This window comes from Pseudophryne corroboree, chromosome 9 (genome assembly GCF_028390025.1).
Source record: "Pseudophryne corroboree isolate aPseCor3 chromosome 9, aPseCor3.hap2, whole genome shotgun sequence".
Taxonomy (NCBI): domain Eukaryota; kingdom Metazoa; phylum Chordata; class Amphibia; order Anura; family Myobatrachidae; genus Pseudophryne; species Pseudophryne corroboree.
In genome coordinates this window covers 444,574,860-444,646,948 of record NC_086452.1, presented here as the reverse complement: position 1 = coordinate 444,646,948, position 72,089 = coordinate 444,574,860, and the positions used below count along the sequence as shown (strand labels likewise).

General features: G+C 47.1%; 1 protein-coding gene across 2 annotated transcripts; it reads right to left on the bottom strand.

Moving 5' to 3' along the window:
- Window positions 1–18,068: 18,068 nt before the first annotated feature.
- IP6K2 (inositol hexakisphosphate kinase 2) lies at window positions 18,069–67,822 on the bottom strand. Of its 2 annotated transcripts, XM_063941147.1 has the most exons (6): window positions 67,674–67,822; window positions 29,781–30,061; window positions 27,473–27,698; window positions 24,431–24,603; window positions 22,358–22,533; window positions 18,069–20,224 (listed from the first exon to the last, which is right to left on the bottom strand). In XM_063941147.1, the coding sequence occupies exons 2-6, from the start codon at window positions 29,980–29,982 to the stop codon at window positions 19,712–19,714; spliced, it is 1,290 nt and encodes a 429-aa protein (XP_063797217.1). In that variant the 5' UTR covers window positions 29,983–30,061; window positions 67,674–67,822; the 3' UTR covers window positions 18,069–19,711. The 2 variants fall into 2 exon arrangements, with proteins under 2 accessions (XP_063797217.1, XP_063797218.1); XM_063941148.1 differs by lacking the exon at window positions 67,674–67,822 and having other exon boundaries at window positions 29,781–30,236.
- Window positions 67,823–72,089: the final 4,267 nt, after the last annotated feature.

Here is a 72,089-nt window from a genome sequence, read left to right as displayed (position 1 = left end):
ATGTTCATTAAAATGAATTATAATCAATTCCTCCGCGGAGACATTGACCAGCAGCAATTGCCTCCACAAAGTACACAGGGAGCTGAGATGGTGGATTCCAGTGGGGACGAATTGATAATCTGTGAGGAGGGGGATGTACACGGTGATATATCGGAGGGTGAAGATGAGGTGGACATCTTGCCTCTGTAGAGCCAGTTTGTGCAAGGAGAGATTAATTGCTTCTTTTATGGGGGGGGTCCAAACCAACCCGTCATATCAGTCACAGTCGTGTGGCAGACCCTGTCACTGAAATGATGGGTTGGTTAAAGTGTGCATGTCCTGTTTTGTTTATACAACATAAGGGTGGGTGGGAGGGCCCAAGGACAATTCCATCTTGCACCTCTTTTTTCTTTTCTTTTTCTTTGCATCATGTGCTGATTGGGGAGGGTTTTTTTGGAAGGGACATCCTGCGTGACACTGCAGTGCCACTCCTAGATGGGCCCGGTGTTTGTGACGGCCACTAGGGTCGCTAATCTTACTCACACAGTCAGCTACCTCATTGCGCCTCTTTTTTTCTTTGCGTCATGTGCTGTTTGGGGAGGGTTTTTTGGAAGGGACATCCTGCGTGACACTGCAGTGCCACTCCTAGATGGGCCCGGTGTTTGTGTCGGCCACTAGGGTCGCTAATCTTACTCACACAGCTACCTCATTGCGCCTCTTTTTTTCTTTGCGTCATGTGCTGTTTGGGGAGGGTTTTTTTGGAAGGGACATCCTGCGTGACACTGCAGTGCCACTCCTAGATGGGCCCGGTGTTTGTGTCGGCCACTAGGGTCGCTTATCTTACTCACACAGCGACCTCGGTGCAAATTTTAGGACTAAAAATAATATTGTGAGGTGTGAGGTATTCAGAATAGACTGAAAATGAGTGGAAATTATGGTTTTTGAGGTTAATAATACTTTGGGATCAAAATGACCCCCAAATTCTATGATTTAAGCTGTTTTTTAGTGTTTTTGGAAAAAAACACCCGAATCCAAAACACACCCGAATCCGACAAAAAAAATTCGGTGAGGTTTTGCCAAAACGCGTTCGAACCCAAAACACGGCCGCGGAACCGAACCCAAAACCAAAACACAAAACCCGAAAAATTTCAGGCGCTCATCTCTAGTTTTGATAACCTCCCGGGGGTTTGCAATTACAGTTAATGCAAAGAAAATTGTTAATAATAAATGGATAAAAAAAAAAATCACAATTAGCGCAACACCAGTATTATAAAGGATTGATCAACCAGGTGTATTTGGCTGGTGTCATTTCATGAAACAACTGCACTATGCAACATCTCCAATATAAATGAAACAGAGATAAATAGTATATTACCAGATAGGGATCCGGTAACTAGGTCGACACTATCTAGGTCGACCACTATTGTCGACCACTAACTAGGTCGACATGTTCATGTTCTAGGTCGACAGGTCAAAAGTCCGACAAGAGTTTTTCACACTTTTTTTTATTTTTTGGAACCTTTTCATATTTAACGATCCACGTGGACTACGATTGGGAATAGTAAGCTGTGCCGAGCGCAGCGGTAGCGGAGCGAGGCACCTTGCCCGAAGCATGGCGAGCAAAGCGAGCGGACACGGTGCACTAATTGGGGTTCCCCGTCACTGCACAAAGAAAACGACACAATAAAAACATAAAAAACTCATGTCAACCTTTTGATCTGTCGACCTAGACCCTGTCGACCAATAGTGGTTGACCTAGACCAGTGATCGCCAACCAGTCGCTCGCGTGCTACCGGTAGCTCCCCGCAGTAATTTCGGTAGCTTGCAGAGCGCACGGGATCGAACAAACACTGGAACGGCACTCCCTTCATTTTTAATATGGTGTCGGCCGTCAGCCAATCAGTGCTTGCGGACCGGCAGCACCTGATTGGCTGCCGGACCGCGAGCTTTGATTGGCTTGCTTTCCGGCGCCATATTTCAAATGCCCGCCGCCACCGCCGGAGACCATCACTCTCTCCGTCCCCCGGATGTCACAGACAGAAGAGGCGCGCGCTGCGCTCTCCTCCCCTCCCCTCCCCTTCCATCCCTTAGAGAAGAAGCCAGCAGCAGTGAGCATTGTGCGGTGCGGGGGGCAATGTATCTGGCACCGTGGGGGCACTGTATCTGGCTCTGTGGGGGCACTGTATCTGGCACTGGGGGCACTGTATCTGGCACTATGGGGGCATTGTATCTGGCACTGTGGGGGCACTGTATCTGGCACTGTATCTGGCACTGTGGGGCATTGTATCTGGCACTGCAGGGGGCACTGTATCTGGCACTGCAGGGGGCACTGTATCTGGAACTGTGGGGGCACTGTATCTGGCACTGTGGGGGCACTATCTGTCACTGGGGCACTGAATCTGGCACTGCAGGGGGCACTGTATCTGGCACTGTATCTGGCACTGCAGGGGGCACTGTATCTGGAACTGTGGAGGCACTGTATCTGGCACTGTGGGGGCACTATCTGTCACTGGGGCACTGAATCTAGCACTGCAGGGGGCACTGTATCTGGCACTGCAGGGGGCACTGTATCTGGCACTGCAGGGGGCACTGTATCTGGCACTGTAGGGGGCATTGTATCTGGCACTGCAAGGGGCATTGTATCTGGCACTGTGGGGGCATTGTATCTGGCACTGTATCTGGCACTGTGGGGCACTGTATCTGGCACTGCAGGGGGGCATTGTATCTGGCACTGCAGGGGGCACTGTATCTGGCACTGCAGGGGGCACTGTATCTGGAACTGTGGGGGCACTGTATCTGGCACTGCAGGGGGCATTGTATCTGGCACTGCGGGGGGCACTCTATCTGGCACTCTGGGGGCACTCTATCTGGCACTCTGGGGGCACTCTATCTGGCACTCTGGGGGCACTGGGAGCACTGTATCTGGCACTGTGGGGGCACTATCTGTCACTGGGGCACTGAATCTGGCACTGTAGGGGGCACTGTATCTGGCACTGCAGGGGGCACTGTATCTGGCACAGCAGGGGGCACTGTATCTGGCACTGCAGGGGGCACTGTATCTGGCACTGCAGGGGGCACTGTATCTGGAACTGTGGGGGCACTGTATCTGGAACTGTGGCGGCACTGTATCTGGCACTGTGGGGGCATTGTATCTGGTACTGTGGGGCACTGTATCTGGCACTGCAGGGGGGCATTGTATCTGGCACTGTATCTGGCACTGTGGGGGCACTATCTGTCACTGGGGCACTGAATCTGGCACTGCAGGGGGCACTGTATCTGGCACTGCAGGGGGCACTGTATCTGGCACTGCAGGGGGCACTGTATCTGGAACTGTGGGGGCACTGTATCTGGAACTGTGGGGGCACTGTATCTGGAACTGTGGGGGCACTGTATCTGGAACTGTGGGGGCACTGTATCTGGAACTGTGGGGGCACTGTATCTGGCACTGTAGGGGGCATTGTATCTGGCACTGCGGGGGGGCATTGTATCTGGCACTGTGGGGCACTGTATCTGGCACTGCAGGGGGGCATTGTATCTGGCACTGCAGGGGGCACTGCAGGGGGCACTGTATCTGGAACTGTGGGGGCACTGTATCTGGCACTGCAGGGGGCATTGTATCTGGCACTGTGGGGGCATTGTATCTGGCACTGGGGGGCACTGTATCTGGCACTGCAGGGGGGCATTGTATCTTGCACTGCAGGGGGCATTGTATCTGGCACTGCTGGGGGGCATTGTATCTGGCACTGCTGGGGGGCATTGTATCTGGCACTGCTGGGGGGCATTGTATCTGGGGCATTGTATCTGGCACTCTGGGGGCATTATATCTGGCACTGCGGGGGCACTGTATCTGGCACTGCAGGGGGGCACTGTATCTGGCACTGCAGGGGAGCACTGTATCTGGCACTGCAGGGGGGGCACTGTATCTGGCACTGCAGGGGGGGCACTGTATCTGGCACTGCAGGGGGGGCAATGAATCTGGCACTGCAGGGGGCATTGTATCTGGCACTGTTGGGGCATTGTATCTGGCACTGTGGGGGCACTGTATCTGGCACTGTTGGGGCACTGCTGGAGGGCATGATTTGTGTATCTGGCACTACTGGGGGGCATTATTTGTGTATCTGGCACTATGCGGGGGGGGCGGCAATACTTGTAGTTGTGAGGCCACACCCACTTTTGTGAGGCCACACCCACTTTTACAGGAACGCACACATTGGGAGTAGCTCTTTCAGAGGTTTTCTTTTCCAAAAGTAGCTCACACCCCAATTAAGGTTGGAGACCACTGACCTAGACACTGTCGACCTAGTTAATATCTACCTTCCATACCACACTCCACCAGATAAATGGTGTCCAGACAGCGGAGACTCTCAGTTCTTATACAGTCAGTCTCAACACTGCCAGACAATTTCTATAGGGGAAGACTCCGTATAGATAGGTAGCACACAAGGAATCCCACACAGAGCCGGCCATAGGCAAACTAGGCAATTTCCTAGGGCATTTGATATGCCTAGGGGCATCAGCAGCTTCTGCTGATTAAAATGATATGCGGCATGCCTATATTCTATGTGTAGCATTTCATATGCAGATACAGCCACAGTCTCACACAGTATATAGGCATGCTGCATATCATTTTAATCAGCAGAAGCTGCTTGTGCATCCTAGCCACATAGTAATGCAAATAAGATGCACTTTCGTCAAAAGAGGTGTGCCCGACGTTAGCATTGAGGCAAGATTTATGAGGACACATCTGTATCCAAGCAGAGGCAGAGGTCACAGTGTTAGTGGCAGTGTGAGTGCTGTGTGCATACGAATGGGTTGGTTGTGCAGTAGTGTTCGGAATATGTGTAAGGAGCATTATGTGTGTCATGTAAAAATGCATTAATAATGTGCAACATATGTGTAAGGGGCACTATGTGTGTCATTATGTGTATATGGGCATTAATAATGAGCGGCATATGTGTAACAGGGTACTACTGTATGTGTGTCATTATGTGTATGGGGGCACTAATAATGTGCAGCAAATGTGTAGGGGGCACTGTGTGTGTCTATGTGTATAAGGGTATTAAAAACGTGCGGCATGTGTAAGGGACATTATGTGTAAAAGGGCATTAATAAAGGTTGTCATAATATGTAAGGTGCATTATGTTTATAAGGACATTAATAATGTGTCTCATGTGTAAGGGGCATTACTGTGTGGAATTATGTGTATAAATGCATTACTAATGTGTGGCATTATGTGTATAAGGTGCTCTACTATGTGGCGTTGCATATAGAAAGGGCCCTACTGTGTCTTCTAATGTGAATAAAGAGCAATAGGGTGTGGTGTAATGTGAATAAGGAGCAATTCAGTGTGATGTAATGTGAATAAGGGGCTCTCCTGTGAGGAGTAACGTTTATAAGGTAAAGTGATACTGCTGTGGGATGTAATATGAATTATGGACACTATCGCATGATAAAATGTGAATAAAGTTGCAGTACTGTGTGGTGTAATTGGGGTTACTATTGTGTGGCCATGCCCCTTCCCAGCAAAAACACACCACTTTTTGGGCTGTGCGCCAAATGTGCGAACTCTTCCTATTTAAAATATACGGGGTAGAAACACCAAAATAAGGACTGCTATGGGTGAGGGATGATGGTGCTGGGAAAGAGGTGCAAGGTCAGAGGCGGACCAGCGGTGGTGCTAGGGGGCACCAGTCAAAATTTTGCCTAGGGCATCATATTGGTTAGGGCCGGCTCTGATCCCACACAATGAATAAATTTGTAGCCAGTTGTACTCCTCAGCTCTAAGGGACCACTGACAGCGGTAATGGTTGTAAATAGCTGAGTGCTCGATGGTATGCTGTCCCGTGTCTGAGATGACCACACCACCGGGATCCGCACACGGTGATAAGATATGAATGCGGTAGCTCATGTGTATGAATGAGCTGCACACAGTGATGATATGGCTGGAGCAACACACAGTTGTAATGAGAGTCTTCCGGCAGCGGCACAGGTCCGGTCCGTAGCCTGCTGGCTGGCGGCACTGGAGCCCACATTGAGAGAAGCCACACGGGGCAAGTGATGCTGTAGCACACAGTGTTAGCGAGTGTCCCGTATTGTTAGCAGGACCGGACTCAAGCTGGTTGTAGCTGACGAGAGATGTGCAGTTGTAGCTGACGAGAGATGTGCTCCAGCCACGAACAGTCTGTTCCTGATAAGAGATGGAATGTGCAGGTGAATGCAGGTAGTTAGAAAAGAAGGTTAGTGCAGACCCTCGTATCTTCAAGAGAACACAGATAAAAGTTTTGTTTATAAGAAGTATTTAAGACCAACATTTTCATTTCGACCACGGGGGATACCGTGTTTATGCAATATTTTTCTGTGTACTGCAACTTTAGTGTGTTGGAGTTGTTAACCCTTCAAGAGTGAGAATGTTAATTGTGGTTTTCTCCTGTCCTATAGGATTGTTAGGGAAGGAATTTGCGGAGTCTTAGCTGATGATAAGCATATTTAGTACCTCTCTGATTTGGCTCACCCTCCCTAGATCTCTGTTATGTGTGTGAATTTACTGCATTGGTTCAGCCTACTGAAATGAAGACCACAAGCAACAAGGCTTTTTTTTTAATAACTCATGGCCCATAATAAAAAAAGAGTGTTTAAAACAAACAAATATTTGAAATAACCCATGGTTTAAACCAGCCAACTTCAGCTTAGAAATAGAATAGATTTATCAAAGTCTGGAGAGAGATAAAGTGGAGGGAGATAACATTCCAACCAATCAGCTCCTGACATTTTTCAAATACAGCCTGGGAGCTGGCTGGTTGGTACTTTATCTCTCTCCATTATATCTTTCTCCAAGCTTGGATAAATCTGCCCCTTAGTCATTCATCAGTGAAGAATGTAAGAACCACTGGTCGGTGTGAAAGGGATAAGTGGTGCATCTAGCACTTGATCTGAGAGGGACATTGCAGTAATAGATAGAACAGTGTCATACTGAACCTTAGTTCCAGGGAGTTAAATACATTCCTGTGGAGCTATAATGATGCCATGTTTCCTTTTTGCAAAGGGATAGATTTCATCAGACACAGCCGGGTGTCTGACCTTTCCGTCGACACTTATAGCTCATGTGCTCGTCTTTTCAATTCCCATACCAAGGCCAATGTATTAGCTGGTATTAGGGCATCCTGTCACATGACCAATTATTGTTGTGCTCACAAACAGGTCACATGATTAGCACAGAACATTAACCCATTCACAGCTAGGGAGCAACATAAAACCAGAGAACATTACTTGTTCAAATTATATGTTCACTGCCTGGATTGCAGGATGCTGTTCTGCTCTATAAAATGTTGCGTCATGCCCTGGGTCTATTTGCTGTCTCTAGTTACAGCTTCTCTTCCTAAACATAAACAGGTGGTGACATATGAATTTCACGGGTTCACCATGCTATCCCTTTAAACCAGACACTCATGAATTACACAGGTTCTGTGGCTCATTAAAACCAGGTGAAATTCAGGCTTGAAGTCAGCCAGCCACAGAACCTGCGTAATTCATTAGTGTCCGGGTTTAAAGGGATAGTATGGTAAGCTTACATATTAGAAGTAAATGTGTCCTTTCTTCCACACAGGTGACAATATACAGCCACTGTTGCAAAATACATCTGTGCTTCCAGTCAGGTCAGATACATAGACAATAGATAAGGTTGGATCCTATTGGTTTTTACAGCAGAGCCATAGCATTCATTACACAACCTACTGTAGGCCCCTGCCTAGTACCAACAGGCACTGAGAAGTCCGGATTATTCTAACCAATTTTTATGCAGTTTTTAGACAAATAGAGGTCTGGGATCATAGTTACCAACTTTCTGATTGCCCCCTAAGGGAGAGGGTGCCGGGTTGGCACAGCCGGGGGTAGTGCCAACTGTTCTGGTTCTTAGGGGTAATGTACGAGCCCTGTGGGAATAAATGGGCTACAAGGGATGTGTCATTATACCAAGTCAATGGATATTATCATGCATGAGTAACAGAATACCTGGTGTAAACCTACGCAAGATTGGGGAGAACATACAAACTCCACAGTCAGAGTTGTGCTGGGTATGGAACCCATGACCTCAATGCTGTGAGGCCGCAATGCTAACCATTGCACCATCTGTGCTGTCCAATTCTATTATATACAGCAGGCATTCCCAACCACGGTCCTCAAGGCACACCAACAGTGCAGGTTTTAGTTATAGCCAGGCTTGAACACAGGTGACTTAATTAGTACCCTAGTTATTTTGATTTAACCATCTGTGCTGAAGCCTGGATATCACTAAAACCTGCACTGTTGGTGTGCCTTGAGGACCGTGGTTGGGAATGCCTGATATACAGCATCACTAGCCTGCCTGACTATTGGGATGTTACGAATCAGGATGCCCCTATATCGGGACAGTTTGGCTGGTATGTATTATGCTTAGACATGTTTACCCGTTGTAAATGTGTATTTTCAGGATGTTTAAATGACAAAACATTATGCTCTTGTTCAGCAGTTTTGTGAGAAGATCCTGTCTACCTGGGACAGTCTGTTGAGTTGGTGGAGTCTGTAAGGCTGCTTTAGCTGCTGTGACATCATTGGCAAATTTCTGCAGAGCAAGTGTGTTATATACTAACCCATGGGTCTTCAACCTGCGGCCCTCCAGCTGCTGTAGAACTACACATCCCATATCTCCCAACATGACCCTCTCCAGGAGGGACAGAATGCTCTGCTTCTGGACTTTTCTCCTAATTTGATTGCCGGCACCTGTTTTGAACAGGTTAATGGTTAAGAAAGGTGTTTCAGGACAGGTGATGGCAATCATAGATTAAGAGGAAAGTCCAGGAGCAGAGCATTCTGTCCCTTCTGGAGAGAGCCATGTTGGGAGGTATGCATGCAGTTTTAGCAAAACTGTGGCAGGGCATGCTGGGATGTGTAGTTTCACAGCAGCTGGAGGGCCACAGGTTGAAGACCCATGTACTAACCATTGTCTTAGATAAGTGGTTCTCAAACTCAGTCCTCAGGATCCCAAAAAGTTCACGTGTTCCAGGTCACCCAGCAGGTGCACAGGTGTACTCATGACCAGGGCTGCCATCAGAAATTGCAGGGCCCGGAACTGACAAAGTAGGCAGGCAGCCCCCCACCCTAGGCTCCTCTAGTATCTTGAATAACTGTCTCCTCTGCGGTGGCGGCCATTTTGGGAGGGAAGTTTTCAATACAGAGCTGCTGGAGGGTCAGAGGAAAGCGGCAGAACAGCGGGGACGGCCGCAGCGGGCGGGCGGGCGGGCGGGCAGGTAGCTGCATGAGCATCCCGGGCCCTCCTCTCTCTGTCAGAGAGGCTGGGCCCGGGACAGCTGTGCCCCCAGCACCCCCTGATGGCGGCCCTGCTCATGACTCACTGACATGTTGGTGGCGATAATTATTTCACTGGGATTTTGTGAGGAGACCTGGTAAACATGACCTGTTTGGGGTCCTGAGGACCGAGTCTGAGAACCTGTGAAATAATGAGCTCCACCTGTGGATTTTTTAAAATGTGTCAGTGATTAATTACTACACCTGTGCACCTGCTGGATGACCTGGAAAACGTGAACCGGTTCAGGTCTCGAGGACCGAGTTTGAGAACCACTAGCTTATACCCCTTTCAGACATCAGACTGGGAAAAGTGCCGGATCTAGTATGCCGGCAAATTTCCAGATCATAACCCTGGATGAGAGAAGGGTTGCGGACCCGTGGACTTAATCCTTGGTCGTTTGCTCTCAGATATACCACACTCCTGGGTTGATGCACATTCACATGCATAAATCTGGGATTTTGAGGCATGTCTGAAATAGGTTTTAGAGTTATGGAAGGTAGAGACATTGTACTAATCCTTGTAGAGAGATAGAGCTCCAGCCAATCAGCTCTTAACAGCCATGTTACAGGATATGTTTGAAAAATGGCAGGAGCTGATTGGCTGGTACTTTATCTCTCTCCAATGCTAAGTAAATAGACCCCTTATACCCATTTCACACCGCACAAATAACTTGGTTTCGACACCGGTATATTTCCAGGTCGACGCGGATCGCTGTGGGGTGTGAAAGGGGCCATGGACGAATTCCCAGGTCGCCTGGCCTGGTAATTCAACCCAGGTTATGAGAAGGGTTATTTCCGGGTAATTCCCGGGTCAGGCGCAGTGTGAACGGGTTACCGGGGTCGATGTGACCCAGTACCCGTTCACTGCATAGGGAGAGGCGGCGCAGAGAGGATCCGATCTGAAAGTCGACACTGCCTAGGTTGACAATGTTTGAGTCGACCACTGAAGGTCGACAGCGATGGAAGGTCGACCTGGTTCCTAGGTCGACATGTTCTATGTCGGCAGTTCACAAAGTCAACATGAGTTTTTTTCCATTTTCCCCCCATTTTTTTAACTTTTTCATACGTAACGATCCACATGGACTACGATTGGGAATAGTAAACTGTGCCGAGCGCAGCGGCAGCAGAGCGAGGCACCTTGCCCGAAGCGCGAGCCATGCGGGGGGACACGGTGCACTAATTCGGCGTCCCGGTCACTGTACGGAGTAAACGACACCAAAAAAAGGTTAAAAACTCATGTTGACCTCTTGAACTGTCGACATAGAACATGTTGACCTAGAAACCATGTCAACCTTCCATCACTGTCGACCTAGTTCCTGTCGACCTTCAGTGGTCGACTCAAACATTGTCGACCTAGATAGTGTCGATTCTATGATCCACACCCGGCGCAGAGATGATGCACCCGCCCCTGATGCCAGCTCCATCCCCGCCCCCGGAAGGCAACCCGACAAGGCATATTGCCGGGTCAGGATTGCGTGTGTAGGGTCCGACGCTGAGTCCCACCCGGGAAGGACCCGTTTTCAGTTCCCGGGTGGGACCTGGCATTGCGATCTGAGAGCGGTATTAGAGTGATGTAACAGCAAAGGGGGGTGAAAGCAAGCACAATGGACATATTTGGCGAATCCGAACCAGTAATTTGTGATGGTGTGGCACAAATACCATATCTCAGCAGGCATCAAACTCACAGTCCTGTATACCAACTTGAAGTAAGGCGGTAGGTAGCACCCCGTGCCATCTGATAGTCGACGGGAAATACGGAAACTAAAGCGGCTGCAGGAAAATGAGAAAGCCAAAGTTTGTTTGGGAGGATTAGCGAGTTCCAAGACAAAAGCACTGTTTAGTCTTACTGCAAATACCATTATAGAGCAACATGTCAGTGTATTATAAATATGACAGCATTGGTGCCCCTGATGAAGGGTATGGATACACCATAAAGTTGCAGAAATAATCCTGTACTACAAATGAAGTAAACACCAAGCTCGGCGCACACGAGCGATACTAGATTAGGGAATTAATGCCATGGGAGCACGCTTGGTTTCAGTGTAATTTATTTTGTTTGTAGTTGCTGAAAGATGATTGGTGACCAGTCTCCGTGCACAGAGCTCGCACTACTATTTAAATATCAAGTATTTATAGCTTGGAATCCGAAGCGGGAACGTGCTATGTGTCCCACTTATTCCTGGCACTTGGACATGCTCTCATCGCTCACACTGTGTGTCCCTGGTGCTGTGCCAAGGGATACCAGCTATATAAATACAACAAGCACGAGGCACTGGCTTGTGTCTGCTCCATTCTCCCTGTAGGGTTTATCATCAAAGTGTCAGCGATTGACTGTCTCGCAAGTTATCTCCGGTCATGCCAGCGAGACCACTTAATGCCACCACAACAATGAGCGGAAAGCACTGCTGTAAACAGTCAGCTTTTCCTTTCCTCTCAAACATCTAACCATTGTGCTGAAGTCTCAAGAACTCACAGCCTATGTAGACCAAAAGTACGCTGTCCAGATGTTGTGGGACAGAAGTCCAAGTATGCCGTGACAGCCTCCATAAGGTCATGCTAGGACTGTTAGCTGTGGAGGACCGGCTGTCGTACACTAGAGAACTATAATGTGAGTGTTACACAAGCTAGGACGGGTTTAGTATGAAATACCTACAATCAAAATCCCAACAGTCAAAATACCGACAACAATTGACCGACGGTCAAAATCCTGACAAGGTCAAAATACCATCAAGGTCAAAATACAGACATTTAAAATACCGACAAGGTAAAAATACAGATATTTAAAATGTCGACAGGTCAAAAAGTCGACAAGTTTTTCATATTTTTTGTTGACATGGGTTGACATGGACACCGTATAAGAGTACCGCGTCCCCTCGCATGGCTCGCTGTGCTCGGCACACTATTATATTCCCCCTCCAGGTCCACTGGGATGGTAAAATGAAAAACTCAGGTCGACTTTTTGACCTGTCGACAGTTTAAATGTCAGGATTTTGACCGTCGGTCAATGGTTGTTGGGATTTTGATTGTAGGTAAATTGACCGCATTACGCTAGTACAATGGCGTCTATTGTAGGCAGCACCAAATTCATAGAACCGACGGCTAATTCCTAAGAAGTGTCTACATTAATCAGCCTGTGATTTTAATTCTTTCTATTCTATGTATTTAACAGCTGCTTATATAGTAAACAGATTTCAAAGCACTTTACAGAGAATATTTGACCATTCCCATCAGTCCCTGATAAAAGGCGAGATTTATCAAAGCTTGGAAAGAGATAACGTACTAACCAATCAGCTTCTGCCATTTTACAGGCTGTGTTTGAGACATGACAGTTATAAGCTGATTGGTTAGACCAGAGTAGGGTTACCACCTCATCCCTTTACTCTGGACACATATTAATTACACAGGTTCTGTGGCTGATTAAAACCAGGTGAAATGGAGTCTTGAAGTCAGCCAGCCACAGAACCTGTGTAATTAATCTGTGTCCAGAATTAAAGCATACTTACCTACTCTCCCGGAATGGCCGGGAGGCTCCCGAAAATCGGGTGACCCTCCCGGCCCCACGGAAGAGCAGGCAAGTCTCCCGGTTTGCGGGGTCCCCCCCTGCCCGTCCGCCCACTTAGTGTGTAAAGTGGGCGGACCGGGCAGTCGATGACGCGATTCTTGCAGAATCGCGTCATCATAGCCACGCCCCCTTCATTGTAATGCCGGTGATCGCGGCATTACAGAGCGGGGGCGTGGCTTAGAGGAGGCGTCGTCCCGCCTCCGGACCACCCCCTCCTCTTCATCTAGCCTCCCCTGCCCGCCCTGCTCAGCCGACCTGGCTGCTCTCTCCCGCAGAGAGCAGCCAGAATGTCGGCAACTCTGAATTAAAGGGATGAGGTGGTCACCCTAGACCAGAGGTTCCCAAACGTGGTCATCAAGGCACCCCAACAGTCCAGGTTTTAAGTATATCCATGCTTGGCCACAGGTGACTTAATTAACAGCTCAGTCAGTTTGATTTAACCATCTGTGCTCATGCCTGCATAGCCTTAAAACCTGGACTGTTAGCGTGCCATCAGGAACCACTGGTCTATTTCATACAGCATATGCTCTTTGAAGCTTATTGATCGCTTAGGTTACCCTAGAACTATTACTGATATTGTTATAAGTATTTGAAGACTAGCTGAGTGCTGGCTGGCGTTACAGAGACTGCACAAATATAACAGAGTGATTTGGGAACCTGGTGCCGCACTCCGCAGATGGGGGCAGACTGCTGAGACATAGCTAGGTGTACTGTATAACAGGCAGACTGATGAAGTATAGTGGGCATCATATAAAGCTCTGCCCTTGCTACGTCAGGATTTGTGTAACCACAGTGCTGGCCCTATTGGGTACCATCCCGGGCGATATACGGTTTGCTGACCCTGACATAATCAGAGCCATCAGGGACACACCGAGAGGTCCCCGACATGCTAGGTTGGTATTACCATAAAGGGGAACGCTGACCTCAGAATGTTTCTTAGCTTTGTTGTTTTGGACTATATTCTACACATAGAGTAAGATACCCTTTATCCCGGAATGCAGTTAATTTGCCGACTGTCGGGATCCCGGTGGTTGAAATACCGACGCCGGAATCCTGACAGCAGAAAATGCCGGCAGGCGAAATCCAGATAGATGCCCAATTCTCCCTCTAAGATGGCCACCACCCGAGGGGTAATCTTGCCACTGATCCCGAAGCGTGGCAGGCGCAGCCAACCCACGAGGGGACATGCTGTCCTCGATGTCGGGATCCCAACACTCAGGAACTCCTAGTGAATCCTTTAGCCCAGGCTATGAGCCAAATGAGTGGTTTGTGGCTCCGCTTTAGCTGCTCCCACGGATGTTTTTGTGCCTTACAGACCTGCCATGACCCCAAAACTATGGCACCCATAGAGTTGTGCGTCAGTCCAGTAGCGGATCTTGCTACGGGCAAGCAGGATTTTTGGCCGGTGGGCGCCGCCACCGTGGCAAGATCCGTTACTGGTGCCGCCCGATGCTGTTTAGATGCCTGCTGCTGTGCGAGGTGCACGATGAAGTCATCGCGCATCGCACTGCATTGTGGGAGCAGCACATAGACGCTACAGGTCATAATTGACCTCTAGTGTCTATGCGGTGCTATGGGAGAGACGTCTCTCCCATAGATCCCAGGAGCGGCGCCGGCGGCCGGAGACAGAGGGCAGCAGCGGTCGGGAAGCAGGAGCAGGGATTGTAAGTATTAATTAATTTTTATTTTTTTATATTCTACTCTACAGGGGGCACAGTACTAGGGGGAATACTACTGGGGGCACAGTACTGGGGGCTATACTACTTGGGGAACAGCTACAGGGGGCATAACTGACCACGCCCCTTCTCCATGAAGCCACGCCACAATTTTTTTCACCCCGGGCGCCGCAAGGTCTAGATCCGGCCCTGCGTCAGTCCTCAGTGATACCACTATATCTACTGCCAACGGTGGGGTAAGAGGGTAATTTCTGCAGGCTGTTGCTGCAGATCCCTCCAACATGAGTAGTACATTGTTACCCTATTGTGTATTGGTTATTATTATTCATTATTAATATTCTTTATGTCCTGCTCATAAGCATATATATCACACAAGACCAGTCACAGTTATAGGTCAGATTTGATCAATAGTCCCATTACCACCAGAGGACTGGCACGTAACATCACCCTGAGATAAACATTGAACTGCCCCAATGACCCACAGAGTTATTTTGTGAAAACAATTGACTCCGCCTTTGTATACCCACACTCTACACTGTTTCCCCTCCAGCATGTTTAATACATTGATCTGCACTCAGCCTTCCAAACTAATTGAGGTCACTCGTAACTCTTCGTAAGCTGAACATTATAATGGTAAATACTGGCTGCTTTATTTTTACACTGCAATTTAGATTGCAGATTGAACACACCACACCCAAATCTAACTCTCTCTGCAAATGTTATATCTGCCCCCCCTGCAGTGCACATGGTTTTGCCGAACTGCTAAAAAATTTCCTGCTGTGATCAACTTGGAATTACCCCCTATGTGTGTAAGCGTCACTGGTACAGGGGGCGTTACGTGTGTAAGCGACACTGGTACAGGGGGAGTTACGTGTGTAAGCAGCACTGCTACAGGGGGCGTTACGTGTGTAAGCAGCACTGGTACAGGGGGCGTTATGTGTGTAAGCGGTACTGGTAGAGGGGGCATTACGTGTGTAAGCGTCACTGGTACTGGGGGTGTTACGTGTGTAAGCGTCACTGGTACAGGGGGGCGTTACGTGTGTAAGCGTCACTGGTACAGGGGGGCGTTACGTGTGTAAGCGTCACTGGTACAGGGGGTGTTACGTGTGTAAGCGTCACTGGTACAGGGGGCGTTACGTGTGTAAGCGTCACTGGTACAGAGGGCGGTACGTGTGTAAGTGTCACTGGTAGAGGGGGGCGTTACGTGTAAGCGGCACTGGTACAGGGGGCGTTATGTGTGTAAGCGGCACTGGTACAGGGGGCGTTACGTGTCTAAGCGGCACTGGTACAGAGGGCACTACGTGTCTAAGCGGCACTGCTACAGGGGGTGTTACTTGTGTAAGCGTCACTGGTACAGGGGGTGCGTGACATGTGTAAGCATCACTGGTTCAGGGGGCATTACATGTGTTAGCGTCTCTGGTACTGGGGGCATTACATGTGTAAGTGTCTCTACTACAGGGGGTATTATGTGCGCTGTGCGTTTGTAAAGTATGCAACGGTGCAAATGTATAGTTTGCAGGGGGGTGCCGAACACTCTAGCAACGGCCCAGACTGCACACCCACTGCACTGCACAACACTGTCACCTTTTACATTGATTCAGCGTCAAGACATTACCCTCCACGATATCACCCACTCTATCCGCTACATTAACCATCTTGGGGCTTCCAGGCCGGCAGGCCAGGTGCTGTGTTGCAAAGTCAGGGCCTCTGGGGATCTGGGTGCGGCTGTGGCGGGGAGGCACTTCTGTGACATCATACGCAGAGGAGGCTCCGGGGCTCAGAGAGTATGCGGCGCAGGGAGGCCTATGAAAGCCTTCCGCTGCGCCGCTTTCATACACATCTATGCCGGTGGCCGCAGCAGCTTTTTTCCACCTATGGCGCGGCTAGGGAGTGGGGATTGTTGATGCCGGAGGGGGCAGGTGGACTGGCAGCAAGACATTGGTGGTCATTCCGAGTTGATCGCTCGCTAGCAGTTTTTAGCATCCGTGCCAACGCTATGCCGCCTCCCACTGGGAGTGTATTTTAGCTTAGCAGAAGTGCGAACGAAGGGATTGGAGAGCGGGTACAAAACATTTTTGTGCAGTTTCAGAGTAGCTTCAGACCTACTCGGCGCTTGCGATCACTTCAGACCATTCAGTTCCTGATCTGATGTCATGAACACGCCCTGCGTTCGGTCAGCCACGCCTGCGTTTTTCCGAACACTCCCTGAAAACGGTCAGTTGACACCCAGAAACGCCCTCTTCCTATCAATCACTCTGCGGCTGCCTGTGCGACTGAAAAGCATCGCTAGACTCTGTGTAAAACGACATCGTTCGTTGTAATAGTACGCTGCACGTGTGCGTTACGCTGCATACGTGTGCGAAGAAGTGCCGAGTTTTTGCCTGATCACTGCACAGCGAATGAATGCAGCTAGCGATCAACTTGGAATGACCCCCATAGGACGCTGCAGTAAAAGGATTGTTTTTTCCCCTCTCTACAGCGCAGAGACTTGCTGCAGGTGCAGTGGCACACCCTCCAGCTGCACCTTTTTGGCAGGTACAGTCCCTTTTCTTTATGGTCTGTACCGTTTGTTGACTCTCCAAGCTTCCATTGAAAGTATAGGGAAAGGGGCGTGGCCACACCACTGTACCCGTGGCCACGCCCCCTTTTTGAATTTGCCTCAATGTTTATGTGTAAAGTGTTGGAGGGTATGTTGCTGCAGATGCAGGGGGACTATTTTGGGGTGTGGGGCTGGAGCTGCAGCTCCATCAGTCCCATTGTTAATCCTGCTCTGTGAAAACACTGCAGGCAAAGGGCAGAGCCTCCCATTGGATGTAACCTGTGTGGGAGGGCGTTTCTCGCCCAATCAGCTGTGGACTGGGTGTGATAGACCTGCCACTAACCCAATGAGAGCGCCTAGCCACGCCCAGCGTTAGAGACCCAGGCACAGAATCACAGGGCTATTATATAGGAGATGGGGCCCTTTAGTCTGTCTAGAGGTTCAAGTTAAATGTTGCATTTCCCACTACATTTCTACATGAATAATAGAAATACTGTTCAGAGGTTAGACAACACAGAACAGCACAGGAATAGGCTGGATGCGGTCAAGATCCCGGCGGTCGAAATACCGACACCGGAATCCCGATCGGGACAATCCCGGCATAGTCTCCCTCCGTGGGTGTCCACGACACCCATAGAGGGAGAATAAATTAATTAGTATGCCGAGCGTGGTGAGCCCGCAAGGGGCTGCATTCCGCTCGCCACCCCTGTAGATATTGTGCTGGTCGGGATTCCGGTGTCGGTATTTCAACCGCCGGGATCCCGTCCTGATCCCGAATAGGCAAGGTGTCTCACTCTAGCAATATCTCACTGGTTTGTGCATATGTTAAACTATGGGTCCCTGTAGGATACCTGGAATAATACAGGTGAGCCTAAACTCTCGGTAGCAAGCACAGCACACATAAAAGCAGGCCAATAGGGGTCACCGGGAAACAGGAGCACATTGTGTAAGCCAAATAAGAGCCTGTACAAGATTTACAAGTCATAGAAGATATTTTATTTATTATTTTCCGAACACAAAAATGTATCCATTGCTATTCATGTATGATGGGTGGATGTAACAGGTAAAGCAATATTATGTTGGTAGACAGTTTGAGTTCAACAACGCCTGGAGATTAAAGGCCACCAACACTATTTCCCAAAAAATGCAACATATGAATTCACTATGAAGTACACATCCCTAGCTCCTATTGATAGGCTGCATTCTCATGAATATTGGCGATGGTTCTCCAAAAATGGCTTCCTCCACTGTACAAAGGCGCAGGATGCATTTAACCATTCATTCTAGTCATCGCCAATTTCTACTACGGAAGGTAAACAGCAGCTGGTAGGGTCCGCAAGGTACCTCTTCCTGTCCTAGGAGGAAACTTGCTGGAAATCCAGTACGCTGGCTGGAATAGATCATGGTACAGTAGGTGCACTCTCAGACATATTGCTATTTAAAGACCCATCAACAGAAGAAACACAATCTAGGGAACCTCAAGAAATTGCTTTTTTTTTTTTCAAAACAGGATGATCGTCTCTTTAATTTAGCAAATTCCGCAGGTCAGCTAGATCAAAAAGTTGGTAAATATACTTAAACCAAACCATTTCCTTATTTTACAGTATAAAAAACAAACAAAACCTTCAACACATTTTTTGCAAGAACTAAAATGACGGTAGACAGTAGGTTTCTTCTAAACACCTTTCAATTTCAAACCTGGGGTCAAATGCTCAACAACAGGTACCCGTTCTACTGAAACAAAGCAGGTCTTTGCCTTGTTTGTTTTTTCTGTTGTTCCCCTTAACAGATACATATCACAAAATATAATTATTTGGTTTAATGATATATTTAGAGAAGCGGAGAATAGTGCACATGACATGGAACGCAGTTGTGGTCACCTCAAGGCCCATAATTCAATGATCGTATCAATTCATTACACGCGGTAATGGACTTTGCGGAGAGCAGTTGGCATTGCAGATGTGTGTGGTTAAAGGCACATACGTTCATGAAGTTATATTATAACGCTCCACTGCTATTGTAATCAAGGCAGAGGGCCAATAAATTAAAATTTTACATTGCAATGCTACACTACGCCAGGCAATGGTATCCAATAAAGTTTGTTTCCTTTTTTTCTTTTTTGTTGTTACGGTAGCTCTTTTCTAGATCTAAAATGGATACTCTTGCGTGATTATTGTAGCCGAGGCAAAACTTCCAGGCCTTAACTATGTAACAAAGGGCCAGGCTTTAATGCCCTCGTATGTAACGCCATCCATCCCATTTCCCCAACGGGCAGTCGCAGTACGGTAAAGCAGGGGAGAGGAAAAAAAAGATAAAGAAAGAAAGGGAGTTTTATTTTTGGGGGAGGGGTTTATCACAAAACATACACACAGGTGTAACAGAGGTATTTGAATCATCAAATATGGAATGTTTTAGAAATATTTAAAATAAATAAGTATCGCAATAGTAATTAGTGCTCTGTCCAGCACAGCTAAGTAAATGCCCTCTTTTGAACAAGTCTTCCGACGGGTGAGACCCGTCGAGTCCTGTAATGAATTCTACCACCACATAGTGGTCTTCATTTTGGGAAAGACATAGTATAGTGCTTCATACAATTGTGGCTTACAAGTGCCTGCTTTATTCGCTGTTTTCATCTCTTATTTCTTTAATAATAGCTATTAAATTCTGAAGTCCAAAAATGTAGCCCGAATCTAGACCTTCGTGCACGATGCTGTCCTCCCTGTAAAACTTGCAGGTTGTGTGTGCAAAGTCTATCATTCGGATGTCTACAGTGCTAGTGGAGTGCTTGTTACTAGAGGGTTTGTAAGCGTAGGCTCCTGCCGATTCGTCCGAAGACTCCTCCGACAGATCCTCTAAATCTTCCGGGTCCGAGTCCATGGGAACCTCCTGTAATTCCTTCCCGTCGTAAATAATAAGCAGTGAGCTGGAATAAAAACGATAAGACTCCTGTTGTTCTAAAACCATCTTGAGTTCGGTTAGTTTTTTGATAACAGGGTCGATCAGTTCCCGGCGCAGGTTTTTCCCATTATGAAAAAATTGGTAAAGTGCTTCTTTAAAACCCTGGACTGAAAGTTTCCTGCCGTGATACTTGTTCATAAACATTAGTTGCCCAGTACCAGTTTGGTAGACCTGAAAAAAACGAAACAGGAAATTAATTATATATATGAGCATATATACGCAACGATTGGCCTTCACTGACCTTATAACACCACGTAAGCCATTATGTCCCAGTACCACTGAAATAAGCTACAGTGTTTGTTACATCCACCAGTGAAAGTGGATACATGGCCACATATTATTACTAGTTACTTTGATAGTGCCAGCATATGTTGTTGCGCTTTACAATTAAAGCCAATGCCAAGTACTGCTATAGCCAATAGGCCTGAATCGGACATTATGGGCAGGATGTAATGAAGCCACGGTTTGACGGCCGTGCGGGATGCCGGCCGAACTCGCATGGTTCAGCCTAGTACAGGCATGGCCAACCTATGGCTCTCCAGCTCTTGTAAAACTACAAGTCCCATCATGCTTTGCCACAGTTTTGCTATTCGGGAATGCTAAAACTGTGGCAAAGCATGCTGGGATGTGTAGTTTCACAACATCTGGAGAGCCACAGGTTGGCCAGGCCTCATTGCCCCTTTAAAAAAAACGGCCGAGTAAGTCTGGCATCCCACACAGCCCCCCAACTCGAACTCCAATACATCCCGAGCCGTATCTCTAATATTGTTTTAGAGTTTGACAACAGAACACGGTTAGGCCTATCCCTGTACATGCCCAATGGCTCTGTAACATTACACTGTAAACAAATATCATACGGTGGCTGTTAGGAAAGTAGTCTAATTATGTGTGAGATTGTGGGAAGCACAAACATGCTAGGGGGCAGAGAGACCTGGCGTATTCTTGAACACAGGAACATAATGTAAGCTCACAATGGTTTTTCAGAACGGAGAATATAAATATGTTAGCAGAGGGATTTAGTAAACACGCTTAGCACAATCTTGCTGTTTACAGACTGCCATCTGCACAAGACTCTGATGTGACCGATTTGTTCTGGAACTGTCCTAGGATGAATCGAGCTAAAGTCGGTCCTTTCACATAGCTGCATAACTCCTCTGCACTTTAAAGACATAAATAGCAATGATATCTATATTTATATACCAGGCTGCTCCCTGCCACATTGCAGTCTTATCTCACTGGCCGGCTACACAATGCTGAACGCCTCCTCTACACAAACAGTATCCCAACTTATGCTCAAAACAGAACGCGGCTTTACAAATAGTGCAGCATTCAGATCTTCTCCTATATACACAGTATTGGTCAGACAGCACAGTATATACACAGTATCGCTGCCAGGATTTCAAGGCTCTGGACAAAACAACTGGCACTACTGAACCAGTATCTCCAGCCAGGTGCTGAGTAACCATGAGACAGTCAGTGGTGGACCCGAGACTAAGATTCCACATGGGCTCGTTCAGAGGAGCATTTACTGTACATCATTCTTTACACCGCATTCTGAATGGCTCTCAGAAGTGAATGATGTTGCCATAAGGCAGCAGTTACCAAACGTTTTTTGAGTCACGGCACCCTACAGTATCAGAATTTTTACCACGGCACCCCTAGGCTAAAAGATCCCTATTGAGAAGTTTGGAAAGAAATATTACATTAAGTTCTTTGTGCTATTATGTCATCCATAGGTTCGGTTGTGTGGTGAGGGACACGATTTGCTACGGTTTGTCCACATATATAACACTGGCAGCCTCCAGCACTGGTTTTGCCTATTATACTGACCATAAATAATTTGAATTGGTGCTGGACCACCAATGCAAGGTACCCCTGCAAGGGGATCCGGTCTGAAGGTCGACAATGTGTAGGTCGACAGTCACTAGGTCGGCAGGGGTTATAGGTCGACATGTGCTAGGTCGACAGGTCAAAAGGTCGACATGAGTTTCTCACATTTTTTTCTTTTTTTGAACTTTTTCATACTTAATGATCCACGTGGACTACGATTGGAACGGTAATCTGTTTGCTCGCCGTGCGAGGGGACACGGTGCACTAATTGGGGTTCCCGGTCACTCTACGAAGAAAACACCCCCCAAAAAAAACCCTCATGTCGACCTTTTGACCTTCCACCCGTCGACCTATACACTGTCGACCTAGACACGGTCGATCTAATGATCCACACCCCCCTGCAAGTGTCCCGAGGCACCCCAGGGAGCCACGGCACACAGTTTGGGAACCACTGCCATCAGGATTGACACTCACCTGCATACCACACACCCGGACCCCAATGATGGCAGAAGTGCTTTGCTGACACTTCTGAATCTGATTGGCTTTCTTTTCCTCCGATGCGTCATCTCCGTGCTGCCGCGTTCCCATCTTCAGATCCAGAACACAGGGCACCTGGTACCGACAGGTCAGGTTTTCCAATAAGATAAATTCTAACAGGTTAAGGAATATACATTTTATCTCGATTGTATTTATTCTGCGACGTGCACAGGTAAGGGCTTAAACACAAAACTGGATTTCCAGCGTGTTGTTTGCTCTGCTGAAAAGCAATTACGTAATCAAACAGCCAGGCAATTTCACAAAGTAAACAGTCTGCGTTCGGTATCAATACAGATGAATGTGAGAACATAAATGCACATTGTTCTCAGGGTACCGCAGGAACAATACCACCATTACTATATTATGCCCTAGAGTTACACCACTATCTGAGAGGGATTACCAATTTCTACTGTGGGTACTGGCAAAGGCTCTGCTAGTGTAGAGTTACTGGCTCCAAGCATTGCTGGATATTACTGGACAACAGGCGGAGGTTTATACGTTCCTTTGGAGTAAAGGGACTTGAGTTTGAAGGGTATGAAGAAACTTGGGAGATCTTTGTTCTGTTCAATAACAAGATGAGCATTTCAAGTGACGCTGGGTATTTCCAAGTAATCAGCTTTCACTTCCCAGTACATGTCTAATCACCAGAATGCTTAAGATAAGATAAGCACAGATTAGTCTGGTTGTGGTGTCACCTTTGCTAAAGAGAAACAACCTTTGCTACGTGCAAAACATGCACAGTGCAACATATGCAGGAAACGGTATCATGTACTGAAACCATTGCTGCCCACAGGAGGCCCGAGCGATATGGCGGCACGCAAACGCAACTGCTTTGATTAATTCAACAGATTTTGGACAGGGTAAACTGGTTTCCCACAAAGTAAATACATCGGGCAAATTAGTTATTCCAGCTATACAGTTAGGACAAACTAAAGCTGGCCAAACCATTATCATCTTGGGCCAATTGTTCTACTGGTGCCACGATTGCAAGGTCAAAGGGGTAAATTTAGTAAGATGGGAATTCTATTTCAGATGGGATGTTACCCATAGCAACCAATCAGATTATACGTCTTATTTATCTAGCACTTTCTAGAAGATAATACCTGGAATCCGACCGGTTGCTATGGGCAACATCCCATCTGAAACAGAACTCCCATCTCAGTAAATTTACCTCTAAGTGTGTAGCTCTATCCACACCATGGGGTCAATTCTATTCAGCGACAGTTGGAATAGCGCCGGGAGTTAGCTCCCGTCGCTATTCAATTCAGCTCATGTTAAGTCGGCGAATGCCTGTTCTCGCAGACTTAACAGATTGAATTGTCGGGAGAACGGGCATTTTCCGACTTAACTCCCCACCACGATGCTGATTCCTGACAGAATCAGCCACGCACCGGCCGCGTGGCAGAACTTTTGTTGGATTTCCTCACTCATCCCCCGGGGGTGAGAGAAGAATTCCCGACAATTGGTGTCACTTGGCGCTGTATTGAATAGTGCCGGAAGCCAACTCCCGGCACTATTCAACTGTTGCTGAATAGAATTGACCCCCATGATCACAAAAATCTTAAGCTGTGTGAACGGTTTACAGTTATCACCAGAGGTTGGTGCAGGAACCACAATGCAGGAATTTCAGCCTATGGCAGCCCGCTCAATCACTGGGTGATACAAATATCTCTTCCTGGCCTATCAGAAAGCATGCCAACAGCTATTCCATCATTCAAAAGTCCAGCATGGTCAAATTTAAACAAATGGTTGCGTGTGCAGGTAACTTAACTGGGCAGGCGAGAGAAGGCTGTTTGGCCCAGTTTTATCAAGCCTTGGAGAGTGATAAAATACCAACCTATCAGCTCCTAGCTGCCATGTTAGCGGCGGTGTTTGAAAAATTACAGTTAGGAGCTGATTGGTTGGTACTTTATCACTTTCCAAGGCTTGATAAATCTGGGCTTCAGAACGTTATGTGAGGCATTAGGCACTGGTTTATGCAGCCTATTTATATTGGTAGCAAAAGGATACTATATTGGTTCCTGTGTTTGGCGTTCTCCTTCATACGCTGGAGCTGTTGCTGGTGGCACTTCATACTCCATGGGTTGTGCTTAAACTGTGAGCCGACGTTCCCTTTCTTCTCCACGCTGTAGTACAACACCTCGGATTTCTTTAACCATTCAAATTCATCCTCTAGCTTGTGGCTGGGAGAATAAAGAAAAGGGGGTCACCAAAAAAGAAGTACAAATGCATTGAGTATAAACCTGCAGAATAAATCACATTGCATTAAGAGGGGAGATGCATCAAAGCTTGGAAAGAGATCAAGTAGAAGCCAATCAGCTCTGATTTCTCTCCACAGCTTAGTACATCTCCTCCTAAAGTGTAAAATGTTCTGGATAAATGTGGGGGCTAGAGAAGGATTAGGTTCCAAGCAGCTGCTCAGGGGAAACACATGGGATGCTCCTATTTTGCTCTTTTTTTCATACTGTACACGGTAGCAGCTGTGTGGCGATATTAATGCCATATATGTATACAAAGCACAAAGACATTTGCTATAATATACTGCAAATCTGTGTGTACTGTATGTAGCAAAATACCCTGTTTTATTTGCTACATACACACAGATTTGCAGAACATTATTGTTAGCAGCGATAGCAGTGTCTTTGTTATATATACATATTTACAAAAAACAAACACACACACACAAAAAAAAAAAAAAAGATAAAAAAAATGGACGGGATGTAATGCCGCCCAGGTTCGGCAGCTGAGCAGGATGCCGGAAGAACACAGACTTTTTTTTAAAGGGGCAATCACTTGCAAGGCAAAACCATTGCCCCTTTAAAAAAATAAATAAAAAAAATGTCTGAGTGCGCCGAACCTGGGCAGCATTACATTCAGCCCAACACATCCATTCTAAACCCAGGAAAGGGTCCCATAATCAGCATACCCAGAACAGGGTTGGACTGGCCCACAGGGGTACAGGGGAAAACACCGGTGGGCCCTACTGCCTGGGAGCCCACCCCCTCCTCTAGGGATCAGGTTCCAGACTGTGCGGTTACTAATCTAGTACATTATCTTGCATGCACTACAGTACTTACTGTATATATTTATCTAGGGGACCAACACTTGCAAAATGGTTAGGCAAACCAATGTGGCGGCTGGGCACACCCCCTCTGGAGACTGGCCACACCCCTAAAGCCCCTACAACTGCATCCCCCCTGTGGGCCCTACATGCCCCAGTCCGACACTGACCCAGAATGTAAACAGCAAGCTGTGTACCCCTCTCTTCCCAGCAGAACCACTCCCCCCATCTCACGGCTCTCAGGTCTGACAATGGACATTCATGAGTGAGAGAGCACAGAGACCTGACATACATGAACAGCTCCAGCCTGAGACCACAGTGTACATCACTATTCGCTCAATTTGGTGGTCAAATGGACTATTAGCATACCAACCGTTGTACTCTGGAGACCTTGTCCTGGGTGACGGGAGGCAGGTCAGTTTTTGGTTAGCTAAACTTGTCCCAAAAACGCCCACCCAACATCACATGCTGACACAATGGTGCATTTTACCAAAATATGATGTTTTCTATAGCGCGGATACAAAGAGCGGACGAAGGGGGCACATATTGTACATGATTGTAAAATGACCAAACCATGAGTACAAGCAGCAAGCTGGAAATCCAATTCATATTTGTAAGGAGACTTCACTGTATCTATGGTCGCTGAATGAGCACAAATTAAGCTTTTTTATAAAAAAATAAAATATATTTTTATTATAATTGTATTTACAAAAAGTTTCTCACATCTGGTTTGGCCATTTTACAATCTTGTATTATTTTCTATTCTAATTAGGAAACACGGTAATTTCCTAATTAGAATCGGCAAACTAATTCTATTACGTCAGGTATATATATATATATATATATATATATATATATAAAAATATGTGGAAGAGATGAGCGGGTTCGGTTTTACTCGGTTCTCAAAACGGCATCTTATTGGCTCACGGATGTCTCGAGTTATGAATAGCCAATAAGATGCCGTTTTGAGAACCGAGTAAATCCGAGTAAAACTGAGAAACACCCAAACCCGCTCATCTCTAATATACATACAGACACACACATATACTGCTTATTGTGATAAACACATTGAAACATCAAACTGTAAAGGGGGGTACACACGGAGAGATCCGTGTTTAAAATCTAAGCAATCTGACTAGATTGCTTAGATTTTAAGCACGGATCTGCCGTGTGTATGCTCCCCAGCGATAGCGATGGGCGGCTCCGCGCATCGCTATCGCCGGTGCTAGATTGAGCCTGCATGCAGGCTTAATCTAGTGGATCGCTCACTTCACTGTTGTGTGAAGTGAGCGACCCCCCCGTCCGTCCCCTCGTGCTGTGCTGAGCGGGGGGGAGAGATGTGTGCTGAGCGGTCTGTGTTAAGTTCGCTCAGCACACATCTCTCCCGTTAGTACCCCCCTTATCAATGTCCCCAAAACATCATATGAGCATGGTCTGTGTATGATAATGGGCTCTGTCAGTTACATGCAGGAGAAAACCAAGATAATCAGATGTCAGGCAAGAAAGCGGTTAGAGGAATCACAATGGACTGTGATGCGGAAAGGTTCTAACCAGATGATATAGGGGTCTATTTACTAAGCCTTGGATTGAGATAAAGTACCAACCAATCAGCTCCTAGCTGCCATTGCTTGGTTTGAAAAATGACAATTAGGAGCTGGTTGGTTGGTAGGTACTTTGGGGTCTATTTATTAAGCCTTGGACGGAGATAAAGTGGACGGAAATATGGAAAGGTTCTAGCCAGGTGATGTAGTCTATTTACTATGCCTTGGATTGAGATAAAGTACCAATCAACCAGCTCCTAACTGCCGTGTCACCAGCTGGGTTTGAAAAATGACAGTTAGGAGCTGATTGGCTGGTACTTTATCACCGTGCACTTTATCTCCACCCAAGGCTTAGTAAATAGACCCCAGAGACTCTGCTGGCTGTGCACTGCTGAGCAGCCAGTGACAGGTCTCCTGCAGGAGGTGGACTGTTCACATTCAGGATCTCACCTTTTTAATTTCTCCTCTTTCCTGTGCTGGCGGACTCGCTCCTTGCTCAGGTTGTCGTTTTCCAACATAAGAGTTTTTTTATTAGACCACCTGATCACTTTACTTTTGGTCTCAGTGCAGTCCGAATAGTCTACGTTTTCCAGGTGGTCTTGGTCCCGGTTTAAAGGATAGGCTATTAGGCATAAATTTCCATCTTCGTCTTCTTCGAAGCTGACGGACACCACACCTGCGAAGGAAGACAGGAAGGGGCATTTAGTAACCAGAGGTGGAGGCCGAGACACAATGTAACACAGGGTTACATCGAGATCTGTTTTTGTGTCTTACCCAATCCTTAGTATTTATCCTGCCACAGGCCAAATCTCATCTGCCAACCTAACAGATATCAAAACAACTAAACATAGAAACACCCAGACACAGAAAGACAGCCTTTATATATAAATATCTCTCATGGCAAAAACAAAGGCTTTAGATAGCTGCCACCCAATACAAACCACTGACAAAATAATAACAGGAGACAATTTCAATTCATTCAAATATTTATTGAAACGAAATAAATATTCTTTATTGATTGCAATGAAAAGAAAAGAAGATGTAAAACAATTCTTATTATTTACATCTTGCAGCGAAACACCGGAGTGGTTTGCATTTATGCAAAGCAAAAAGCATTCAGTATCACAAAACTATGAAGGGTTCATGGCATTTGATTAGGAGATGTGCAAGCATAGCAAAAAAACAAACACAAAACAGAAAATAAAAAAAAAGGACGTAAACAATATAGCAAACACTCACTGCATTGCTTTCGATCCGTCACCAAGCTTTAAAATAATTGTATCTTTTGTAGTGTATCGTGACGTTTCTTTGCTTATTTGCAGTGATAATATTATTTACAAAGCAAAACACATATACAAAGCAAATGTTAAATTCTTCTTGGTGAACGCTTTAAAAAAAGTACCCATTGGCTGCTCATATCAGTCTCTCTAATGCACTTTCCTGATTTTTTTTTTTTTATATATATATATATATATATACATAGTCTTTGGCATATCAGAATGATTCAGCTGTTTTCCAGGAGTGCCAAAAAAAAAAGTCCTCATAGTCCTTAACTGTCCCTCTTTTTTTTTTAGAGACTGCATTGCTGTCGCCAACATCCCTCAGGGCAGCTGAAGAGAGTGGCAGTCGGGACTTACAGGAACTGGGGTGGGAGGTGCAGCAGAGGTTCTGACAGTCTTGCTCTCAAGCACAAAAATGGGAGGACTAGGAGGATATAGGGGAGAAGCGAGCTAGCAAACAGCCTTCAGATTTATTCTCCAAGGAAAGTCAGTGTGCATCGGCTGCAGGTGTCTGCCCACCCATCCACCAACACATGAACGAACAAAACACCGGAAAGAAGCAGGAATAACAGTAGCAGCTCACAACGCACAATGGAACATTCCGGTAGGTGCTTCTATAGACTAAATGTGTTAAAACATTTGCAGTCAGTGTGAATAGATCTCATAAAACCCAATGAATTTTCCCTGGACACTTACCGTGGGATAATATAGGAACACATGGCTGACAGCCATGCTTTGGACACTATGACAGATGACATGACAGTCTACGAAGTATAGCAATCTACGAAGCACCTTTCACTGGCAGCTAACTAAACGGCTTAAAGAACAAAGAATAAGGACTCAGGAATGCAATGCCCTTGAGATCTGGGATTTCCACTCTCATAGAGCTGGTGACTCACTCCAGTTTTTTGTGCAACTCTTTCATCTAAAAATACATTTCCCATTTCCTGTGAAAGGGAAAGAACCTGGACACTAGGATATACTCTTACACTTGGTTATTTTCCATTTCAATATAACTGATCCCCAACCGAAAAAAATGTTTAAAAAAAAACCCCCAACCTTTTGCCGCAGTGAGAGGGGAAAAAAAAAAAAAAAAGTTTAAAAGAGGAGAGAAGAGAAAAATAGGAGACAGAAAGGAGGGGGGAATGAAAAAATAGCCGAGTCTGTATGACCAGGTAGATTTAAACACTGGTCTTGTCAGGTTCCACTTACCTACTGGAGTCTAAGGGAGACTTAGGGCCACAAAAGCACAGCTGGTCTAAACTCTATTGTTTTTAGCCGGCCAAGAGACCCAATGGGTGATCTCCAACACAACGCATCTCAGCCTGTCCCTGACAACATCAAAATATGTGAAAAAGAACAATTCCTAAAACTGCTTCTATAAAAGAAGTGTTTTAGGGACAACAGATATACAACACACAATAAAGGCAGCGTTCCTCCCCTCCCCCCCCCTCCCACTCACAGGAGCGAGAACTTACCTTTATACTGAGGTGTAAATTTCCTTATTTCGGTCGGGAGTGTTTCGTAGAACAGGTGCTCCCTTTGGATGAGGGGTTTGCAGATGGTCTTGTCGTTAAAGCGAAGGACGCAGGAGTGTCCTCCGACCTGGTGTAAAAAAGGCTCGAGCAGAACTCCCTTTGCGTACTGCTCCACTTCCATGGCTCTGAATGCTGGGCTCATTGTTACTGCACATTAGAGAGGGCAGAGCAGCTTCTCAGATGGCTGTCCTTGTGAAGCAGCTAATACGTTTCTCAGGTCTCTGTCAAAACAAATGCAAACAAGAGATCCCTCCGTTTAAACAAGTGCAAGGCTCGGTTTGTACAGGGTTTGCAATAATCCTTTCCTCATGTCCTAGAGCATAAATATACACTGTGCGTCTGTCCTCTGCCAGGGACAATCCTCCTCTGAGCTCGCAGGCTCACAGCAGCCAGACAAATATGGTGATGTCACACCGAAGAAAAACAATCTTGCTGGCTCCTCCTGCGAGGCAGCCGGCCAATCAAAATCTTATCTGGGCGGCTCCCAGGAGGAAAACTGGAGAGAGACAAAAGGAGGGTGTGGAAGGGGCTGCGCTGCTGCTCTCATTTGTTTTTGTCATCAAGTGTTCACATAATACAGCAAAGATCAACTATAAAATACTCAAAAGAACACTCTGCCGCCTTTATAGGGCATTACAGTCATTCTGATTACAAACGCTGTAAGTAAAGCAGCCTGTGTATGCGGACGTACAAGCAATAAGTTATACAGTATTAATAAACAAGCAATTAATAGATTCAGTAATAATAAGTGTCTAATATGCAGAATTTATCTGAAGAGGGCTATAAGAACGACCTCTCATAAATAGGCAGCACATAACTTAAGTGAATTATTGCAGATTATGCACTAAAAAAAAAACCAATAAAACAAGACCGTTCATTTCATTTAAACATGGATCAAAAATAAAAAGGACCCTTTCAGCATCTTATATCCCAACATAGAAAATAGGATGTGCCCACAGACCAAGGCAAAAGAAAGTACCTATAGAATATCATACTCTAGGAATACAGTATATCTGATCACGTTGCCAGCCTGCCTTACACATGTGAACTTCAGTGTACAGATGCATTCATTACACAATATTATACAGGTTGAGTATCCCTTATCCAAAATGCTTGGGACCAGAGGTATTTTGGATATCGGATTTTTCCGTATTTTGGAATAATTGCATACCATAATGAGATATCATGTTGCTGGGACCCAAGTCTAAGCACAGAATGTATTTATGTTTCATATACACCTTATACACACAGCCTGAATGTCATTTTAGCCAATATTTTTTATAACTTTGTGCATTAAACAAAGTGTGTGTACATTCACACAATTCATTTATGTTTCTTATACACCTTATACACACAGCCTGAAGGTCATTTAATACAATATTTTTAATAACTTTGTGTATTAAACAAGGTTTGTGTACATTGAGCCATCAGAAAACAAAGGTTTCACTATCTCACTCTCACTCAAAAAAGTCCGTATTTCGGATATTTGGATATGGGATACTCAACCTGTATGAGAAATGAGGGGAACCTGCATGATTAAGATCCAGGCTTCTGGCTAAAGGTGTCTCTCAGCAGCCACTAAACACCTCATTATTTAATTTACTAGTTTTAAAATAAATATCGGATTGGCACTGGAAACAATCCAAAAATATTTATTTCTAGACTTCTACCAGCAGGGGGAGCCCTATACTGTCCAGCAGTACAGGAATTCTGCTAACACACCTTTGTTTACTGCTCACATCATGCTGAAAAAGATGCAAAAAGCTATGATCTTACTTTATATGTACCATAGCTTCCCAATGCTGAATACAAAGTCACAGAATATACTGGAGTAGAACAGTTACGGGGGGATATATGCCTTTTATGTAGGATGTTTAATAAAACAGCCAGTGGGTAAACCGGAGGATAAACCATCGGAGACCCGCTCCAGGGTGCCTGACCATTACATAGATTAGTTTCCACGTGTAAGTGTCTGACAGATGCACCGCGCCAGCATTCGCTATTTAAAATAAGAATTTACTTACCGATAATTCTATTTCTCGTAGTCCGTAGTGGATGCTGGGGACTCCGTCAGGACCATGGGGAATAGCGGCTCCGCAGGAGACAGGGCACAAAATTAAAAGTTTGACCACTAGGTGGTGTGCACTGGCTCCTCCCCCTATGACCCTCCTCCAAGCCTCAGTTAGGATACTGTGCCCGGACGAGCGTACACAATAAGGAAGGATTTTGAATCCCGGGTAAGACTCATACCAGCCACACCAATCACACTGTACAACTTGAGATCTGAACCCAGTTAACAGCATGATAACAGAGGAGCCTCTGAAAAGATGGCTTCCAACAATAATAACCCGATTTTTGTAACAATAACTATGTACAAGTATTGCAGACAATCCGCACTTGGGATGGGCGCCCAGCATCCACTACGGACTACGAGAAATAGAATTATCGGTAAGTAAATTCTTATTTTCTCTGACGTCCTAAGTGGATGCTGGGGACTCCGTCAGGACCATGGGGATTATACCAAAGCTCCCAAATGGGCGGGAGAGTGCGGATGACTCTGCAGCACCGAATGAGAGAACTCCAGGTCCTCCTTAGCCAGGGTATCAAATTTGTAGAATTTTACAAACGTGTTCTCCCCTGACCACTTAGCTGCTCGGCAGCGTTGTAATGCCGAGACCCCTCGGGCAGCCGCCCAAGGTGAGCCCACCTTCCTTGTGGAGTGGGCATTTACAGATTTTGGCTGTGGCAGGCCTGCCACAGAATGCGCAAGTTGAATTGTGCTACAAATCCAACGAGCAATCGTCTGCTTAGACGCAGGAACACCCAGCTTGTTGGGTGCATACAGTATAAACAGCGAGTCAGCCTTTCTGACTCCAGCCGTCCTTTAAATATATATATATATATTTTTAAGGCTCTGACAACGTCGAACAACTTGGAGTCCTCCAAGTCGCTAGAAGCCGCAGGCACCACAATAGGTTGGTTCAGGTGAAACGCTGATACCACCTTAGGGAGAAACCGAGGACGCGTCCGCAGTTCTGCCCTGTCCCAATGGAAAATCAGATATGGGCTTTTGTACGATAAAGCCGCCAATTCTTACACTCTCCTGGCCGAAGCCAGGGCCAGTAGCATGGTCACTTTCCATGTAAGATATTTCAAATCCACCGATTTGAGTGGCTCAAACCAATGGGATTTGAGAAATCCCAAAACTACATTGAGATCCCACGGTGCCACTGGAGGCACAACCGGGCTGTATATGTAGTACTCCTTTGACAAAAGCTTGGACTTCAGGAACTGAAGCCAATTCTTTCTGGAAGAAAATCGACAGGGCCGAAATTTGAACCTTAATGGACACCAATTTGAGGCCCATAGACAATCCTGTTTGCAGGAAATGTAGGAATCGACCCAGTTGAAATTCCCCTGTCGGAGCCCTCTCCTTCAGGATCCGGCGTTCAACCGCCATGCCGTCAAACGCAGCCGCGGTAAGTCTAGAGGTAGAGTGCACGGATCCTCCGTGCGCATCTCTTGAAGTTCCGGGTACCAAGTCCTTCTTGGCCAATCCGGAGCCACGAGTATCGTTCTTACTCCCCTTCGCCTTATAATTCTCAGTACCTTGGGTATGAGAGGCAGAGGGGGGAACACATACATTGACTGGTACACCCATGGTGTTACCAATGCGTCCCCAGCTATTGCCTGAGGGTCTCTTGACCCGGCGCAATACCTGTCCAGTTTTTTGTTGAGGCGGGACGCCATCATGTCCACCTTTGGTTTTTCCCAACGGTTCACAATCATGTGGAAGACTTCTGGGTGAAGTCCCCACTCTCCCGGGTGGTGATCGTGTCTGCTGAGGAAGTCTGCTTCCCAGTTGTCCACTCCCGGAATGAACACTGCTGACAGTGCTATCACATGATTTTCTGCCCAGTGAAAAATCCTTGCAGCTTCTGCCATTGCCCTCCTGCTTCTTGTGTCGCCCTGTCTGTTTACGTGGGCGACTGCCGTGGTGTTGTCCTACTGGATCAACACCGGCTGACCCTGAAGCAGAGGTCTTGCCAGGCTTAGAGCATTGTAAATTGCCCTTAGCTCCAGTATATTTATGTGAAGTGAAGTCTCCAGGCTTGACCACACTCCCTGGAAATTTCTTCCCTGTGTGACTGCTCCCCAGCCTCTCAGGCTGGCATTCGTGGTCACCAGGACCCAGTCCTGAATGCCGAATCTGCGGCCCTCCAAAAAGGTGAGCACTCTGCAACCACCACAGAAGAGACCCCCTTGTCCTTGGAGACGGGCTATCCGCTGATGCATCTGAAGATGCGATCCAGACCATTTGTCCAGCAGATCCCACTGAAAGGTTCTTGCGTGGAATCTGCCGAATGGAATCGCTTCGTAAGAAGCCATCATTTACCCAGGACTCTTGTGCATTGATGCACTGACACTTTTCTTGGTTTTAGGAGGTTCCTGACTAGCTCGGATAACTCCCTGGCTTTCTCCTCCGGGAGAAAAACCTTTTTCTAAACTGTGTCCAGAATCATCCCTAGGAACAGCAGACGTGTTGTCGGGATCAGCTGGGATTTTGGAATATTTAGAATCCACCCGTGCTGTTGTAGCACTACTTTGTCTAGTGCTACTGCGACCTCTAACTGTTCTCTGGATCTTGCCCTTATCAGGAGAACGTTCAAGTAAGGGATAATTAATACGCCTTTTCTTTGAAGTAGAATCATCATTTCAGCCTTTACCTTGGTAAAGACCCGGGGTGCCGTGGACAATCCAAACGGCAACGTCTGAAACTGATAGTGACAGTTTTGTACCACGAACCTGAGGTACCCTTGGTGTGAAGGGCAAATTGGGACATGGAGGTAAGCATCCTTGATGTTCCAGGACACCATAAAGTCCCCTTCTTCCAGATTCGCTATCACTGCTCTGAGTGATTTCATCTTGAACTTGAACCTTTGTATGTAAGTGTTCAAAAGATTTCAGACTTAGAATAGGTCTCACCGAGCCGTCCGGCTTCGGTACCACAAACAGCGTGGAATAATACCCCTTTCCTTGTTGTAGTAGGGGTACCTTGACTATTACTTGCTGGGAATACAGCTTGTGAATAGCTTCCAACACCGTCTCCCTGTCGGAGGGAGATGTTGGTAAAGCAGACTTCAGGAATCTGCGAGGAAGAGACGTCTCGAATTCCAATCTGTACCCCTGTGATACTACCTGCAGGATCCAGGGGTCGACTTGCGAGTGAGCCCACTGCGCGCTGAAATTCTTGAGACGACCCCCCCACCGGACCTGAGTCCGCTTGTAGGGCCCCAGCGACATGCTGAGGACTTTTCAGAAGCGGGGGAAGGCTTCTGCTCCTGGGAAGGAGCTGCTTGCTGCAGTCTCTTACCCTTTCCTTTGCCTCGGGCAGATATGAATGGCCTTTTGCCCGCTTGTTCTTATGAGAACGAAAGGACTGAGGCTGAAAAGACGGTGACCTGAGGTAGGAGGTGGGAGGTGACCTGAGGTAAAAAAGGTGGATTTTCCGGCTGTTGCCGTGGCCACCAAGTCCGATAGACCGACCCCAAATAATTCCTCCCCTTTATACGGCAAACTTCCATATGCCGCTTGGAATCCGCATCACCTGACCACTGTCGCGTCCATAAACTTCTTCTGGCAGAAATGGACAGCGCACTTACCCTTGATGCCAGAGTGCCAATATCCCTCTGTGCATCTCGCATATAAAGAAAATGCATCCTTTAAATGCTCTATAGTCAATAAAATATTGTCGCTATTCAGGGTATCAATATTTCCAGTCAGAGATTCCGACCAAACCCCCCCAGCACTGCACATCCATGCTGGGGCGATTGCTGGTCGCAGTATAACATCAGTATGTGTGTATATACTTTTTAGAGTATTTTCCAGCCTCCTATCAGCTGGATCTTTGAGGGCGGCCGTATCAGGAGACGGTAACGCCACTTGTTTTGATAAGCGTGTGAGCGCCTTATCTACCCTAGGGGGTGTTTCCCAGCGCGCCCTAACCTCTGGTGGGAAAGGGTATAATGCCAATAACTTCTTTGAAATTAGCAACTTCCTATCGGGGGTAACCCACGCTTCATCACACACTTCAATCAATTTTATCTGATTCAGGAAAAACTACAGGTAGTTTTTTTTTTCACACCCCACATAATACCCATTTTTGTGGTACTTGTAGTATCAGAAATATGTAACGCCTCCTTCATTGCCGTGATTATGTAACGTGTGGCCCTACTGGAAAATACGTTTGTTTCTTCACCGTCGACACTGGAGTCAGTGTCCGTGTCTATGTCGACCGACTGAGGTAATGGGCGTTTTAAAGCCCCTGACGGTGTTTGAGACGCCTGGACAGGTACTAATTGGTTTGCCGGCCGTCTCATATCGTCAACCGACCTTGTAGCGTGTTGACACTATCACGTAATTCCATAAATAAAGCCATCCATTCCGGTGTCGACTCCCTAGGGGGTGACATCCCATTACAGGCAATTGCTCCGCCTCCACTAACATCGTCCTCATACCTGTCGACACACACGTACCGACACACAGCACACACACAGGGAATGCTCTGATAGAGGACAGGACCTCACTAGCCCTTTGGGGAGACAGAGGGAGAGTTTGCCAGCACACACCAAGGCGCTATAATTATACAGGGACAACCTTGTAGTAAGTGTTTTCCCTTATAGCAGCTTAATATATATTAATATCGCCAAAATATGCCCCCCCTCTCTGTTTTAACCCTGTTTCTGTAGTGCAGTGCAGGGGAGAACCTGGGAGCCTTCCCACCAGCGGATCTGTGTGGGAAAAATGGCGCTGTGTGCTGAGGAGATAGGCCCCGCCCTCTTCACGGCGGGCTCTTCTCCCGTTTTTTTCTGTAATCCTGGCAGGGGTTAAATACATCCATATAGCCCAGGGGCTATATGTGATGTATTTTTAGCCAGTAAAGGTAATTACATTGCTGCCCAGGGCGCCCCCCCCCAGCGCCCTGCACCCTCAGTGACCGCGGTGTGAAGTGTGCTGAGAGCAATGGCGCACAGCTGCAGTGCTGTGCGCTACCTTAAGAAGACTGGGACGTCTTCAGCCGCCGATTTCTGGACCTCTTCTCTCTTCAGCATCTGTAAGGGGGCCGGCGGCGCGGCTCCGGTGACCCATCCAGGCTGTACCTGTGATCGTCCCTCTGGAGCTAGTGTCCAGTAGCCTAAGAAGCCAATCCATCCTGCACGCAGGTGAGTTCGCTTCTTCTCCCCTTAGTCCCGCGTTGCAGTGAGCCTGTTGCCAGCAGGACTCACTGAAAATAAAAAAACCTAACAAACTTTTATTCTAAGCAGCTCTTTAGGAGAGCCACCTAGATTGCACCCTTCTTGGCCGGGCACAAAAACCTAACTTAACTGAGGCTTGGAGGAGGGTCATAGGGGGAGGAGCCAGTGCACACCACCTAGTGGTCAAACTTTTAATTTTGTGCCCTGTCTCCTGCGGAGCCGCTATTCCCCATGGTCCTGACGGAGTCCCCAGCATCCACTTAGGACGTCAGAGAAAAACTAATAAGTGAGGGTACAGCATAGTGGATTGCAGGAGACTTTTCCCACCTACTCAAATCTGTGTCACTAAAGGCTGCCCATACAGAGCGTTATTGTGCCAGGCAATTAGATCACATTACACCCAAACGGCAGCGTGTATGTGTTCATAGCAATCTGATCAGTGTGACTGGTATCACAGCGCTAATTTCTCCATACCATGTATACTGCTCCGTAAGGCAAAGAGTTATCTGCTGTATGTACAGTACACATAGGATGTATACTATACACTGTATGTACACTACATGTAGGGCTAAGCACTGCATGTACCTTACGCATAGGGATATCCATTGTACAGTATGGATACTATATTAGTGTTCACTCTAGGCTATTTTAGCAGGGCGCCGCGCCCTGCCCGTTTTTTAACAGGCAAAACCCGCCCTGCCCCTTTTGCGGCGCCCTGCTAGAACAGCCGCACGCTCCCTGCCTTCCCGGCGTGTATAGATGCCGTGCGCATGCGCGCGGCATCCATTCACGCATTGGGAGAGGGCTGGGGGAAGCCCAGCACCGACGGAGGTGCTGGGCACGCCCCCAACAGTGACGTCGCCGGCCACAGACGCTCTCTATAGTAGCGTCTGTGGGCCGCACCTCCCCCTAAAATGACGGCGGCGTGGCCACGCCCCCTAATTTGCGTGGCCGCGACCCCATTTCGGCCGCGCGCGCACACATGTGCCCCCGGAGTCCGGCGCCCTGCCCCTTTTCACTCCTAGAGTGAACACTACTATAAATAGGTAGGGATGGACATCGGAAGCCCAGCATCAAATGATGGATGGGCTTCCACTATCGAAACTTTCGATGTGATGGTAACTAATCATCGCATCAAAAGTATTCGATGAAAAATAGCATTCATATGACTTGTGCATTTAGCGCAGTATGCGGCACTGCTGGGGAGGTGATGGAGCTGCAGCACAGTATGTCATAATAATATATAAAAAGTGCTGCAGCCCTTGAAGTCTTCTAAAAAGCTTTTTTCAGGGCTGCCTAACACCCCCCCCCCCCTTTCCCACGTTAGGTGTCAACATCCAACTCCACACCCTGCAGAAAAAAATCCTCTTTGCACATGCGCAAAATCAACTCGTGGCCGTTCCCGATGTTGAACAGCTGAATTCAGCTGCACTTTAACATCGGATGGCCATCGCATCCACACCATTCGATGGCGGATACCATCAGAAAGCCGCCATCAAATGGTGAAAACACTAACATCGGAAAGCAAAACATTGATGGTTTCAAACCATTGCATTCCGATGTCCATCCCTATGCATAGGGTTACCCAATGTGTGTACTATACGTAGGGTTATCCATTGTACACTATGGATAATATACGTAGGGTTATACGCTATATGTATACTATAAAAAAGGCTATCCAGAGGTTTACCCACTGTATGTATACTATACTTTGGATAACCCTATGTATCGTATCCATGCTGTACAATGGACAGCCCTCTGTATGTATACTATAAGTGAGGCTATCCATTGCTCTGTATGGATACTATACAAAGGGTTATCAATTAACTGCCTGTAATTCCTATTTAAATGCCAACTATGAAACCAAATGTCCTACCAGGCCTGACACGTATATATGTAATACAACTGCCAGTCAGCTAGAAGGAGTTAACTACACTCCTAGCAGATTGCCGGGATCCCAATACACAGGGAGCGCAGATGGAGCAGAGAGGAAAACAGGAACAAGACACGGGGCCACACCCTGCGGACTCTCAGACTGGCTCATTAGCAGACTCAGGGTGACGTGACAATTTCTAGCTCTCCTTAGCAACCAGTGCCTTCCACCATCCTCACAGCTAAGGACCTTCAGATAACGAAGGATGCATCATGATATCTCTGCCCTGGTAGCTGTAACGTACTGCTGCTCTGTGCACCTAAACGCCGAGGACGCATACAATGTGTGGGCTGAACCAGTAAGGAGTATGGCTTTGCTGGGAACCAATGTGACTGCCCCCAGAACTTGCCTCATGTAACGCCAAGCATCCCGCTCCGAGCTACAGAGCAATGAAACACAGCTTGTCGTATCGGATGTACTATTTGGGTTGAATTTCTAAATGACTAAAATAAATGTCTTTGGGGATCTATTCATGAAGCAGTGAAAAGAGTGGAGAAGTGAGCCTGTGGAGAAGTTGCCCATGGCAACCAATCAGCTGCTCCGTACAATTGTATAGTATGCAAGTTATAAATGTTACGTCAATGCCGATTGGTTATTCTCCACTGGCTCACTACTCCCCTCTTTTCACTGCTTCATGAATAGACCCCTTAATCCCTTTACTTCGATCATAAACAAACCGTACCGACTGCCCTTCATTTAAGCATACATGTCGCTTACACAACGTCATTTTGTGGGCGGAAACTTTGTTCATCATTACGCAATCTGTTAGGAATTAGGGAAATGGTTAAGGTATGAGGCACTTTGAGCCTCATGCCCCGGTGAAGTCAATAGTAAATTGATAGGCTGAAAATCTGTTTAGCCACAATACTACATGCCCCCAGTGAACATAGAAGGTTCCATACTAAAGAGCGAGGGTAAGGTGGAGTAACCAGGTGTATGAGTGTTTTCTGCACACAACATGGTGGAGCTGGTCTGGAAGCCTTGCAGCGCCAGAGAAAAACAGAGCACTTGGCAACAAAGAAATAAACATATTACTTCACGTAACGAGTACCGAGGCTTTCTCCCTTCAAATAGATTAGCAAGATGAAAAGGAAGCAGCTGACGGTGTTTTCTAGCAGGCCAATCTCGTCACATCTGCTTTTAATTTCAGGCAGTCGGAGCTGTCACTACTGCGCCCTTTCTACACTTCAGCATGGAACCTTCGTGGACATGACAGCTCTCCAAAACCGCTGTTTGTAATAGAGAAAAGCGCTGGCTAATGCTGGACCAGAGGCGCAACACGGTGCAGCCGAACTAAAGCACCTGCCGAGTGGCGGCAAAGGGGTTTTACTATTTCATCACGTCAATTTTTATAGTTCAGAATTCCGAACTGTTTTTCCAAATATGGGGGGGAGCAGTTAAATTGGGAGCTTCACGCCCACTCCTAAATACACTCCAGTAACACCCCTCAGCTCACTTTAATGAGACCTTTAAATAACGCTCATAAATGACTTAACCTCAGGAAAATGAAGTCTGACTAATTCTCCCCCACGCCTGGATAAAGGGGCCTGTGGAATTTTTATAAAGCGGGGTTGGCAGCTGGAAGTGGCCTGGAGGAATAAACAAAGCTTTGCGGGACATTTACGAAATTGGGATAAAGAAATACTAATGGGTAAGAGGTGGCAGCATTACAGATACGGTTATGTAACCCTATGCTGTCCTCAATGTGGTCATCCGTGCAGCTAGACTTACAAGACAGCGATTGCGTAAAAATTCCACCACTAAAGCTGGGTACACCCCTTGACAATCGCACTTTTGATGCAATTTCATGTACGTTCGGAAGTCCTGATCACAGTGCCGATACAGGCGTACACATCTATACAATCCAACTTGCGATCTTCGACCCTCATCTGTCCAAAACATGGAACCCATAGTACCACACGCTACACATTTCAGGCTGCTGCTAGAAGAGCATCTGAGAACGTCTTTTGTCTGCTTATCGCATCTGATGAAAATTAAACTGCAAATAAAACCAGATATTTCTGTTCTATCAGTTTTCTTCCCTAATGACTGAAGGTGCGTACACACTGAGAGATCACATGAAAGGGCCAGGAGCCACAAGAACGGACTAATGATTGCGTAGCTCTTTCACTGCTATCAATTCAAATCTTTTATTACCCATCATCTCTGAAAGTACTTCCACTGACAGCATCCCGCTGCACTGCAGAGGAAGGTTCATACAAAGGCCTACAAACGCATAAAAGTGCGTTGCTTCTGCAAATATGACAGGCTGACTTATACTCCTTTTCCACCTAAGTACCGGGTCCGATCTAGGATGTTTAACCCGGCTACAACCCTTGTTGGCCCCGCCGTTTCCACTGCACTTCGACACGGGTCATTACCGTGTTCAACCCAGGTAGGATTCCAGGATCACTCAACCCGTGTTGAGCCGTTTCCACTTACTAAAAACCCGTGTTGATGCGCGCCCCCGTGCAAAAACACGGGTAAATTTAGCTAGTGGAAAAGGGGTATCAATAATGCACCTCTAGCAAACCTATTATAAGGGGGTATCACATGTGTTTTAGGAAACAATGTTTTCTTTCTTTAAAAAGTAAATAGATCACACCAGTAACATCTAGTATTACAGACATATACAGTAAATATATTTAATAAAGTCAATGGTTATACACATTACAACAAAATATAAAACAAATCTTCATCAATATTTAACATATAATTTAAATATTGTCATAACAATAATAATATTGTAACATAAATGAAATAAGTTCAATTTAAATAAGAAGTTGATAGAAATGTACATCTATGCAATAGAATGAAACTGCCACAAGGGGGCTCTCTCTGCCTCACCACTAATGATCCTTCCTCACACAGTAACCAGGCACTAGGTAGTAATGACACAATAATGCTGTGTGTGACATCACAGTTTCCTTGTGACTCAACACGAGGCGGGGCCATTCCTTACAGGTCATCATATGTACTGTATCGGCAAGAATGATGTAATATGCCTCTATTGTGTGATGCTGTAACACGTTATTCTGCATTTACACAATCACTTGTAGATTGATATGATCACCTATAGCTTGTAACTGAATTACATAACATGTCATTGTGCTGGATTTACATATTATATATTATATCTAGTGTTCACACTAGGCTGTTTTAGCAGGGCGCTGCGCCCTGCCCGATTTTTTAAGGGCAAAATCCGCCCTGCCCTTTCTGTGGTGCCCTGCTAAAACAGCCGCCCGCTTTCTACTCTCCCAGCGTGTAAAGATCCATTCACGCTAGGGGAGAGCTTGGGGGAAGCCAAGCACCGCACGACCCCAAAAGTGACGCCGCCGGCTGCCCACGCCCCCTACAGTAACGTCTGTGGGCTGCACCGCCCACTTAAATGTCATTTTATGACCACGCCCATATTTTACATGACCACGCCCTCTTTTACGGCTGCGTGCGCGCACACACATATGCCCCCGCAGTCCGGCGCCCTGCCTATTATTATTTCTAGAGTGAACACTAATATCTATACATACACCCACTGTATACAGTATATAGAAATAGGGGGGAGATGTATTAAACCTCGATGACTGTAACTGCCATTCCAAAGACTGCTGTATATAAATGACAGTTATGCCGCTTTCAGAACGTGAACCCGGATTCAGACCCTTTCACATTGCAGTTTCGACGGGTCTGGGACTCCAGGTCGACAACAAAAAGGTCGACACACATTAGGTCGACGCCAATTGGTCGACACACATTAGGTCGACATGGACAAAAGGTCGACATGGACAATGTCGACATGGAAAAAGGTCGACATGAGTTTTTTTGGTGTCATTTTCTTCGTAGAGTGACGGGGAACCCCAATTAGTGCACCGTGTCCCCTCGCATGGCTCGCCATGCTTCGGGCATGGTGCCTTCGCTCCGCTCCGCTCGGCACAGATTACCGTTCCAATCGTAGTCCACGTAGATCGTTAAGTATGAAAAGGTTCCAAAAAAGAAAAAAAAATTGTGAAAAACTCTTGTCGACCTTTTTCCATGTCGACCTTGTCCCTTTCGACCTTTTGTCCATGTCGACCTTTTGTACATGTCGACCTAAGGTGTGTCGACCAATTGGCATCGACCTAAGATGTGTCGACCTGGAGTCCGGATACCGTTTCGACTCGGGTTATTCCCGGGTTGGTGCCTTTCACGCTGAACCCAGGTCACCCATGTTAAACACTGTGATGTGATTTAAAACGGGACTTTTCTGGCTCACATTGATGAGGTTTCAAAGGAAATAAAAGGAGGGGCTGGGGACTGCTCTGAGCAGACACATACACAGCCAATCAGCACCTTTTCTGAGACCCGGGTTGAATATCCCGGGACAGAGGCTTTCACGCTGCACGACGACCCGTGTTTAACCCTTCTTTTAAGCAGAGTTGAAATGCTGGTTTGCTCGACCCTGGGTTATTCATTTTGGCGCTAGCACACTGCAACTCGAACCAGGTCGACCCGGCAACAACCCCAGATATTTTGGTGATGTGAAAGGGGTATTAGTAACTGGTTACTTTGGCCAACTTCTCCAATTTATATCCCTCCAGGAATGGAAACATCACTCCCATAGTGTTTTAGATCAGATGCTATAGCGTTGGCGCAATGCTATAATCTGAGAAACATTTTCCAATAGTCACAATTCAGACCTGATCGTAGATGTGCTAAACTTAGCACAACTACGATCAGTCACACTGACATACGTTGGGACGCCCAGCACAGGCCTAGCCTGCCCCGTCGCACAAGTACAAAAGCATTGCGCTTTTGTACTTCAGGAGTAGCTCCCAGCCAGCGCAGATCCTGCGCGCTGGCAGGGAGCTACTCATCGCTACCTGGTTCGCAGTGGCTGCACATGACGTCACGCACGCTGTGCGTACCGATCAGGTCTGAATCAGACCCAATGTCCAATTAATGTATAACAACAACTGCTGGCCTCAAGTGGCATTTGGTTTGCATTGGTGGCGAGTTTAATATTTTACTTCTATTTTATTATTTCACAACAACAACAACAACAACAACAACAACAACAGGCGAGTGCCTGGAAGGAGATGAGCGATAGCTGATAAATATCTGCCAATGTAACAAAAGTTAATCAGCACCCAAGTTAACCAGTTCTCCACTAGAGTATTGACCATTCTCTGCTGTTACCTGTTCTCTATCATGTTTACGGCATTGGCTGCTAGGTTACCCTGTGATTGTGACCACCCGTGCGTGCCTCTAATCCAGTTACCTCCTCTGGGATTGTAATAACAGCAGCCTCTTCCTATAGTAAAGAACAGGATGCTATCCCTTGTGACAATGATGTGGGACGTCACCTATAGCTATAGTAATTAATACTGGAAATTGCGGAGCAAACATCTTGTATTTGTCTTAGCGTATAGCACGGTTAGCTATTCATTTAACGTTTAACTGATGGTTAGTCTTCGATATAGAGCTACACGCTGTGGATTCAGGATATGATACCCAGGTGCCAGAATCGTACAGCAGTTAATTATTTAGTGAGTAAACCTGACACCTTATCAGAGATCAGCTACATTATAGCAGGTGTCACTTAGAGTTTGTCCAAATGGAACGCACTGCGATAACTGGAGTGGAAATATTTCATACCTATAGCATGCTGTCCAAGTAGACAAGCATTGAAGGCTGTGGCGCAGCAGTTACCGCAATAAAGTGATATATAAAACACAAAAATATGATCAGTTACACCTGACAGCACAACGACAGCAGCGACTGATGGACAAAGTTTTGATGAAATAGAACGGACAAAAATAACTGTACAAGGTTTTACATTTCACTAAAACCTTAAATAAGCACAAATAAACCTTGAACAACTCTCACACTAAGACAATCGCAATTTAATAACATTCTGACACTTCTAGCAACCCATGTATAATACCGGACAAATAGCCCAGTAATATTACTTTCTCTGGCAAGAACTACCTTGCTTGCGTAAGATGTTAAACACCACAATGTGATTGCCCAAGTGAGCCATTTGCAGTGCTATAGGAAGAGCACTGGAGTCTGGTGTCGGCACGCCTTCACCCCAACCACAAGTGTGAAAAAAAATATAGTGCAATTTCCAGACCAGAAACTACTGTACTTGCTGCTATCCTGTGGCTGACACGTGACTTTCTGCAGTCGCATGGAGCGAGGCTGACTCCCACTGTAATCTAATGGTGCCCACACACGGTGCTATTTGTGCTTATACAATGGGCCAGATGTATTACCCTGGAGAAGGCATAAGGAAGTGATAAACCAGTGATAAGTGCAAGGTGATAAATACACCAGCCAATCAGTTCCTAAATGTTAATTTACATATTGGAGTTGATTGGTTGGTGCGTTTATCACTGGTTTATCACTTCCTTATGCTTTCTCCAGGTTAATACATCTGCCCCAAAGTGAGGTATGCTATTTGAACTACATCCAATTTTGAATACATGACAATGTACTATGTGTGCTGTAGTACTAAAATACCTGCCTGCACACACTATTTTGCCTTGACATATGGGCTAGACGGGAGCGCGCATCGCATCGCGAGGGACAATACACACGGTTGCGATTTGAACTAGACGCTATGCTATTTGAACTAAAAAGATCAAACAGCATGCGAGATTCGCACCGTGTGTGGGCACCATTACACTATCCACTGGCCCCACAACACTCTGTAGAGCGGAGAATGCTGGACGCAGGTGGCAGCCAACACTGGTGGGCAGGACATGTGTGTAGGGTGGGTGTTGGGGGCGTGTAAAGGGTATGCATGGGGGGGGGGGAGATGCAAGAGGATGAGGGGTTTTTACAGACTAGGTTAGTATTAATAACACAATGCATAGCATGGTAACATGTCCAGTGTGGGCCCACGGGATGGGGGGTCAAAGCCCCGTGGGCCCACCCCCTCCTCTAGGGATCAGGTTCCAGACTGTGCACTTATACATTAGAAATATTTGCCATTATATTGCACAGAACTAGGCTGGCCACACCCCTAATGGGCTCTGCCACTTCAATCCCCCAGTGGGCCCTTCATGCCCAGGCCCGACACTGAACACACTACGTCCACGGCTAAAGGTATCAGTCACATACATAAGACGCCATGCTTGGAGAATATCCGCCTAATGGGATCACTATTGTTACTCACTAGAAGACGACAAAAGCAAAGAGTTTGTCTGTGACGGTACTAAAACAGTTTCATTACTTATCCTCCAATAAAAGTAGAACGTTAATAAACACTTATTTTCCTGTTTATCTTGCATGAAGAAAAAAAAAGGGAGAGAAAAAAACGAAACGCCTAAATAGTGCAATAAATGAAATAGTTTTTATTTTTTTTCGTTACTTTTAATGTTGCTCTATTTTTCAGGTGACCCATTGTTTTACTTTATAAATGTAATAAAGGATTCACAATTCAACAGAGAAAAGTACCTTCCAAAGACAGTATATACCTACAATCATTAAACTAATACAAACTACAGAAGGGATTGTGCGATGGCATGTTTAATCCGGAAAAAATATATTTCTCCAACGTCCTAGTGGATGCTGGGGACTCCGTAAGGACCATGGGGAATAGACGGGCTCCGCAGGAGACTGGGCACTCTAAGAAAGATTTAGTACTACTGGTGTGCACTGGCTCCTCCCTCTATGCCCCTCCTCCAGACCTCAGTTAGAATCTGTGCCCGGACAGAGCTGGGTGCATTTTAGTGAGCTCTCCTGAGCTTGCTAATAAGAAAGTATTTTAGTTAGGATTTTTATTTTCAGAGAGCTTCTGCTGGCAACGGACTCTCTGCTACGTGGGACTGAGGGGAGAGAAGCAAACCTACTAACTGCGGCTAGGTTGCGCTTCTTAGGCTACTGGACACCATTAGCTCCAGAGGGATCGAACACAGGACCTGACCTTGTCGTCCGTTCCCGGAGCCGCGCCGCCGCCCCCCTCGCAGAGCCAGAAGTCAGAAGCCGGCGGGTTGAAGAAAGAAGACGTCAAAATCGGCGGCAGAAGACTCCTGTCTTCATATGAGGTAGCGCACAGCACTGCAGCTGTGCGCCATTGCGCCCACACACTCCGGTCACTGTAGGGTGCAGGGCGCAGGGGGCGCCCTGGGCAGCAATTAGATACCTCCTGGCAAAAGCAGCATATATACAGTTGGACACTGTTATATGCATGAGACCCCGCCATTAATTTTACACAAAATCGCGGGACAGAAGCCCGCCGCTGAGGGGGCGGGGCCTTCTTCCTCAGCACTCACCAGCGCCATTTTCTCTCCACAGCTCCGCTGAGAGGAAGCTCCCCAGGCTCTCCCCTGCAGACTCACGGTAGAAAGGGTAAAAAGAGAGGGGGGGCACATAAATTTAGCGCCTTAAATATATATACAGCAGCTACTGGGTAAACACTAAGTTGCTGTGTGATTCCTGGGTCATATAGCGCTGGGGTGTGTGCTGGCATACTCTCTCTCTGTCTCTCCAAAAGGCCTTGTGGGGGTCCTGTCCTCATATAGAGAATCCCCTGTGTGTGTGGTGTGTTTTATGTGGCCTCTCCTCGCCTCAAACATGAGAACACCAAGACCAGGCTTACCACCTCTCTGTCTGAGAACATCAAGTCTGCCCCTGGGCCTAACCATCAAGATGAACAGGGAACTGTGGGGGAAGAGCACCAGGACCAGGATCAGCAGGGACATCCCCATTGCGTCTGAGTATGCCCCCCTCATTCTCCTACCCACCCGAACTAAGATCTGATCAAAATGTTATCCCACTCCTACTTCTGCCACTAGTTACCTGCTATTGTGTTTTTTTTTCTCTCCATTGCTCGCTTCCAACCCACCATGTGTTTTTCCTGTAATGTTTACCTCCACTGATTGCACACCTTTCCATTGTGCCCTACATGCAGGGTACATCATACTACTACATAAGCATCAGTTTTCCCATATATGAACTTGGCCCTTGTATGGCTCACCTCCCACAGTGTAACCTTCAAAGTGCGCCCAACATGGCTGCCCCATATGGTACACTTGTGGATGGGATGAAAAATACATGGACCTTGTGGTTTTGTTGGAACCCTACTCTAAACTGTAGGACTCTGAAATCACCCCCATTTTGTGTCATCTCTTCTAGGGGTAGACTATTCCACCCTGGGTAATCCTACGCTTAGCGCCCAAGATGGCTGCTGCACTTGGTACCTATAAGGGTGGAATACACAACCCTTGGAAGTTATTACCCAAAATGCCTGCACCAATCCTGCGTTATGCTTTCTGTGGACTTAAGATTTTTCTTTTATGTCTGTGTTGCTTGTCTATTGTTGTATTACTCAAATCCTCTGTATCATGTGCATTGTTTTTGATGTCTGTAAAGCGCCTTGAGTCCTGTTGGAGAAAGAGCGCTATATAAATAAAATTATTATTATTATTATTGGTACGCGTGTGTCGACATGTTTGACGAAGAGGGCTATGTGGAGGCAGAGCAAGTGCAGATGAATGACGTGTCTCCGCCGACGGTGCCGACACCTGATTGGATGGTTATGTGGAAGGTGTTAAATGATAATGTAAACTCCTTACATAAAAGGTTGGATAAAGCTGAAGCCTTGGGACAGTCGGGGTCTCAGCCCATGCCTGATCCTACAGTGCAGAGGCCGTCAGGGTCTCAGAAGCGCCCACTATCCAAAATGGTTGACACAGATATCGACACGGATTCTGACTCCAGTGTCGATGACGATGATGCAAAATTGCAGCCTAAAATGGCTAAAGCCATCCGCTACATGATTATAGCAATGAAGGATGTATTGCACATATCAGAGGTAAACCCTGTCCCTGACAAAAGGGTGTATATGTATGGGGAGAAAAAGCAAGAGGTGACTTTTCCCCCTTCACATGAGTTAAATGAATTATGTGAAAAAGCGTGGGATTCCCCCGATAAGAAAGTGCTGATTTCCAAAAGGTTACTTATGGCGTACCCTTTCCCTCCAACGGACAGGATGCGCTGGGAATCCTCCCCTAGGGTAGATAAAGCTCTGACACGCTTATCTAAAAAGGTGGCCCTGCCGTCACAGGATACGGCCGCCCTAAAGGATCCTGCAGATAGGAAGCAGGAAAGTATCCTGAAGTCTGTTTATACACACTCAGGTACTCTACTGAGGCCAGCAATTGCTTCGGCCTGGATGTGTAGTGCTGTAGCAGCATGGACAGATAATCTGTCTGAGGAAATGGATACCTTAGACAAGGATACCATTTTACTGACCCTAGGGCATATAAAAGACGCTGTCCTATATATGAGGGATGCCCAGAGGGACATTTGCCTATAGGGCTCTAGAATAAACGCAATGTCAATTTCTGCCAGAAGGGTCCTGTGGACTCGGCAATGGACAGGTGATGCCGACTCCAAAAAGCACATGGAGGTGTTACCTTACAAGGGTGAGGAATTGTTTGGGGACGGTCTCTCGGACCTAGTTTCCACAGCTACGGCTGGGAAGTCAAACTTTTTGCCATATATTCCCTCACAGCCTAAGAAACCACCGTATTACCAAATGCAGTCCTTTCGATCACAGAGAAGCAAGAAGGTCAGAGGTGCGTCCTTTCTTGCCAGAGGCATGGGTAGAGGAAAGAAGCTGCACCATACAGCTAGTTCCCAGGAACAGAAGTCCTCCCCGGCTTCCACTAAATCCACCGCATGACGCTGGGGCTCCACAGGAGCCAGGAGCGGTGGGGGCGCGTCTCCGAAATTTCAGCCACCAGTGGGTTCGCTCACGGGTGGATCCCTGGGCTATACAGATTGTGTCTCAGGGATACAAGCTGGAATTCGAAGTGATGCCCCCTCACCGTTACCTCAAATTGGCCCTGCCAGCTTCCCCCATAGAAAGGGAAGTAGTGTTAGCGGCAATTCACAAGTTATATCTCCAGCAGGTGGTGGTAAAGGTTCCCCTCCTTCAACAAGGAAGAGGATACTATTCCACAATGTTTGTGGTACCGAACCCGGACGGTTCGGTCAGACCCATATTGAATTTAAAATCACTGAACATTTATCTGAAAAGATTCAAGTTCAAAATGGAATCGCTCAGAGCGGTCATTGCAAGCCTGGAAGAGGGGGATTTTATGGTGTCTCTGGACATCAAGGATGCTTACTTGCATGTCCCCATTTATCCACCTCATCAGGAGTACCTCAGATTTGTGGTACAGGACTGTCATTACCAATTCCAGACGTTGCCGTTTGGGCTCTCCACGGCACCGAGAATATTTACCAAGGTAATGGCGGAAATGATGGTGCTCCTTCGAAAGCAAGGAGTCACAATTATCCCATACTTGGACGATCTCCTCATAAAGGCGAGGTCCAGAGAGCAGTTGCTAATCAGCGTAGCACACTCTCAGGAAGTATTGCAACAGCACGGCTGGATTCTGAATATTCCAAAGTCGCAGCTGATTCCTACTACGCGTCTGCCTTTTCTGGGCATGATTCTGGACACGGACCAGAAGAAGGTGTTTCTCCCGGCGGAGAAGGCTCAAGAGCTTGTGACTCTAGTCAGAGACCTCTTAAAACCGAAACAGGTCTCGGTGCATCGCTGCACGCGGGTCCTGGGAAAGATGGTGGCATCATACGAAGCCATTCCCTTCGGCAGGTTCCATGCGAGGATCTTTCAATGGGATCTGTTGGACAAGTGGTCCGGATCGCATCTTCAGATGCATCGGCTGATCGCCCTGTCCCCCAGGGCCGGGGTGTCTCTTCTGTGGTGGCTGCAGAGTGCTCACCTTCTCGAGGGCCGCGGGTTCGGCATGCAGGACTGGGTCCTGGTGACCACGGATGCGAGCCTCCGAGGGTGGGGGGCAGTCACTCAGGGAAGAAACTTCCAAGGGTTGTGGTCAAGTCAGGAGGCTTGTCTGCACATAAATATCCTGGAACTAAGGGCCATATACAACGCCCTGAGTCAAGCGGAGCCTCTGCTTCGCAACCAACCGGTGCTGATTCAGTCGGGCAACATCACCGCAGTGGCTCATGTGAACCGCCAGGGCGGCACAGGAAGCAGAGTAGCGATGACGGAAGCCACCGGGATTCTTCGTTGGGCGGAGAATCACGTGCAAGCACTGTCAGCAGTGTTCATTCCGGGCGTGGACAACTGGGAAGCAGACTTCCTCAGCAGGCACGACCTCCACCCGGGAGAGTGGGGACTTCATCACGAAGTCTTCACTCAGATTACAAATCGATGGGAACTGCCACAGGTAGACATGATGGCATCCCGTCACAACAAAAAGCTACAAAAGGTATTCCGCCAGGTCAAGAGACCCTCAGGCGATAGCTGTGGACGCACTGGTAACACCGTGGGTGTTCCAGTCGGTCTATGTGTTTCCTCCTCTTCCTCTCATACCCAAGGTGCTGAGAATCGTAAGAAAAAGAGGAGTGAGAACAATACTCATTGTTCCGGATTGGCCAAGAAGGACTTGGTACCCGGAACTGCAAGAAATGCTCACAGAGGACCCATGGCCTCTGCCTCTCAGACAGGACCTGTTGCAACAGGGGCCCTGTCTGTTCCAGGACTTACCGCGGCTGCGTTTGACGGCATGGCGGTTGAAGGCAGGATCCTAGCGGAAAAAGGCATTCCGGAGGAAGTTATTCCTACGCTGATAAAGGCTAGGAAGGACGTGACAGCAAGACACTATCACCGCATATGGTGAAAATAAGTTGCCTGGTGTGAGGCCAGGAAGGCCCCTACAGAGGAATTCCAGCTGGGCCGGTTCCTGCATTTCCTACAGTCTGGAGTGACTATGGGCCTGAAGTTGGGGTCCATAAAGGTCCAGATTTCGGCCCTATCCATTTTCTTTCAAAAGGAACTGGCTTCTCTTCCTGAAGTTCAGACGTTTGTTAAGGGAGTGCTGCATATTCAGCCCCCTTTTGTGCCACCAGTGGCACCTTGGGATCTCAACGTGGTGTTGGGTTTCCTGAAATCCCACTGGTTTGAGCCACTTAAAACCGTGGAGTTAAAGTATCTCACGTGGAAGGTGGTCATGCTATTGGCCTTAGCTTCGGCTAGGCGTGTGTCAGAATTGGCGGCTTTGTCATGTAAAAGCCCCTATCTGGTTTTCCATATGGACAGGGCAGAATTACGGACTCGTCCGCAATTTCTGCCGAAGGTGGTGTCATCTTTTCATTTGAACCAACCTATTGTGGCGCCTGCGGTAACTCGTGACTTGGAGGATTCTAAGTTGCTTGATTTAGTCAGGGCTTTGAAGATCTATGTAGCCAGGACGGCTGGAGTCAGGAAGACTGACTCGCTGTTTATCCTGTATGCATCCAACAAGCTGGGTGCTCCTGCTTCAAAGCAAACCATTGCTCGCTGGATCTGTAGCACGATTCAGCAGGCTCATTCTGCGGCTGGTTTGCCGCATCCAAAATCAGTGAAAGCCCATTCCACAAGGAAAGTGGGCTCTTCTTGGGCGGCTGCCCGAGGGGTCTCGGCATTACAGCTCTGCCGAGCAGCTACGTGGTCAGGTTCAAACAATTTTGCGAAGTTCTACAAGTTTGATACCCTGGCTGATGAGGACCTATTGTTTGCTCAATCGGTGCTGCAGTCATCCGCACTCTCCCGCCCGTTTGGGAGCTTTGGTATGATCCCCATGGTCCTTACGGAGTCCCCAGCATCCACTAGGACGTTAGAGAAAATAAGATTTTACTCACCGGTAAATCTATTTCTCGTAGTCCGTAGTGGATGCTGGGCGCCCGTCCCAAGTGCGGATTTTCTGCAATACATGTACATAGTTATTGCTTAATAAAGGGTTATGTTATGTGGGCATCCATTGTTGATGCTCTGTTGTTGTTCATACTGTTGACTGGGTAAGTTTATCACAAGTTATACGGTGTGATTGGTGTGGCTGGTATGAGTCTTACCCTGGATTCCAAAATCCTTTCCTTGTAATGTCAGCTCTTCCGGGCACAGTTTCTCTAACTGAGGTCTGGAGGAGGGACATAGAGGGAGGAGCCAGTGCACACCAGTAGTACTAAATCTTTCTTAGAGTGCCCAGTCTCCTGCGGAGCCCGTCTATTCCCCATGGTCCTTACGGAGTCCCCAGCATCCACTACGGACTACGAGAAATAGATTTACCGGTGAGTAAAATCTTATTTTAGCTTAATTTCAGATCATACATGATTCTGTTTAAAAATATGTAAACTTTGTTTATAAATACACTGAAGAGTGCATGGCCTTATGCAAGGCGTGTACACAGGGTGAGATCGTTGCTATGCCCGATTTTGACTATGCGATTTCCCATGAACTCCCCCAGAGCCCAGATTTTGACTGTCTGTGCTTGAGATTTTGGGGTAAATCTACTAAGATTGGAGTTCTATATAAGATGGGATGTTGCTCATAGTAACCAATCAGAGTCTACTTCTCATCTATCTAGCACCTCCTAGAAGTTAATACCTGGAATCTGGTTGGTTGCTATGGGCAACATCCCATCTTACATAGAACTCCCATCTTAGTAAATTTACCCCTTTGTCTATGTACGATTTGACTAAGTGCCAATTTTGACTATGTGCCAATTTTGACTATACTTTGTAGTAGATAATACACTAGATAGTGAAGATTGCCTTGCCTGCACAGTCTATCTAGCCTTATGATACCGACCCCACAGGAGCGCGCATCAGGATCAAATCTGTATCGCAAGCTGCCTCACACCATGAGATATGCACTAACTTTCCTTAAGATTTTGACTATATAGTCACAATCTTACTGATTTATCTCAGTGTGTACAACACACCAGTGTGTGTGTGTGTGTATATATATGTTTAAACCACTAGTTCTCAAACTCGATCCTCAGGGCCCCAAACAGCTCACAGAGCACAGGTGTATTCATTACTCACAGACACATTTTAAAAGATCCCCAGGTAGAGCCAATTACTTCACATGCGATTCTGTGAAGAGACCTGGAAAACATGCACCGTTTAGGGTGCTGAGGACAGAGTTTGAGAACCAGAGAATTAAACTAGTGTAATGATTCTTTTACTCGGGAGCCATTCCAACATGAGCCAGATAGCCATTTAGCCAGGAGGTTCTCCTATAGCACTGTAAAGGTGACCCCCGAGTCTTTCTGCTGTTGTCAGGAGTGTGTAGTCTTATTCCCTTTTCAGACCGCACAAATAACCCGTTATCGACCCTTTATATAGCAAAGTCGATGAGGGTCAATGTAAAAAGGGTCAGCCCCAAATTCCCGGGTCGCCTGACCCGGTAATTCAACCCGGGAGTAAAGAGTTATTCCCGGGATATTAACGGGTCAGGTGCAGGGTGAACGGGTTTCCTAGGGTGATGCGACCCGTTACCCCTTCACAACATCGGGTCGGGAAGCCAGTTTTTCAGGCTCCAATGATGGGTCACACCCGGGAATGAACCATTTGCAATTTCCGAGTGCGACCTGAAAGCAGTATTAGTGAGAAGCAGCTACAGACCTCCTAGAGATCATGTGAAGACAGAGGAATTAAGGGGCAGTGGCCAAGGTTTTACACCATGACTGTTCAAAGAAAGCCTCTTTGCTCACTACATTGTGTGTCATGTGACTGTGGCTGTCCTGGTAATCACATGACACTTGGCAAAATGTAAATCAATAACAGTAGCATGGATCAAAACCCTAAAGCTAAAAGAAAGCGCTCCATGTGCCGCCTGACCGGTGTCATGGGTGATTTATGTGAAAGAAACACACCTTATACTTGCAGCGCATTGCACATGTAAGTGGGGCATCCTGTGTGGAGTAAGATCGCTGCCACCAGCTACATATACTGCCATCTGCTTTTCAAAGGTCTGTCACCAGAGATTAAAGAAGGGAGCGTTGTTCAACCCTTGGAATGAAGTAACCCTTCAGCATCTGCGGGCTGACATGGGTAAAGCACCCCCGCAAGCTAAGATGCAGTACTTATGGGAGCACTGGTAACAGTACTGGCCAGCATACTTATGCCACATATTCAGCACTGGGTTAGTGTCACACCGGTACACTCATTTAGGCCTCGCTTTGTGCTATACATGCATTCAGCATAGTCGTCACACAGCGCACTTCAGCAATCAGGCCCTGACATTTAAAGGACTCTGCAATGAAAATTGGTTTATTACCAAGGCTGCAGACTTGCACAGTGCGGCAACCGATCAGCAATTCGTGTTGGTGTAGTGCATAGGTCTGCAAACTCGGTCCTCGTTACCCCACACAGTGCATGTTTTGCAGGTAACCCAGCAGGTGCACAGGTGTATGAATTACTCACAGACACATTTTAAAAGGTTCATAGGTGGAGTTAATTATTTTACTTGTGATTCTGTGAGACCTGCAAAACATGCACCGTGTGGGGTCCTGAGGACCGAGCTTGCAGACCTATGGTGTAGTGCAATGGTCCTAAGATCTGGACAATGATAAGGTATCAGTGCAGTGTCTTCTAAGTCCAGTCCTAAGGGCTCCTTAACAGTGCAGGTTTTTTACATCTCCTTGCTGGAGCACAGGTTTATTTATTACTGACTGACACATTTTAAAAAAGTTTTACAGGCAGTGCTAATTATTTCAATTGTGATTCTGAGGACAGATGGAAAACCTGCACAGTTAGAATGACATGAGGACTGGATTTGGAATCTGCCGCCTAGAAATAACGGCACGTCTTCCACAGCGCTAACACAGAGGATAAGACGCTACAAGTCGATTGCCTGCTTGGATATTAGTATTTCTCTAACGTCCTTGAGGATGCTGGGACTCCGTAAGGACCATGGGGAATAGACGGGCTCCGCAGGAGATAGGGCACTTTAAGAAAGCTTTGGACTCTGGGTGTGCACTGGCTCCTCCCTCTATGCCCCTCCTCCAGACCTCAGTTTTACACTGTGCCCACGGCAAGATGGGTGCACTGCAGAGAGCTCTCCAGAGTTCTCTGCCTAGAAGCATTTTTGTTTGGATTTTTTTTTTTCTACCTTTTACTACTTTTTCACAGGGAGCACTGCTGGCAACAGGCTCCCTGCATCTAGGGACTGAGGAGAGAGGAGCGGACCTTCTTGTCAAAGATAGGCTCTGCTTCCTCGGCTACTGGATACCATTAGCTCCAGAGGGGGTGAACGCAGGTTCTTACTGGGCGTCCACCCCCGGAGCCGCGCCGCCGTTCTGCTCACAGAGCTAGAAGTACAGAAGACAGAAGTCGTCAGAAGCCTTCAGCTTCACTGAGGTAACGCACAGCACTGCAGCTGTGCGTCATTGCTCCCATACACCTCACATACTCCGGTCACTGTAAGGGTGCAGGGCGCAGGGGGGGCGCCCTGGGCAGCAATATAAACCTCTGCATGGCAAAAAGACTATATACATGTACAGGTGGGCTCTGTACATGTATATAAAAGAGCCCCCGCCATATTTTACTAAGTTTGAGCGGGACAGAAGCCCGCTGCCGAGGGGGCGGGGCTTCTCCCTCAGCACTCACCAGCGCCATTTTCTCTCCACAGCACTGCTGAGAGGAAGCTCCCCGGACTCTCCCCTGCTTACACAGGGTGAAAGGGTGCTTAAAAGATAGGGGGGGGGGGGGGGGGGGCCCGCACATAATTGGCGGTTTACATATTATACAGCGCTGCTGGGGAAAAACATTTTGTGTTGGTCTCCAGGGTTATTGCGCTGGGGTGTGTGCTGGCATACTCTCTCTCTCTCTCTCCAAAGGGCCTTGACAGGGATACTGTCTTCAGGAAAGGGGTTCCGTGTGTGTGTGTGTGTGAAGTGTGTCGGTACGCGTGTGTCGACATGTTTGACGAGGAAGGCTCGCTTAATGTGGAGGGGGAGTGCTTGAATGTCAGGTCGCCGTCGGCAACACCGACACCGGAATGGGTGGATATGCTGAATGTCTTGAATGCAAATGTCAATCTATTGCATAAAAGATTAGACCAGGCAGAAGCTAGGGATCAGTCAGGTAGCCAGTCCATGCCTGTCCCTGGGGCGCCAGGTCCTTCGAGGTCTCAGAAGCGCACCATATCCCAGGTCGATGACACAGATACTGACTCTAGTGTCGACAATGAAGATGCAAAATTACAGCCGAAGGTGGCTAAGGGTATACGGTACATGATTATTGCCATTAAAGAGGTTTTGCATATTACTGAGGAACCCCCTGTCCCTGACACGAGGGTACACATGTATAAAGGGAAAAAGCCTGAAGTCACTTTTCCATCCTCATTTTAAATAAGTGACTTGTGCGAAAAGGCTTGGGAATCTCCAGATAGGAGACCACAAGTTCCCAAAAGGATTCTCATGGTGTATCCTTTTTCACAAACTGATAGGATACGCTGGGAATCTTCGCCAAAAGTTGACAAGGCGCTGACACGTTTGTCTAAATAGGTGGCACTGCCTTCTCAGGATACTGCTTCCCTCAAGGAACCTGCTGATCGCAGGCAGGAAATTACCTTAAAGCACATTTACAATCATTCCGGTACTATTGCTCGACCGGCTATGGCGTCGGCCTGGGTTTGTAGTGCGGTTGTGGCATGGGCAGATTCCTTATCTACGGAAATTGACACCTTAGATAGGGACGCCATTCAAATGACCATAGAGCATATCAGAGATGCTGCCTTGTATATGAGGGATGCTCAGAGAGACATTTGTTTATTAAGCTCCAGAATAAATGCTATGTCTATTTCTGCTAGGTGGCTCTTGTGGACCCGACAGTGGACGGGAGATGCTGATTCAAAGCGGCATATGGAGTCCTTGCCTTACAAAGGGGTGGAGTTGTTTGGAGACGGCCTCTCGGATCTTGTCTCTACGGCTACGGCTGGTAAGTCAAATTTATTACCTTATGTCCCCCCGCAGCATACAAAAAAGGCACCTCATTATCAAATGCAGTCCTTTCGTTCCAATAAAAAGAAGGTACGTGGATCATCCTTTGTTGCCAGAGGGAAAGGCAGGGGAAAAAAGCTGCACACAGCTAGTTCCCAAGAGCAGAAGTCCTCCCCTGCGTCTGCAAAGTCCACCGCATGACGCTGGGGCTTTCCGAGGGGAGGCAGATCTGGTGGGGGGCTCGTCTTCGGTTTTTCAGCCACGTCTGGGTTCACTCGCAGGTGGATCTCTGGGCATTAGAGATTGTTTCTCAGGGATACAGGCTGGAATTCGAAGACTTGCCTCCTCGCCGATTTTTCAAATCAGCTCTGCTGGCTTCCCCGTCAGAGAGGGAGCTAGTGTTGGCAGCAATCCAAAAATTGTATATTCAACAGGTGATTGTCACAGTTCCTCATCTCCAGCAAGGAGAGGGATATTACTCAACCCTGTTTGTGGTCCCGAAACCGGACGGTTCGGTCAGACCCATTTTAAACCTGAAATCTCTGAACCTGTACTTGAAGAGGTTCAAGTTCAAAATGGAATCACTCAGGGCGGTCATCGCCAGCCTGGAGGGGGGGGATTGGATGGTGTCCCTGGACATAAAGGATGCTTACCTTCATGTTCCGATATTCCCCCCTCACCAGGCGTTCCTGAGATTTGCAGTGCAGGACTGTCACTACCAATTTCAGACGTTGCCGTTTGGGCTTTCCACGGCCCCGAGAATTTTCACCAAGGTAATGGCGGAAATGATGGTGCTCCTGCGCAGGGGGTCACAATTATCCCATACTTGGACGATCTCCTTATAAAGGCGAGATCTCGGGAGAGGTTGCTGGACAGCGTGTCTCTGTCCATGAAGACGTTGCAGATACACGGCTGGATTCTCAATATACCGAAGTCCCAGCTAGTCCCTACAACGCGTCTGACCTTTTTGGGGCTGATTCTAGACACAGACCAGAAAAAGTTTTTTCTTCCGATCGAAAAGGTTCAGGAACTCATAGCCATGGTCAGGAACCTATTAAAACCAAAAAAGGTTTCAGAGCATCATTGCACGCGGGTCCTGGGGAAGATGGTGGCTTCCTACGAGGCCATCCCTTTCGGCAGGTTCCATGCGAGGACTTTTCAATGAGACCTCTTGGACAAGTAGTCCGGGTCCCATTTACAAATGCATCAAAGGATCACCCTGTCTCCCAGGACCAGGGTATCTCTCCTGTGGTGGCTGAACAGTGCTCACCTACTAGAAGATCGCAGGTTCGGCATTCAGGACTGGGTCCTGGTGACCACGGACGCAAGCCTCCGAGGCTGGGGAGCAGTGACACTGGGAAGAAATTTCCAAGGTCTCTGGTCAAGCCTAGAGTCTTGTCTCCACATCAACGTCCTGGAGTTGAGGGCCATATACAACGCCCTGCGTCAAGCGGAGGAATTGCTTCGGAGAAAACCGGTTCTGATTCAGTCAGACAATGTCACGGCAGTGGCTCATATAAACCGCCAAGGCGGAACAAGGAGCAGAATGGCCATGGCAGAAGCGACCAGGATTCTGCGCTGGGCGGAAGGCCATGTAAGCGCGCTGTCAGCAGTGTTCATCCCGGGGGTGGACAACTGGGAGGCGGACTTCCTCAGCAGGCACGACCTGCATCCGGGAGAGTGGGGACTTCATCAAGAAGTCTTCGCACAGATCACGGATCGTTGGGGACTGCCTCAAATCGACATGATGGCATCCCGTCTCAACAAAAAGCTAAAGCGGTATTGCGCCAGGTCAAGGGACCCTCAGGCGGTAGCAGTAGACGCTCTGGTGACACCTTGGGTGTTCAGATCGGTCTATGTGTTTCCTCCTCTTCCTCTCATACCCAAGGTGTTGAGAATAATACGAAGAAGCAGGGTCAGAACAATACTCATTGTTCCGGATTGGCCACGGAGGACTTGGTATCCGGAGCTGCAAGAGTTGCTCGCAGGGGATCCGTGGCCTCTTCCTCTAAGGCAGGACCTGCTGTGGTAGGGGCCCTGTCTGTTCCAAGACTTACCGCGGCTGCGTTTGACGGCATGGCGATTGAACGCCGGATCCTAGCGGAAAAAGGGATTCCGGAGGAAGACATTCCTACCCTGATCAAGGCTAGGAAAGACGTGACGTTAAAACATTATCACCGTATATGGCGGAAATATGTTTCTTGGTGTGAGGCCAGAGCTGCTCCTACGGAGGAGTTCCATTTGGGCCGTCTACTTCACTTCCTTCAAACAGGAGTGACTTTGAGCCTAAAATTAGGGTCCATAAAGGTCCAGATTTCGGCCTTATCCATTTTCTTTCAAAGAGAATTGGCCTCTATTCCTGAAGTACAGACCTTTGTGAAGGGAGTGCTGCATATTCAGCCTCCCTTTGTGCCTCCGGTGGCGCCTTGGGATCTTAACGTGGTGTTACGTTTCCTGAAGTACCTTGGTTTGAACCACTCAAAACTGTGGAGTTGAAATACCTCACGTGTAAAGTGGTCATGTTGTTGGCGTTAGCTTCGGCAAGACGTGTTTCCGAATTGGCGGCTTTATCACATAAAAGCCCATACTTGGTTTTTCACGTGGATAGGGCAGAGTTGAGGACTCGCCCTAACTTTCGGCCAAAAGTGGTCTCATCTTTTCATGTGAACCAACCTATTGTCGTGCCTGTGGCTACACGGGACTTGGAGGATTCCGAGTCCCTGGATGTGGTCAGGGCTTTGAAGATTTATGTGACCAGAATGGCTAGAATCAGGAAGACTGTTCGTTCTGTACGCGGCCAACAAGATTGGCGCTCCTGCTTCAAAGCAGACTATTGCTCTCTGGATCTGTAACACAATTCAACAGGCGCATTCTACGGCAGGATTGCCGTTACCGAAATCGGTTAAGGCCCACTCCACTAGGAAAGTGGGCTCTTCTTGGGCGGCTGCCCGAGGGGTCTCGGCATTACAGTTGTGCCGAGCAGCTACTTGGTCGGGGACAAACACCTTTGCAAAGTTCTGTAAGTTTGATACCCTGGCTGAGGAGGACCTCCTGGTTGCTCAATCGGTGCTGCAGAGTCATCCGCACTCTCCCGCCCGTTTGGTCCTTACGGAGTCCCAGCATCCTCAAGGACGTTAGAGAAAATAAGATTTTACTTACCGGTAAATCTATTTCTCGTAGTCCGTAGAGGATGCTGGGCGCCTGTCCCAAGTGCGGACTTCTTCTGCAAGACCTGTATATAGTTATTGCTTACATAAGGGTTATGTTATAGTTTTTCGGTGGAACCGTGGCTATGTTGTTGTTCATACTGTTAACTGGGTAAGTTTATCACAAGTTATACGGTGTGATTGGTGTGGCTGGTATGGATCTCGCCCTTAGATTTACAAAAATCCTTCCTCGTACTGTCCATCTCCTCTGGGCACAGTTTCCCTAACTGAGGTCTGGAGGGGCATAGAGGGAGGAGCCAGTGCACACCCAGAGTCCAAAGCTTTCTTAAAGTGCCCTATCTCCTGCGGAGCCCGTCTATTCCCCATGGTCCTTACGGAGTCCCAGCATCCTCTACGGACTACGAGAAATAGATTTACCGGTAAGTAAAATCTTATTCATAGACTTTTCATGTTCACTCTGTCTCTGTGGCGTTAAGTTTATGAAGTCCGAGACCTGAAATCCTCCAGATGGAATCTTTGTAATGACAGCACAGTGGTAAATGCATATCCTTATAATGGTTATTCTACAAGGACATCACCGCTATTCATGTCAGGAACACCCAGTACTAATACAGTAGCCTTTGGTAATAATAAAGCATGCTGCTATAACATGCAATTACTTGGCATAGTGTTCACTCTAGGAGTGAAATGGGGCAGGGCGCCGGAGTCCGGGGGCACATGTGTGCGCGCGCTGCTTCGGCGCTCGAAATGGGGGCGTGGCCACGCAAATTAGGGGACGTGGCCACGCCTCCGTCATTTTAGGGGGCGGTGCGGCCCACAGACGCTACTATAGAGAGCGTCTGTGGCCAGCGACGTCACTGTTGGGGGCGTGCCCAGCACCTCCGTCGGTGCTGGGCTTCCCCCAGCCCTCTCCCAATGCGTGAATGGATGCCGCGCGCATGCGCACGGCATCTATACACGCCGGGAGGGCAGGGAGCGGGCGGCTGTTCTAGCAGGGCGCCGCAAAAGGGGCAGGGCGGGTTTTGCCTGTTAAAAAACGGGCAGGGCGCGGCGCCCTGCTAAAACAGCCTAGAGTGAACACTACTTGGCATACTTATTATTGTAGTTGCCGTTTCATGGACAGTTTTCCCCACAGGTTTGATGGCTTGTCCGCTTTTGGATAACTTTAAAGTTTTTTTGTTTTTTTTAATACCTAGTTTTTCTGGACTTTTCAGCCATGTACTTCTATCACTCAGACTTATTTAGTCTCACTTCAGTATAGAAAATGCTATGACACAGACTAGGTATACATATAAGATGCAATGCAAGTGTAGTAAAGGGTAGCTAAAAATAATGCAGGAAGAGGGGCATGTCCCAAAGACCTTTGTAGTATATGAAAATGATTATGAAAAACACAGAAGAAAGCTAGAAAAGAACAAACGCAAAAAAAATAAATAATCCTGGGCACTTTATTAAGAACCTTACAATTTTCCAAATCTCTATATTATGAATGGAGCAAGTAGGAAATTTGGTTATTGCGGAAATGTATTTTAAAATACGGCTAGCTTATTATGGTAGTACACAACTATTTCTGCAATTAACTGGAGTAATTCCCTTTTTAGCACCAACCAACCAGAACTGCCAGCATAAATGTTGGTGCAGTTTTTCTGTAGCGTTCAATCACTTGAGTCTTATACTCATGGATCAGTTTTGTTTTTTTCTGGTTCTTAAATGTGTATTTAGCATTCTGAAAATCACTGTAAACCCTATAAACCATCTTATGGGCCCTACAGACTGTGCAATCCGCCGCCGAGCTGCCCGACAGCGGATACGGTCAACGGGCGACCCGGCGGCGGGGGGGGGGGGGCAGTGACGTTTCTTCACTCCCCCCGCCACCCGGCTCCATAGCAGTGCAGGCAAATATGGACGAGATTGTCCATAATGGCCTGCATGCACAAGCGACGGGGGAGCAGCAGCGATGAATGAGCACGGGGCCGCGCATCGTTCATCACTGGTGCCTCCACACTGAAAGATATGAACGGAATCTCGTTCATTAATTCATATCTTTCACTCATATCCCCCAGTGTGTAGGGCCTATTAATCGTATTTCCAGACCATGTGGTGTCTTTCTTGCGTTGTGGTAGCATTTGTCGAAGCATTACTTGTACTATTTCCATATCGTTCTGTGATTTAAGCTTTTGGAAAGCTTGCAAGCACTTGGGTTAAAGCATATAAAATGGCGATGGGTGCACGTCTTTATACGCCAGTCCAAATACGCTCGAAAAGCATGAAGACTAAAATAAAATAACCCGTACCTGTAATTGCTGTATATTATTTTCTTCATCTTTAATGGACGGTGCAGCAATACGTCCTGCCATACAGTGTAATCTGTATTCTATGTCCTTGGCCCTACTGCCGGTTTACACAGCAGACCCTGTGCTACTTTGCATGCGGAGACATTTGTGCACAATGACGGCTGTACTGTCATTCCACGGAAGTGAGTAAAAGTGAAACAGGACAGCGCGGAGGATGCGTTTATGTGAATGTTCTGCAAAGGGCCTCAGCAGATTAGAAACAGGAAGTCGCCGCTCTCTCCGTTAACTCTTTCACATTACAGGGGCTGGGCGCATTCACAGCTGTTTTCAGAGTGTATTTTTGGCACCTTGTAACAGCAATTTATAATACACTGATGCCAAACTAAACGCAAGCTTAAGAAATTCATGAACTGTGTGTTGTTATTAGTAACATATTAACCATCAACCAGTTTCATTTGATTGTAGGCCAACCTCGGACAACATTAACCCCTTCCTAATTCCTTTGTAGACAGTTTTACAGTATTTGTATAGCAACAAGAAAACGAAACCATAGAAGCCTATTCAACGGCAGTAACAACATCGCAAGTTTTCCTTCGCACTCCTTAGATGAAAATACCATCATATAGAATTTCCCTCTCCCCTCAGAGTATTGTACAGAAGAGGCAGCTAAGCCCCTATGGGGGGGGGGTATTCATTTAGTGCCGTTTATTTCCGTCCAGGCAAAAAACTGCACTTTTCGGGTGTGTTTATAGGTCGAATTTACATTTGACCTATTCAATGCCCGTGCCGTTTTTTTCGACTGGTCGAAAAAGCCGGCATGGACGAAAACCACGTGGATTAGCAAATTCGTCCACATAGAAAAAAAAAAAAAAAAAAGGCATGTGCGAAAAGTGACTCAAAAATGGGCGAAAACGCCCGCAACTGAATACACTTACGTCGAATTAGTGCCATCTTTTTGGCTAGCCTAAAAAAACAGCACTAAATGAATACCCCCCTACAAATGGTCATCAATAAGACAAATATGAAGTATCTAGACGCAGCCTGTTGAGTCTGTCTTGTGCGCCTCTACTTGCAGAACTTACCTACTAGGATTTGCCCTATGGGCATGAATAGATTTCCAAACCTGTAATTTAAACTGTCAAAACGGAAAATACATTGCTAGTGTCTATTTTTACATTGCCATCATTTATATGATGGTGTTACACCCTTTGCAAAGTTACCATTCCCTCAAAACTTCATTTTCCTAGCGAGTGATGTCACAAATGGGCGTGGACTCGAGTATTTATAAGCAAAAAGATAGTGTTACACAAATATAAACACCTTTCATACTAGCAAAAATATCCCAGGTTATTGCAAGTGAATGCACAGCAACCCGGGGTTTTGCTTAGTCTGAGAGTCCTTTTAAAAAAAAGAAGACGCATTCCTACCTAGGTATCCCACCAGTGATGAACACGGGTTGCAATGTGAACGGGTAACCCGCGACCCGTTCACAACATAGGAAGAGCCGATGCTTGAAGATGATCTCATCCCCAAGCGCCGACACTGCATCCATGTGCAGTGACATCACCGACCCAGCAATAATGTACAAATACAAAGATATATTAAAATAAAGAATTATTGAGTAAAGCTGGGCATGCACTAATCCACAGGTTCTCAAACTCGGTCCTCAGGACCCCACATGGTGCATGTTTTGCAGGTCACCTGTAGATTTTTAAAATGTGACAGTTGGCGATACACAGTGCACCTGCTGGGTGACATGGAAAACATGAACCGTGTGGGGTCCTGAGGACCGAGTTTGAGAACCTCTTCACTAATCAATTATCTGGCAGTCCATCCGTCCAATCTGGCTGGTTGGAATGAAAATCTGGTAATGTATGAGAACAAATGACAAGGGACCACTTGCTCCCAAGCGCTGTAAAAAGGATAAAAATGGATGTTCAGAATAGTTTTGAAAATCCCAGGATCGGCAGGATCCTGGGATTTAGGCCGAAAATCGTCCGGGATCCCATCCCGTGGATTTTGGGATCAGGCGGCCCTTTGTTGTTATTTTTTTTATGCCGGGTAGCGTTGAGCGTCCTCAGGAGGCTAAGATGTTGCCCGGCTCCCCCTGCGCAGCGTGACGTGAAGTCAGAGGTCATGCTGCGCAGCCAGCCACCCGTCGCACAGAAGGAAGTGGCCCACCTGCCCGCCCTCTCGGGTATCTTGGTGAATTATGGGGGCGGTACCTGGGATTTAAAAAAATGGCCCGGGAATGGCCACCCTAGTTCCGACAAATTGGTTAAATCAGTTATTTAACTAAATTTGTCTGAAAAACCGTTTGTCATTTGCTCCCATACATTACCAGATTTTCATTCCAACCAGCCAGATCAATGTATAGTGTATGCCCATCTTAAGGTATGTTTGTCCTGCAGAGCATGCAATCTATTTGGATTGTTAAACCCTGTACACACGGGGGAGATGTGTGCTGAGCGATCTAGCACAGACCGCTCAGTGCACACACCTCCCCTGCTCAGCACTCAGTACAATGTGTGCTAAGCGAGGAAGGGGGCGCTCATTTCACCCAGCGGAGAAATGAGCGATCTCACTAGATTTGGCATGCATGCCAAATCTAGAGCTAGCGATAGCTGTCGCCTACACACGGAGAGATCCGTGTTTACATTTTTAAGCAATCTAGGCAGCCGGTTATGTTGGCGGATAACACCTGAACACACAAATAGATTAAGTAGATTACCAAGTTTTCACCCTTGCTGTACATTATGCTGCAGACCTTGGGATACACTTAAGCCTACCAAACTAACCCTTTAAAGCGGGACACTCCTGAATTACACAGGTTCTGTGGCTGATTAAAACCAGGTCAAATGCAGGTCATGGGTTCAATTCCCACCATGGCCCTTACTGTGTGGAGTTTGTATATTCTCCCTGTGCTTGCGTGGGTTTCCTCCGAGTACTCAGGTTTCCTCCCACAATCCCAAAAAATATACTGGTATAAGTAGGTTAAGTGGCTTCTGACAAAATTAACCCTAGTATGACTGTGTGTGCATATAAATGTGATAAGGAATATAGATTGTAAGCTCCACTGGGGCAGGGACTGATGTGAACGGCTAAATATTCTCTGTAAAGCGCTGCGGAATATGTGTACGCTATATAAATAACTGGTAATAAATAAATAGCCTGTAACCTAGCGCCAGCGTGTGCTATACACATTATTGACTGATGGCAGTGTTTTGGATCAATGATTAATACCATCTAGCTAAAGGCGCACATGGTCGGTCAATCCAGCGAGCACCTTTCCAGGACACAGATGGGGTTACGATGGGTCCTGATGAAATGGGATTTCATGATGGACTCAATTGGCAAAAGCTATTGAAAGCCTGGAAAATGTATCAGGACACGGCTAGAACAAGCAATTATCACCCCGGGAGCACACAGCTCCGAGAAGCGGGTAGACTGGGCGTAGGATGCCGGGACGTGTTCTTATAATACAAGCTGGGCCGTCCTGGGATGCCCCATGACAGCATACCAATGATATAAATTATGTAACCTTTACTTACCACATAAACCCAGTTGCACTGATCACCTTCCACATGCGGACATATACTAATGTATTTGTTATGCAATCACTGATGTAAACCTATATGAGCACGGAGATGTTATGAATATATATATATATATTCGCTATGGTATGCCGGCAGTCGGGCGGCGATCGGGCTCCCGGCGACCAGCATACCGGGCCACGCTACGGGCACGGTGGCACGCCACGCTCTTTTATTCTCCCTCCAGGGGGGTCGTGGATCCCCACGAGGGAGAATAAGTGTCGGGATTCCGGCGCCGATATATACGGTGCGCCGGGATCCCGACAGCCAGCATACTGAAGACATATATTTTATTTTTTTTGTAACAGAGTAGGCAACACTCCAAATAAAGTTCAAGGTAGCTCTGGTGCCCTCCTAGGTGTCCTGTGCTCAGGGACCCAAATATACAGCATACAAGGCGGCACTCAATCAACACATTTACCTGCTCCTTTCATCATTTGATTGAGTGCCGCCTTGTATGAGATAGATAGGTGTGTGTGTGTGTGTGTGTGTATGCACAGCTAGCAATCAGTGTTCTGTTAATACAACTATTATCATAATTTATCTAATCAGCCAATAATTATATATATATATATATATATATATATATATATATATATATACACATACATACATACACATATACATACACACACAAGCCCCAAAACTCCCTGACAGCCAGTGCCCAGCTACAGTATCTCAGCCCACAGAGGCGCATTTCAGTCCCCAAAAGCCCCCTCCCCCAATACTGTAACACCATTATCACGTACTGTACTTCCCCCTCCCTCCCGGCTCTCGGTCACACCCCAGCACCCGGTTTGGGGCGTGTGGTGCCCGGTAAAGGGGCCATTTGGCCGGCTGGTGTTACCTGATAGACACAGCGAACCGGCTTCTCTGTTGTCTCCTCTCTTTTTCTTTTGTCAAAGCGTAACCAAAATGGCGGCGCAGGCCTCCCGGTCTCTCGTGGGATCCGCCCCTCTCATTGGACGGCCAGGCAGGCTGCCGCTGATTGGCTGAGCCCCGGCCTGTGTTGCTAAGGGGATAGCTGGTAACCGGGGTAGAGGGATAATGATGTGTGTCGGGCCTAGCAGCTGAGGTTGAGGGGGAGAGATGTTTGGGAAGGAGGGGGAGGTAGCAGCAGAGGCAGTTTGGTGTTATCTCCCCGGAAGCTCAGTGCTTTGTGTGCATAGACAATGGGAGATGGCTATAGGGCACCTGTGTTTCCTCAGCAGTAATGCCTGACAGGGACAAGTGTTTGCTCAGATGGAGCAGGTGAGCTCTGCTGTCTGCTGAGGGGTTAGGAAAGCAAATGACATGGATTTATGCCCCAAAATAAAGGCCTTACACCTGAATAAACTGCCCTTCTGTGCTACCACTGCATTACCATCAATGCCATGCAAATAGCAAACTTTATATAGGATTACCTCAGCTGAAGTAAATTATATTTTCTCTTACGTCCTAGAGCAGAGGTTCTCAAACTCGGTCCTTGGGGGCACACACAGTGCATGTTTTGCAGGTAACCCAGCAGGTGCACAGGTGTATTAATTACTCACTGACACATTTTAAAAGGTCCACAGGTGGAGCTAATTATTTCACTTGCGATTCTGTGAGGAGACCTGCAAAACATGCACTGTGTGTGCCCTAGAGATGAGCGGGTTCGGTTTCTCGGAAACCGAACCCCCCCGAACTTCAGCCTTTTTACACGGGTCCGAGGCAGACTCGGATCTTCCCGCCTTGCTCGGCTAACCCGAGCGCGCCCGAACGTCATCATCCCGCTGTCGGATTCTCGCGAGGCTCGTATTCTATCGCGAGACTCGGATTCTATATAAGGAGCCGCGCGTCGCCGCCATTTTCACACGTGCTTTGAGATTCATAGGGAGAGGACGTGGCTGGCGTCCTCTCCGTTTAGAGTAGAGTAGAGAGTCTAGAGACACTTGATTTACTAATTTTGGGGAGCATATTAGGACGGAGTACTACTTGCTGATAGTGTGACCAGTGACCACCAGTTTAATTAATCCGTTCTCTGCCTGAAAAAAAACGATACACAGTGTGACACAGTCACATACCATATCTGTGCTCAGCCTCAGTGTGCCCTCGGTGTGCTGCATCATCTATGTAATACTGTATATCTGACTGTGCTGAGTGCTCACTGCTCACACAGCTTAATTGTGGGGGAGACTGGGGAGCAGTTATAGCAGGAGTACATATTTTAACAGTGCACACTTTTGCTGCCAGAGTGCCACTGCCAGTGCCAGTGTGACTGACCAGTGACCACTGACCACCAGTATATTGTGATCGTCGTGTGGTGTTTTTATTCTATAAACGCATTCTGCTGACAGTGTCCAGTATATACGTATATAATATATACCTGTCCGGCTGCAGTAGTGATATATATATATTTTTATATCATTATCATCCAGTCTATATTAGCAGCAGATGCAGTACGGTAGTCCACGGCTGTAGCTACCTCTGTGTCGGCAGTCGCTAGTCCATCCATAATTGTATACCACCTACCTGTGGTGTTTTTTTTTTTCTATCTTCTTGATACTACTAGTAGCTTACTTTAGGAGTCTGCAGTGCTGAGCTGACAGTGTCCAGCAGGTCCGTCATTATATAATATATACCTGTCCTGCTGCAGTAGTGATATATATATATATTTTTTATATCATTATCATCCAGTCTATATTAGCAGCAGACGCAGTACGGTAGTCCACGGCTGTAGCTACCTCTGTGTCGGCAGTCGCTAGTCCATCCATAATTGTATACCACCTACCTGTGGTGTTTTTTTTCTTTCTATCTTCTTGATACTAGTAGCATACTTTAGGAGTCTGCAGTGCTGAGCTGAAAGTGTCCAGCAGGTCCGTCATTATATAATATATACCTGTCCGGCTGCAGTAGTGATATATATATATATTTTTTATATCATTATCATCCAGTCTATATTAGCAGCAGACGCAGTACGGTAGTCCACGGCTGTAGCTACCTCTGTGTCGGCAGTCGCTAGTCCATCCATAATTGTATACCACCTACCTGTGGTGTTTTTTTTTTCTTCTATCTTCTTGATACTACTAGTAGCTTACTTTAGGAGTCTGCAGTGCTGAGCTGACAGTGTCCAGCAGGTCCGTCATTATATAATATATACCTGTCCTGCTGCAGTAGTGATATATATATATATATATATTTTTTAAATCATTATCATCCAGTCTATATTAGCAGCAGACGCAGTACGGTAGTCCACGGCTGTAGCTACCTCTGTGTCGGCAGTCGCTCGTCCATCCATAATTGTATACCACCTACCTGTGGTGTTTTTTTTTTTCTATCTTCTTGATACTAGTAGCTTACTTTAGGAGTCTGCAGTGCTGAGCTGACAGTGTCCAGCAGGTCCGTCATTATATAATATATACCTGTCCTGCTGCAGTAGTGATATATATATATATTTTTTATATCATTATCATCCAGTCTATATTAGCAGCAGACGCAGTACGGTAGTCCACGGCTGTAGCTACCTCTGTGTCGGCAGTCGCTAGTCCATCCATAATTGTATACCACCTACCTGTGGTGTTTTTTTTTTTTTTCTATCTTCTTGATACTACTAGTAGCTTACTTTAGGAGTCTGCAGTGCTGAGCTGACAGTGTCCAGCAGGTCCGTCATTATATAATATATACCTGTCCTGCTGCAGTAGTGATATATATATATATTTTTTATATCATTATCATCCAGTCTATATTAGCAGCAGACGCAGTACGGTAGTCCACGGCTGTAGCTACCTCTGTGTCGGCAGTCGCTAGTCCATCCATAATTGTATACCACCTACCTGTGGTGTTTTTTTTTTTCTGTCTTCTTGATACTACTAGTAGCTTACTTTAGGAGTCTGCAGTGCTGAGCTGACAGTGTCCAGCAGGTCCGTCATTGTATAATATATACCTGTCCGGCTGCAGTAGTGATATATATATATATTTTTTATATCATTATCATCCAGTCTATATTAGCAGCAGACGCAGTACGGTAGTCCACGGCTGTAGCTACCTCTGTGTCGGCAGTCGCTCGTCAATCCATAAGTATACTAGTATCCATCCATCTCCATTGTTTACCTGAGGTGCCTTTTAGTTGTGCCTATTAAAATATGGAGAACAAAAATGTTGAGGTTCCAAAAATAGGGAAAGATCAAGATCGACTTCCACCTCGTGCTGAAGCTGCTGCCACTAGTCATGGCCGAGACGATGAAATGCCAGCAACGTCGTCTGCCAAGGCCGATGCCCAATGTCATAGTACAGAGCATGTAAAATCCAAAACACCAAATATCAGTAAAAAAAGGACTCAAAAATCTAAAATAAAATTGTCGGAGGAGAAGCGTAAACTTGCCAATATGCCATTTACCACACGGAGTGGCAAGGAACGGCTGAGACCCTGGCCTATGTTCATGGCTAGTGGTTCAGCTTCACATGAGGATGGAAGCACTCAGCCTCTCGCTAGAAAAATGAAAAGACTCAAGCTGGCAAAAGCACAGCAAAGAACTGTGCGTTCTTCGAAATCACAAATCCACAAGGAGAGTCCAATTGTGTCGTTTGCGATGCCTGACCTTCCCAACACTGGACGTGAAGAGCATGCGCCTTCCACCATTTGCACGCCCCCTGCAAGTGCTGGAAGGAGCACCCGCAGTCCAGTTCCTGATAGTCAGATTGAAGATGTCAGTGTTGAAGTACACCAGGATGAGGAGGATATGGGTGTTGCTGGCGCTGGGGAGGAAATTGACCAGGAGGATTCTGATGGTGAGGTGGTTTGTTTAAGTCAGGCACCCGGGGAGACACCTGTTGTCCGTGGGAGGAATAGGGCCATTGACATGCCTGGTGAAAATACCAAAAAAATCAGCTCTTCGGTGTGGAAGTATTTCAACAGAAATGCGGACAACATTTGTCAAGCCGTGTGTTGCCTTTGTCAAGCTGTAATAAGTAGGGGTAAGGTCGTTAACCACCTCGGAACATCCTCCCTTATACGTCACCTGCAGCGCATTCATCATAAGTCAGTGACAAGTTCAAAAACTTTGGGCGACAGCGGAAGCAGTCCACTGACCAGTAAATCCCTTCCTCTTGTAACCAAGCTCACGCAAACCACCCCACCAACTCCCTCAGTGTCAATTTCCTCCTTCCCCAGGAATGCCAATAGTCCTGCAGGCCATGTCACTGGCAATTATGACGAGTCCTCTCCTGCCTGGGATTCCTCCGATGCATCCTTGCGTGTAACGCCTACTGCTGCTGGCGCTGCTGTTGTTGCTGCTGGGAGTCG

Bases quoted from the DNA above. Each gene is read 5' to 3' on its own strand.
- IP6K2 (XM_063941147.1), bottom strand. From the start codon at position 29,982: ATGAGCCCAGCATTCAGAGCCATGGAAGTGGAGCAGTACGCAAAGGGA. The intron at 22,534-24,430 runs GTATCCTTTTGC...TTAACCTGTTAG, and splicing joins CAAACACAGGAACCAATATA to AATTTATCTTATTGGAAAAC. The intron at 20,225-22,357 runs GTGAGTGTCAAT...CGTTTTTTTCAG, and splicing joins TCCGGGTGTGTGGTATGCAG to GTCTACCAAACTGGTACTGG.